The 60948-nt window shown below is 42.1% G+C and overlaps 2 protein-coding genes across 2 annotated transcripts; both read right to left on the bottom strand.

Annotated features, from left to right (window-relative positions):
• Positions 1–204: 204 nt before the first annotated feature.
• On the bottom strand, positions 205–18088 carry LOC139575283 (mucin-5AC-like). The gene is made up of 19 exons (XM_071400241.1): positions 18023–18088; positions 10497–17927; positions 5677–5848; positions 5180–5427; positions 4804–4987; positions 4521–4716; positions 4151–4329; positions 3990–4059; positions 3770–3900; positions 3388–3422; positions 2929–3097; positions 2681–2779; positions 2525–2565; positions 2136–2258; positions 1801–1899; positions 1427–1555; positions 1089–1128; positions 851–974; positions 205–540 (listed from the first exon to the last, which is right to left on the bottom strand). The coding sequence occupies exons 1-19, from the start codon at positions 18086–18088 to the stop codon at positions 333–335; spliced, it is 9744 nt and encodes a 3247-aa protein (XP_071256342.1). The 3' UTR covers positions 205–332.
• Positions 18089–18156: 68 nt separating this feature from the next.
• LOC139575282 (mucin-5B-like) lies at positions 18157–31514 on the bottom strand. The gene is made up of 27 exons (XM_071400240.1): positions 31499–31514; positions 30104–30365; positions 29708–29822; positions 29334–29424; positions 29130–29236; positions 27786–28002; positions 27565–27690; positions 27044–27161; positions 26807–26945; positions 26191–26301; positions 25981–26050; positions 25614–25751; positions 25346–25510; positions 25135–25229; positions 24775–24901; positions 24411–24666; positions 24190–24237; positions 23803–23911; positions 22842–22993; positions 22627–22765; positions 22175–22285; positions 21742–21921; positions 21369–21608; positions 21132–21288; positions 20887–21015; positions 20220–20370; positions 18157–18316 (listed from the first exon to the last, which is right to left on the bottom strand). Exons 1-27 carry the CDS (start codon positions 31512–31514, stop codon positions 18157–18159), a joined length of 3729 nt encoding a protein of 1242 aa, XP_071256341.1.
• Between the last annotated feature and the right edge of the window lie 29434 nt (positions 31515–60948).

Genomic DNA, 60948 nt, shown 5'->3' with positions numbered 1-60948 from the left:
CGTTTCTCTAAACTAACACCATCTCAAATTGAAATAAGTGTTTGACACTTTGAATTGTGGTTGTTTGTCTGGAAGAGGATAAAGCATTGTGTGTCTGCAATCAAATATTTCCCAACTGAATTTCTAAAGCAATGAAAACAAGAACGTGGTATATATGCATAGCCTATTGGCAACTTTATTTATGTGTTTTGAATGGCTAAAATAAAACAAACTGAATAAGAAGCTGAAACTATTTCTCTTACGTTTAGCAGATTACTTTGCAGGAAAGTGAACAAGTTGAACGTAAATAGAGAACTAATCTAAGCAGTAAAGGGATGGTAGTGGAGAGTCATTCATCTTCTCCTGCGTCGTGACCTTGTGACCTGGGTCGCCTCTGGGGTCACGCACTCTGTCCTCTGGCAGCCACATTTATTGATGTGGATGTAGGAGTGGTTGAACTTTGACCCGTCTGGGCAGATCATCTCCACTTCCTTCTTGGTGGTGGATACTTCCCGACAGCAGGCACAAGAGCGCTCCATCATGTTGGCCTCAAGAGAATACCTGAAAACAGAAAGGAGAGGTGATGTTATTAAGTGGAAGTAATGATGGTAGCAGTTGTAATTATATAACATTAGCTGTGTTTAAACAGGCAGCCGAATTCTGATGTTTTGACCAATCAGATGAGCTCTTTTGACAATAATTGGGCAGAATATCAGCATATGGCTGCCTTTGTAAACACAGCCACTGTAACCTAACATAGTGAAAATATAATTTGTAGTTTGCATTTAGACAGGCAGCCCAATTCTGTTAAATTGGGAGGATTAATGTGTTAGTGTTCCTGAAATATTTCAGTAATGATCAAAATACTCACATGGCATAGGTGCCACAGGATCCACCACATGTTGTCACTTCCACCTCGTTTGCAGACTTGCAGCCATTGCTGTCCAGGTACACTTTGCTGTTTGTCACGTTGCATGGCTTAGTTATTTTAATACCTGCACACAAAAGTGTCAATTTCAAAAGCTAAAATCGTTTTTTCAATGCATGATAAAGGGCAAGAATGATTTACAAATGTCTATCAAAAAGGATGGTGTTAAAAAGACACTCACAGACATGGCAGCAACCATCTGGAGCAATGACTTCAGTTCCCTTAAAAACAAGAAAATGGAAGAAAAAACAAGAAAAATTTTAAGTCACTGACGTAGCGTTTACAAAACTCACTCCACATGTTTTTCAGTGCAGTGTTCTTGCATTGTTCACCTTAAGCAGCAGGTGTCAATAACCTCACATAAATACACAGTAGGTATACTATATTAAGCCTTAGTCTGAGTGACTGGGCATGTTTAAACTGTAATTCACAAGTATGATTTTTCACATTGTCCAGTTGTTTTTAAATGGGCCAGTTTCCCGGACCCAGATAATTTGCCAGATGGTTATTGTAACTTACGGGTATGCAGTCTTCTGGGTAGAAGTCAGGGCACACAGTCTTAGCCTCAATTGGGATGAATTGGTCCATAATCTTTGCACACTCAAACTTGAGACACTTGTCTCCAGATGGTATCCAGACAGAACCAGGCTGTAGAGGTGAGAATGTGAAATATATCAACAGGAGATTCTTCAAATGATAAAAGATAAGATATACTATATCATTGCTAAGATAGTTATTTTGCGTAACACTTGAGTGCTAGATTACAATTACATGTTGCTCTTTTTAAATAATCAGGCTAAAATAGGACTGATATGTTTTATGAATTGTATAAAACAAAATGCAATTTGCGAATCTGTGTGAGAGATAAATAATGCTGCCTGATGCTATTTTACCTGAATAGTGTGTGTGGTATTATCTGGCAGCATAACCACACAGCTTGTCTGTACACACTTCCCACAACACTGCCCAGGAACGGCTTGATGATCATAGCCCTGAAAGGAAGAAGACAGACCAGAGAGGAGAAAACCTTTATGATCTCTCTTATACCAATGTGTGATCCTGGTAACTCACAAGTAATTACACTTATCCAGTAGTAGCCCAATGATGGACACATAGGAATCAGGGTTATTATAATATTTTGACATGGATAAGGACTGACATTACACTAAGATTGTTGAATTACATAATGAGGCCAAAGGGTGTCGATGTGTCAATGGAGATCACTTACCTGCTGGCAGTGAGTGTCACATTCAGTAGGTTGACACTCAATGATATGTAGATGGGTTTGGGCATCCACCCTGTCACCACACACACAATTCTTACACTTGTCCCCAGGAACATTGGCACCAGGCTGGAATGAGAAAATACAATATTTCAATGGAAAATCTATGAATTGAGATGCTTTTTTTGTCCTATCTAATGTGGATGGATGGATTGACCAAAAAATATTGTTGCACCCTGATAGCTTAATGAAGGTATTTGTTTAGTTGAACTTATTTTTTTATTAATGTATGCAAGTAAAATAACATTGTCCTCTTTTATTAAGTTACATTCAAAAGTGTTGATCATATAAGTGGTGGGACTGGCCAAATAACATAGCATAGAATGCATCCGCACCTGATATTCAGTGTTGTTAATCACACAGACATCATTTGGTACTGTGGGGCAAAGAACATGGAAAATCATTCAATACTGCAACTAACATGTTGGGATTTCTAGGATATGCACAAATACTGTACACACACACTCAAGCACATGCAAACGCATACTCACGACATTGATAAGTTGGGCAGCAGACTCCCATAGTTGCCTCTGTCTCGAATCCGACTGGACAAGTTATCTTGGAAGCAGAGCATAGTGTGACATCACACTCTGTTTGGAAAGAAAAAAATATTGTAAAAAGAAATATGCAAATGGCCACATTGGTTGCATATATTAGGTAATCACCAAAAATGTAAATGTTTTTACTGAGTTGTTCCAAAGCCTCCATAAAGAGCATATTATCCAAAGAAGTCACTCACCGCATTTGTCCTTTTGACAACAGTCAACGGTTTCTACGACCTTAACTTGGCCCTCCTGACCACAGGTGAGAGGAGGCTGATGTTGGCATGCCACAGGCTGGCACTGGATTTCCAGACTGTACGGGTCACAAACACAATCCTGGCAGTTGCTCACCCAGGTCTCATTAGCCTGCAATGAGGAACATTTTAAGCATATCAAGGTTTGTATGGACACTACCAGTACAAAGTTCAATCATTCAGTGTGTGGAATCCTAAATTACTGAAGCGCTTTGTTCTATGAAAAGCACTATAGAAATGCAATACATTATTATTATTATTATTGTAGTTGTTATTATTGCATACATTCTTGTACATGATTGTCAAAAGTGAACTACCCACATGATGTTAGCGTGTATATCAGAAATGAATAGTTTATCTGTCCTCCTAAAACCCGTGAGTGAAATTCAAACACAATTTTACCTCTTTCCATTCTCCATTTGGCAACGGGCAAATATCTGATTAACCAAAGAGAAAAAAATACATTAAAAAACGAAGTCATTGAAGTCCATTACACTACTTAGTTTTGATAATGTACTGTATGTACCGAAATCACTTGATAAATCAATATCAATCAAAATAAACCAAACCCCACACCATTGAAGTATCTGAAAAATGCTGTGGACATTTTTTTTTTTTTTACAAAAAGCTAAACCAGCTTTCAAAAGACAATTACAGTAGCAATGAACAATTAACACTTTGTTCTTCCCAAAGTGAAGGTCAGCAGGATGTAGCTCCTATTACAACACAATACTGTAAGTCACCACACCCTCAATATACAATGCTATTATTTGACCATTCTTACCACAGCTGGGGATACAGTAGTTTGAACTGGAACTCATCAAAGTGGTACCAGGGGGGCAATAGCATCCCTCCAATTGTATATCTCCCATGACGCTGAACTCATTTTGAGTCTGGATAAATTTGAAATTGTACCTGCAGAGATATTCAAAAAAAATCAATAGCTGAGAGACTTTTCCCAATCATTATACCCATCCACTGAACAAGAACAGCATTATACATACCAGGCATTACAGGTTGGTTCAACTTGTGGGCCGCAGGCATTATAAACCTTGGGTTTTTCGCATGTGAAGTCTGTAGCAGGAGATAAAAAGGTAAATAACCAATAAGTTACATCATAGAGAGGCTATCTGAGCTTTATGGTCTTGAGGAGTGACCTACTTACCACATTGTCCATTTGTATAATTTCTCCACTCAATACAGACTCCTGCTTGTGCACATGCGTCAGCATAGGTCTGCAAGCTGGTGCAGCCAATGGTAACATCATCCATATAACACACATCAAAGATACATGCCACAAGGAATGGCTCGTAGGGGATTATCTTATGGCAACTCTCAAAGACCCTTGAAAAGAGGTTATGCTTCAGTTAGAGTAGATACTTAAATATGATAATTCACTTTGTTTTGTCATCAGGCTTTGTCAAATGATTGCCGTGTTTTAGTATGTCAAGTTATTGTTCGCACTGAGATTATTCTGATTGAGAGGTTATCGATACTACAGAGTAGATTTATTGTGAATACTAATTGCTACGTACTTGCTTTGAATGAGATGACAAATGGGTGGATCGCAGCCTGTTGGTTGTGTTGGTGCCTGCTCTGGTGGTGGTGGTGGTGTGCACTGACTGTTATTGTGGTCAGAAACATGCCATTGGTGTGCCATGTCTGGACAAGATGAATCGATAGTCCCATTTGGCAAGCGGCAGTCATCTGTCCGGTTATTGTCACATGTACCTGAATAAGATTGAAAACCATCGTTAGACAATGAGACATCATGGGGTAATCATGGTAACAGAGTGACCATAAAACACCTGTACTCACCACACTGTCCCTCAGTGTTGCCACTGAACTTGTCCCAGGGCAGGTATATGCTAAACATAAGACCAGTGAAAGACACCTTGGCATTAATTGCTGGTATGACTAAAAGGGTCTCAATTCCGTTGTCTGTGATGCGGAAGTCCTTGGTCTCATATGCTGGGATGATGCGTTGCTGGTTTACATAAATCTAGTACAAAAATATTAAGAGATGGACAAAATGGTTACAATAATTTGTATACCCAATATCTCCTATATCTAATACATAGAGGATGTATATCCATCTTAAATGAAAGCTAATAAATATTTAAGCTAATCGAAAATCTAATCTCTATTATAGGAAAAGGTCTTGAACATACAGTATTTGAGATATTTTAGTTACCAGACTTGTGAACACTCCATCAACATCCTTCGTGGTCATGAATATCTTGTAAGATTGGTAATAAATTGTCAGAGACTGAGGGCAGGAAAGTCCATCTGGGGCATCACAATAGTAATTGTCGATTACAACACTGAAGTTGTACTTTGGCAGGATTTCTTTGACCAAGACGTAAGAACAATTTCCTTGGAAGCCATAGTATGTTCCATCAAAGGTGACATAGTGAGGATCTCCCCAACCATAGCAGATACCTTTGTAAGAAGAAAACAATTAGCATTTAGAAGGACACGGATATGGTAGTTTTATGCTAAATGAATAGTGTGGTGCTGAAATGTTTCCAATGTGAGACATTCATGTACATTTACTGCTATTAACTATAAGATAACTCTAAACCAGTCAAGAGTAAGGATTATGTTTCAGATTTTGAACTAAAATCAATTGCTAAAGTGCATTTTGTAAAACAAAGACTAAACTTATTTTTAAATTTGTTGTGAACTTACATTGACACACATAGTGGAAACAGCATCCAGATTCGTCATACACTTTGATTGGAGGATAGTTATTTTCACATGCTATAGGCTTCGGAGTCTCACAATGTACATGGTCATAGATAATTTTCCCGTTGGCACATGTTCCGTTACTGCACTGGTTATGTATCCAACTGTCACCATTCTACAAACACAGAAAAGTATTAGGCATACAGGAAATGTCTACAAAATCATATTTTTGTATATTTTTTATTAATCACCCTTTTGTAAATAATAATTCCAATGGAATGTTTCCAAAAAGGTTAGATATAGAAGAGAAAAGACCTGCTTTGGAGGATGTTCATGGGGACAGTGGTTCTCAATGGGATATTTTGGGGTGGTGGTTGGTCTTTCTGTTGTATGTGGTATTGTTGTTGTTGGGAGCAGTGTAGTGGTGGGTGAAGTAGTGGTAACTGGGGTAGTTGGTACATCACATCTGACAGAACGGGTTTCTACTTTGCAAGTCTTGTTGCAGAGACCAATGTAGCACCATCCATCATGGTCAGAGACATTGTAAACAATTGAGCCTGAAAGTATTTAGAAGAGTATTACATTTTGTACAATTTAACATGTATAATTCAATATAAATTGAACATTCGAATGGCTGAACTAATGGTAATATAGAAAAGGTTTCAAATGTGAAAAGGTGGAGAGAAAAAAAACTTACCAACGGAGAAATCACGATGATTGAAATAGCAAAAACATACAATGTTTCCAGTGGATGGAATTGTTGGTGTTTTTGTTTCACCAGTTATTACAGGAAATGAGATTGTAGGAAAAGTACTAGTTATGGGTGGCTGAGTTGTTGTTGTTGTTGTTGTCATGGGAACCAATTCTGTGGTGATCGGGATGTGTGTTGTTGGCGCACATTGACAACATTTCACTCGTATCTCGTAATCGAAGCACTTTTGCTGAAGACCTTGCTTATTGTTTTGACAAATCAGTCCAACGGATGGATTGCAAGTCACGTCTTGGCCAAGCTGAGAGATCTGAAGTCCAGGGTATTGTTTTGCTCTACATTCAACTGCCTCTGGAGCTGAGCAAATGTGATAACCACTAGCAATGATGTTCTTAATGGATTCATTATCTCCACCTTCAGAGCCAGAGGTTGGCTGACCAAGGTTGATCCAGTCTGACCACACACAATTTTCTTCACCATTGCAGGGGGTAGTTGATACTCCTGTTGAGGTTGATGTAGGAGTAGAGGTTGGAGGTGCAGTAGTGGTGGAAGGCAGAGTTGTTGTTTTTGTTGTAGATGGAGCTCTCGAAGTTAGGATTGTAGTAGTGGGTGTAGGAGTAGTGGTAGAAGGAACTGTTGTTGTTGTTGTTGTCGGGATGTGTGTTGTTGGTGCACATTGACAACATTTCACTCGTATCTCGTAATCGAAGCACTTTTGCTGAAGACCTTGCTTATTGTTTTGACAAATCAGTCCAACGGATGGATTGCAAGTCACGTCTTGGCCAAGCTGAGAGATCTGAAGTCCAGGGTATTGTTTTGCTCTACATTCAACTGCCTCTGGAGCTGAGCAAATGTGATAACCACTAGCAATGATGTTCTTAATGGATTCATTATCTCCACCTTCAGAGCCAGAGGTTGGCTGACCAAGGTTGATCCAGTCTGACCACACACAATTTTCTTCACCATTGCAGGGGGTAGTTGATACTCCTGTTGAGGTTGATGTAGGAGTAGAGGTTGGAGGTGCAGTAGTGGTGGAAGGCAGAGTTGTTGTTTTTGTTGTAGATGGAGCTCTCGAAGTTAGGATTGTAGTAGTGGGTGTAGGAGTAGTGGTAGAAGGAACTGTTGTTGTTGTTGTTGTTGTTGTTGTTGTCGGGATGTGTGTTGTTGGTGCACATTGACAACATTTCACTCGTATCTCGTAATCGAAGCACTTTTGCTGAAGACCTTGCTTATTGTTTTGACAAATCAGTCCAACGGATGGATTGCAAGTCACGTCTTGGCCAAGCTGAGAGATCTGAAGTCCAGGGTATTGTTTTGCTCTACATTCAACTGCCTCTGGAGCTGAGCAAATGTGATAACCACTAGCAATGATGTTCTTAATGGATTCATTATCTCCACCTTCAGAGCCAGAGGTTGGCTGACCAAGGTTGATCCAGTCTGACCACACACAATTTTCTTCACCATTGCAGGGGGTAGTTGATACTCCTGTTGAGGTTGATGTAGGAGTAGAGGTTGGAGGTGCAGTAGTGGTGGAAGGCAGAGTTGTTGTTTTTGTTGTAGATGGAGCTCTCGAAGTTAGGATTGTAGTAGTGGGTGTAGGAGTAGTGGTAGAAGGAACTGTTGTTGTTGTTGTTGTCGGGATGTGTGTTGTTGGTGCACATTGACAACATTTCACTCGTATCTCGTAATCGAAGCACTTTTGCTGAAGACCTTGCTTATTGTTTTGACAAATCAGTCCAACGGATGGATTGCAAGTCACGTCTTGGCCAAGCTGAGAGATCTGAAGTCCAGGGTATTGTTTTGCTCTACATTCAACTGCCTCTGGAGCTGAGCAAATGTGATAACCACTAGCAATGATGTTCTTAATGGATTCATTATCTCCACCTTCAGAGCCAGAGGTTGGCTGACCAAGGTTGATCCAGTCTGACCACACACAATTTTCTTCACCATTGCAGGGGGTAGTTGATACTCCTGTTGAGGTTGATGTAGGAGTAGAGGTTGGAGGTGCAGTAGTGGTGGAAGGCAGAGTTGTTGTTTTTGTTGTAGATGGAGCTCTCGAAGTTAGGATTGTAGTAGTGGGTGTAGGAGTAGTGGTAGAAGGAACTGTTGTTGTTGTTGTTGTTGTCGGGATGTGTGTTGTTGGTGCACATTGACAACATTTCACTCGTATCTCGTAATCGAAGCACTTTTGCTGAAGACCTTGCTTATTGTTTTGACAAATCAGTCCAACGGATGGATTGCAAGTCACGTCTTGGCCAAGCTGAGAGATCTGAAGTCCAGGGTATTGTTTTGCTCTACATTCAACTGCCTCTGGAGCTGAGCAAATGTGATAACCACTAGCAATGATGTTCTTAATGGATTCATTATCTCCACCTTCAGAGCCAGAGGTTGGCTGACCAAGGTTGATCCAGTCTGACCACACACAATTTTCTTCACCATTGCAGGGGGTAGTTGATACTCCTGTTGAGGTTGATGTAGGAGTAGAGGTTGGAGGTGCAGTAGTGGTGGAAGGCAGAGTTGTTGTTTTTGTTGTAGATGGAGCTCTCGAAGTTAGGATTGTAGTAGTGGGTGTAGGAGTAGTGGTAGAAGGAACTGTTGTTGTTGTTGTTGTCGGGATGTGTGTTGTTGGTGCACATTGACAACATTTCACTCGTATCTCGTAATCGAAGCACTTTTGCTGAAGACCTTGCTTATTGTTTTGACAAATCAGTCCAACGGATGGATTGCAAGTCACGTCTTGGCCAAGCTGAGAGATCTGAAGTCCAGGGTATTGTTTTGCTCTACATTCAACTGCCTCTGGAGCTGAGCAAATGTGATAACCACTAGCAATGATGTTCTTAATGGATTCATTATCTCCACCTTCAGAGCCAGAGGTTGGCTGACCAAGGTTGATCCAGTCTGACCACACACAACTTTCTTCACCACTGCAGGGGGTAGTTGATACTCCTGTTGAGGTTGATGTAGGAGTAGAGGTTGGAGGTGCAGTAGTGGTGGAAGGCAGAGTTGTTGTTTTTGTTGTAGATGGAGCTCTCGAAGTTAGGATTGTAGTAGTGGGTGTAGGAGTAGTGGTAGAAGGAACTGTTGTTGTTGTTGTTGTTGTCGGGATGTGTGTTGTTGGTGCACATTGACAACATTTCACTCGTATCTCGTAATCGAAGCACTTTTGCTGAAGACCTTGCTTATTGTTTTGACAAATCAGTCCAACGGATGGATTGCAAGTCACGTCTTGGCCAAGCTGAGAGATCTGAAGTCCAGGGTATTGTTTTGCTCTACATTCAACTGCCTCTGGAGCTGAGCAAATGTGATAACCACTAGCAATGATGTTCTTAATGGATTCATTATCTCCACCTTCAGAGCCAGAGGTTGGCTGACCAAGGTTGATCCAGTCTGACCACACACAATTTTCTTCACCATTGCAGGGGGTAGTTGATACTCCTGTTGAGGTTGATGTAGGAGTAGAGGTTGGAGGTGCAGTAGTGGTGGAAGGCAGAGTTGTTGTTTTTGTTGTAGATGGAGCTCTCGAAGTTAGGATTGTAGTAGTGGGTGTAGGAGTAGTGGTAGAAGGAACTGTTGTTGTTGTTGTTGTCGGGATGTGTGTTGTTGGTGCACATTGACAACATTTCACTCGTATCTCGTAATCGAAGCACTTTTGCTGAAGACCTTGCTTATTGTTTTGACAAATCAGTCCAACGGATGGATTGCAAGTCACGTCTTGGCCAAGCTGAGAGATCTGAAGTCCAGGGTATTGTTTTGCTCTACATTCAACTGCCTCTGGAGCTGAGCAAATGTGATAACCACTAGCAATGATGTTCTTAATGGATTCATTATCTCCACCTTCAGAGCCAGAGGTTGGCTGACCAAGGTTGATCCAGTCTGACCACACACAACTTTCTTCACCACTGCAGGGGGTAGTTGATACTCCTGTTGAGGTTGATGTAGGAGTAGAGGTTGGAGGTGCAGTAGTGGTGGAAGGCAGAGTTGTTGTTTTTGTTGTAGATGGAGCTCTCGAAGTTAGGATTGTAGTAGTGGGTGTAGGAGTAGTGGTAGAAGGAACTGTTGTTGTTGTTGTTGTTGTCGGGATGTGTGTTGTTGGTGCACATTGACAACATTTCACTCGTATCTCGTAATCGAAGCACTTTTGCTGAAGACCTTGTTTATTGTTTTGACAAATCAGTCCAACGGATGGATTGCAAGTCACGTCTTGGCCAAGCTGAGAGATCTGAAGTCCAGGGTATTGTTTTGCTCTACATTCAACTGCCTCTGGAGCTGAGCAAATGTGATAACCACTAGCAATGATGTTCTTAATGGATTCATTATCTCCACCTTCAGAGCCAGAGGTTGGCTGACCAAGGTTGATCCAGTCTGACCACACACAATTTTCTTCACCATTGCAGGGGGTAGTTGATACTCCTGTTGAGGTTGATGTAGGAGTAGAGGTTGGAGGTGCAGTAGTGGTGGAAGGCAGAGTTGTTGTTTTTGTTGTAGATGGAGCTCTCGAAGTTAGGATTGTAGTAGTGGGTGTAGGAGTAGTGGTAGAAGGAACTGTTGTTGTTGTTGTTGTTGTTGTTGTTGTCGGGATGTGTGTTGTTGGTGCACATTGACAACATTTCACTCGTATCTCGTAATCGAAGCACTTTTGCTGAAGACCTTGCTTATTGTTTTGACAAATCAGTCCAACGGATGGATTGCAAGTCACGTCTTGGCCAAGCTGAGAGATCTGAAGTCCAGGGTATTGTTTTGCTCTACATTCAACTGCCTCTGGAGCTGAGCAAATGTGATAACCACTAGCAATGATGTTCTTAATGGATTCATTATCTCCACCTTCAGAGCCAGAGGTTGGCTGACCAAGGTTGATCCAGTCTGACCACACACAATTTTCTTCACCATTGCAGGGGGTAGTTGATACTCCTGTTGAGGTTGATGTAGGAGTAGAGGTTGGAGGTGCAGTAGTGGTGGAAGGCAGAGTTGTTGTTTTTGTTGTAGATGGAGCTCTCGAAGTTAGGATTGTAGTAGTGGGTGTAGGAGTAGTGGTAGAAGGAACTGTTGTTGTTGTTGTTGTTGTTGTTGTCGGGATGTGTGTTGTTGGTGCACATTGACAACATTTCACTCGTATCTCGTAATCGAAGCACTTTTGCTGAAGACCTTGCTTATTGTTTTGACAAATCAGTCCAACGGATGGATTGCAAGTCACGTCTTGGCCAAGCTGAGAGATCTGAAGTCCAGGGTATTGTTTTGCTCTACATTCAACTGCCTCTGGAGCTGAGCAAATGTGATAACCACTAGCAATGATGTTCTTAATGGATTCATTATCTCCACCTTCAGAGCCAGAGGTTGGCTGACCAAGGTTGATCCAGTCTGACCACACACAATTTTCTTCACCATTGCAGGGGGTAGTTGATACTCCTGTTGAGGTTGATGTAGGAGTAGAGGTTGGAGGTGCAGTAGTGGTGGAAGGCAGAGTTGTTGTTTTTGTTGTAGATGGAGCTCTCGAAGTTAGGATTGTAGTAGTGGGTGTAGGAGTAGTGGTAGAAGGAACTGTTGTTGTTGTTGTTGTTGTTGTTGTTGTCGGGATGTGTGTTGTTGGTGCACATTGACAACATTTCACTCGTATCTCGTAATCGAAGCACTTTTGCTGAAGACCTTGCTTATTGTTTTGACAAATCAGTCCAACGGATGGATTGCAAGTCACGTCTTGGCCAAGCTGAGAGATCTGAAGTCCAGGGTATTGTTTTGCTCTACATTCAACTGCCTCTGGAGCTGAGCAAATGTGATAACCACTAGCAATGATGTTCTTAATGGATTCATTATCTCCACCTTCAGAGCCAGAGGTTGGCTGACCAAGGTTGATCCAGTCTGACCACACACAACTTTCTTCACCACTGCAGGGGGTAGTTGATACTCCTGTTGAGGTTGATGTAGGAGTAGAGGTTGGAGGTGCAGTAGTGGTGGAAGGCAGAGTTGTTGTTGTTGTTGTAGATGGAGCTCTCGAAGTTAGGATTGTAGTAGTGGGTGTAGGAGTAGTGGTAGAAGGAACTGTTGTTGTTGTTGTTGTTGTTGTTGTCGGGATGTGTGTTGTTGGTGCACATTGACAACATTTCACTCGTATCTCGTAATCGAAGCACTTTTGCTGAAGACCTTGCTTATTGTTTTGACAAATCAGTCCAACGGATGGATTGCAAGTCACGTCTTGGCCAAGCTGAGAGATCTGAAGTCCAGGGTATTGTTTTGCTCTACATTCAACTGCCTCTGGAGCTGAGCAAATGTGATAACCACTAGCAATGATGTTCTTAATGGATTCATTATCTCCACCTTCAGAGCCAGAGGTTGGCTGACCAAGGTTGATCCAGTCTGACCACACACAATTTTCTTCACCATTGCAGGGGGTAGTTGATACTCCTGTTGAGGTTGATGTAGGAGTAGAGGTTGGAGGTGCAGTAGTGGTGGAAGGCAGAGTTGTTGTTTTTGTTGTAGATGGAGCTCTCGAAGTTAGGATTGTAGTAGTGGGTGTAGGAGTAGTGGTAGAAGGAACTGTTGTTGTTGTTGTTGTCGGGATGTGTGTTGTTGGTGCACATTGACAACATTTCACTCGTATCTCGTAATCGAAGCACTTTTGCTGAAGACCTTGCTTATTGTTTTGACAAATCAGTCCAACGGATGGATTGCAAGTCACGTCTTGGCCAAGCTGAGAGATCTGAAGTCCAGGGTATTGTTTTGCTCTACATTCAACTGCCTCTGGAGCTGAGCAAATGTGATAACCACTAGCAATGATGTTCTTAATGGATTCATTATCTCCACCTTCAGAGCCAGAGGTTGGCTGACCAAGGTTGATCCAGTCTGACCACACACAACTTTCTTCACCACTGCAGGGGGTAGTTGATACTCCTGTTGAGGTTGATGTAGGAGTAGAGGTTGGAGGTGCAGTAGTGGTGGAAGGCAGAGTTGTTGTTTTTGTTGTAGATGGAGCTCTCGAAGTTAGGATTGTAGTAGTGGGTGTAGGAGTAGTGGTAGAAGGAACTGTTGTTGTTGTTGTTGTTGTTGTTGTTGTCGGGATGTGTGTTGTTGGTGCACATTGACAACATTTCACTCGTATCTCGTAATCGAAGCACTTTTGCTGAAGACCTTGCTTATTGTTTTGACAAATCAGTCCAACGGATGGATTGCAATTCACGTCTTGGCCAAGCTGAGAGATCTGAAGTCCAGGGTATTGTTCTGCTCTACATTCAACTGCCTCTGGAGCTGAGCAAATGTGATAACCACTAGCAATGATGTTCTTAATGGATTCATTATCTCCACCTTCAGAGCCAGAGGTTGGCTGACCAAGGTTGATCCAGTCTGACCACACACAACTTTCTTCACCACTGCAGGGGGTAGTTGATACTCCTGTTGAGGTTGATGTAGGAGTAGAGGTTGGAGGTGCAGTAGTGGTGGAAGGCAGAGTTGTTGTTTTTGTTGTAGATGGAGCTCTCGAAGTTAGGATTGTAGTAGTGGGTGTAGGAGTAGTGGTAGAAGGAACTGTTGTTGTTGTTGTTGTTGTCGGGATGTGTGTTGTTGGTGCACATTGACAACATTTCACTCGTATCTCGTAATCGAAGCACTTTTGCTGAAGACCTTGCTTATTGTTTTGACAAATCAGTCCAACGGATGGATTGCAAGTCACGTCTTGGCCAAGCTGAGAGATCTGAAGTCCAGGGTATTGTTTTGCTCTACATTCAACTGCCTCTGGAGCTGAGCAAATGTGATAACCACTAGCAATGATGTTCTTAATGGATTCATTATCTCCACCTTCAGAGCCAGAGGTTGGCTGACCAAGGTTGATCCAGTCTGACCACACACAATTTTCTTCACCATTGCAGGGGGTAGTTGATACTCCTGTTGAGGTTGATGTAGGAGTAGAGGTTGGAGGTGCAGTAGTGGTGGAAGGCAGAGTTGTTGTTTTTGTTGTAGATGGAGCTCTCGAAGTTAGGATTGTAGTAGTGGGTGTAGGAGTAGTGGTAGAAGGAACTGTTGTTGTTGTTGTTGTTGTTGTTGTTGTCGGGATGTGTGTTGTTGGTGCACATTGACAACATTTCACTCGTATCTCGTAATCGAAGCACTTTTGCTGAAGACCTTGCTTATTGTTTTGACAAATCAGTCCAACGGATGGATTGCAAGTCACGTCTTGGCCAAGCTGAGAGATCTGAAGTCCAGGGTATTGTTTTGCTCTACATTCAACTGCCTCTGGAGCTGAGCAAATGTGATAACCACTAGCAATGATGTTCTTAATGGATTCATTATCTCCACCTTCAGAGCCAGAGGTTGGCTGACCAAGGTTGATCCAGTCTGACCACACACAATTTTCTTCACCATTGCAGGGGGTAGTTGATACTCCTGTTGAGGTTGATGTAGGAGTAGAGGTTGGAGGTGCAGTAGTGGTGGAAGGCAGAGTTGTTGTTTTTGTTGTAGATGGAGCTCTCGAAGTTAGGATTGTAGTAGTGGGTGTAGGAGTAGTGGTAGAAGGAACTGTTGTTGTTGTTGTTGTTGTCGGGATGTGTGTTGTTGGTGCACATTGACAACATTTCACTCGTATCTCGTAATCGAAGCACTTTTGCTGAAGACCTTGCTTATTGTTTTGACAAATCAGTCCAACGGATGGATTGCAAGTCACGTCTTGGCCAAGCTGAGAGATCTGAAGTCCAGGGTATTGTTTTGCTCTACATTCAACTGCCTCTGGAGCTGAGCAAATGTGATAACCACTAGCAATGATGTTCTTAATGGATTCATTATCTCCACCTTCAGAGCCAGAGGTTGGCTGACCAAGGTTGATCCAGTCTGACCACACACAACTTTCTTCACCACTGCAGGGGGTAGTTGATACTCCTGTTGAGGTTGATGTAGGAGTAGAGGTTGGAGGTGCAGTAGTGGTGGAAGGCAGAGTTGTTGTTTTTGTTGTAGATGGAGCTCTCGAAGTTAGGATTGTAGTAGTGGGTGTAGGAGTAGTGGTAGAAGGAACTGTTGTTGTTGTTGTTGTTGTCGGGATGTGTGTTGTTGGTGCACATTGACAACATTTCACTCGTATCTCGTAATCGAAGCACTTTTGCTGAAGACCTTGCTTATTGTTTTGACAAATCAGTCCAACGGATGGATTGCAAGTCACGTCTTGGCCAAGCTGAGAGATCTGAAGTCCAGGGTATTGTTTTGCTCTACATTCAACTGCGTCTGGAGCTGAGCAAATGTGATAACCACTAGCAATGATGTTCTTAATGGATTCATTATCTCCACCTTCAGAGCCAGAGGTTGGCTGACCAAGGTTGATCCAGTCTGACCACACACAATTTTCTTCACCATTGCAGGGGGTAGTTGATACTCCTGTTGAGGTTGATGTAGGAGTAGAGGTTGGAGGTGCAGTAGTGGTGGAAGGCAGAGTTGTTGTTTTTGTTGTAGATGGAGCTCTCGAAGTTAGGATTGTAGTAGTGGGTGTAGGAGTAGTGGTAGAAGGAACTGTTGTTGTTGTTGTTGTTGTTGTTGTCGGGATGTGTGTTGTTGGTGCACATTGACAACATTTCACTCGTATCTCGTAATCGAAGCACTTTTGCTGAAGACCTTGCTTATTGTTTTGACAAATCAGTCCAACGGATGGATTGCAAGTCACGTCTTGGCCAAGCTGAGAGATCTGAAGTCCAGGGTATTGTTTTGCTCTACATTCAACTGCCTCTGGAGCTGAGCAAATGTGATAACCACTAGCAATGATGTTCTTAATGGATTCATTATCTCCACCTTCAGAGCCAGAGGTTGGCTGACCAAGGTTGATCCAGTCTGACCACACACAACTTTCTTCACCACTGCAGGGGGTAGTTGATACTCCTGTTGAGGTTGATGTAGGAGTAGAGGTTGGAGGTGCAGTAGTGGTGGAAGGCAGAGTTGTTGTTTTTGTTGTAGATGGAGCTCTCGAAGTTAGGATTGTAGTAGTGGGTGTAGGAGTAGTGGTAGAAGGAACTGTTGTTGTTGTTGTTGTTGTTGTCGGGATGTGTGTTGTTGGTGCACATTGACAACATTTCACTCGTATCTCGTAATCGAAGCACTTTTGCTGAAGACCTTGCTTATTGTTTTGACAAATCAGTCCAACGGATGGATTGCAAGTCACGTCTTGGCCAAGCTGAGAGATCTGAAGTCCAGGGTATTGTTTTGCTCTACATTCAACTGCCTCTGGAGCTGAGCAAATGTGATAACCACTAGCAATGATGTTCTTAATGGATTCATTATCTCCACCTTCAGAGCCAGAGGTTGGCTGACCAAGGTTGATCCAGTCTGACCACACACAATTTTCTTCACCATTGCAGGGGGTAGTTGATACTCCTGTTGAGGTTGATGTAGGAGTAGAGGTTGGAGGTGCAGTAGTGGTGGAAGGCAGAGTTGTTGTTTTTGTTGTAGATGGAGCTCTCGAAGTTAGGATTGTAGTAGTGGGTGTAGGAGTAGTGGTAGAAGGAACTGTTGTTGTTGTTGTTGTCGGGATGTGTGTTGTTGGTGCACATTGACAACATTTCACTCGTATCTCGTAATCGAAGCACTTTTGCTGAAGACCTTGCTTATTGTTTTGACAAATCAGTCCAACGGATGGATTGCAAGTCACGTCTTGGCCAAGCTGAGAGATCTGAAGTCCAGGGTATTGTTTTGCTCTACATTCAACTGCCTCTGGAGCTGAGCAAATGTGATAACCACTAGCAATGATGTTCTTAATGGATTCATTATCTCCACCTTCAGAGCCAGAGGTTGGCTGACCAAGGTTGATCCAGTCTGACCACACACAACTTTCTTCACCACTGCAGGGGGTAGTTGATACTCCTGTTGAGGTTGATGTAGGAGTAGAGGTTGGAGGTGCAGTAGTGGTGGAAGGCAGAGTTGTTGTTTTTGTTGTAGATGGAGCTCTCGAAGTTAGGATTGTAGTAGTGGGTGTAGGAGTAGTGGTAGAAGGAACTGTTGTTGTTGTTGTTGTTGTCGGGATGTGTGTTGTTGGTGCACATTGACAACATTTCACTCGTATCTCGTAATCGAAGCACTTTTGCTGAAGACCTTGCTTATTGTTTTGACAAATCAGTCCAACGGATGGATTGCAAGTCACGTCTTGGCCAAGCTGAGAGATCTGAAGTCCAGGGTATTGTTTTGCTCTACATTCAACTGCCTCTGGAGCTGAGCAAATGTGATAACCACTAGCAATGATGTTCTTAATGGATTCATTATCTCCACCTTCAGAGCCAGAGGTTGGCTGACCAAGGTTGATCCAGTCTGACCACACACAACTTTCTTCACCACTGCAGGGGGTAGTTGATACTCCTGTTGAGGTTGATGTAGGAGTAGAGGTTGGAGGTGCAGTAGTGGTGGAAGGCAGAGTTGTTGTTTTTGTTGTAGATGGAGCTGTCGGAGTTAAGATTGTAGTAGTGGGTGTAGGAGTAGTGGTAGAAGGAACTGTTGTTGTTGTTGTTGTTGTTGTTGTCGGGATGTGTGTTGTTGGTGCACATTGACAACATTTCACTCGTATCTCGTAATCGAAGCACTTTTGCTGAAGACCTTGCTTATTGTTTTGACAAATCAGTCCAACGGATGGATTGCAAGTCACGTCTTGGCCAAGCTGAGAGATCTGAAGTCCAGGGTATTGTTTTGCTCTACATTCAACTGCCTCTGGAGCTGAGCAAATGTGATAACCACTAGCAATGATGTTCTTAATGGATTCATTATCTCCACCTTCAGAGCCAGAGGTTGGCTGACCAAGGTTGATCCAGTCTGACCACACACAACTTTCTTCACCACTGCAGGGGGTAGTTGATACTCCTGTTGAGGTTGATGTAGGAGTAGAGGTTGGAGGTGCAGTAGTGGTGGAAGGCAGAGTTGTTGTTTTTGTTGTAGATGGAGCTGTCGGAGTTAAGATTGTAGTAGTTGGTGTAGGAGTAGTGGCCGATGGAACTGTTGTTGATATGGTAGCTGGAGCAGTCGATGTCAACATTGTAGTAGTGGGTGTTGTAGTGGTGGTAGGAGTTGTAGTTGTGGTCAGAGGTTGAGTTGAGGTTGGAGGAGTAGTGATTGTCATTGGTTTACTTGTTATTGTAGTTAAAGTGGATGTTGACATTGTTGTAGTTGTGACAGTAGGTGTAGTTTCTTGTGTTGTAGTGTGACATTTCACAGTCTTACAACATTTGACCTTAATTTCATAGTCAAGGCATATTGGAGGAATACCTTGATCTTTGTTCTGGCATATTAATCCAACCTTCGTATTACATTCTACCTTCTGTCCTAATTCAGACAATGGGACCCCTGGATATCGCACTGCTTGGCATATGACATCCACTGGTTTTTCACAAATATCTTTCCCAGATTCTATAATCTTTTTTATTGATTCATTGTCGCCACCCCCAGGACCAAATTGAGGATAGTCCACATTATACCAAGGTGACCACTCACAAACTGTGCAGTTCGGGGTTTTTGTAGTCAACGTGGTTGTTGATAAAGTGGAGGTGGTTGCTGTTGTAGTTGTTGTTGTCTTCGTAACAGGTGGTCTTGTAGTTGTTGGTGAAATGGTTGTAGGCTTAGATGTGCAAAGATTTTCATCACAGCAGAGGACTCGAACTTGGTAGTTAAAGCACAGTGGGAATGGGCCTGACTGGTCTTCATTTCTGCAAGTCAACCCTTCTGCTACATTACACTGCACCACTTGGCCCACTTGGCTTATGCTAACATTTGGGTACTTCTGGGCTCTGCATTGGATCTTGCTTGGCTTCTCACATATATCATGTCCCTCTGCTCTTATGTTGTTGTAGGTTTCAGAGTCTCCTCCTGGAGTTCCAAGTGTAGGGAATGTGGTATCAAACCATTGTGACCACACACATGGATATCCACATGTAGTAGTGAAGGTTGTTGGAGACGCTGTTGTCTCTGTTGAAGATGTGGCTGGCTCTATAGAATCAGAGTATACATTACAGTTAGTCAGTTAAATACAAAAATATAAAAATACCTTTTCTTCTTTTAGATTGGTGGTAATGTAACACAATCTAAGGAAGGTGCCTAGTTAGTAATGTCTTCAGCCATTTTGATCATAAGAGATACTTGCTGTAGTGTTCACACTTCATATGCAACAATGGTGGCCGGTGGAATTTTAAACAGAGAGGACGGGCTCATAGTAATAACTGGAATGGAATAAATGGAATGGTCTCAAACACAAACACCTGATTTCCTTGTGTTTGACACCATTCCATTTACTCTTTCCCACTCATTATTATGAGCCGTCCTCCCCTCATCCGCCTACTCTGATATATAACCAAGTCATACTAGTCACTAGTCACTCAAGCATCAGTTTCAGTTACCCACCAGTTGGCGTTGGTGTTGAGAAAGTGAAAACATTTGTTGTTACTGTAGAGAATGATGTAGAGGTAGGAACATTCGTAAATGGAGTTGGATGAGATGGAATAGAAGTTGTTGGAGTTGTAGTTGAACATGGGTACATGTCCCTGTGAATGGTTCCATTCTTCCCACAAACTGCTGTCATACAGCTGCTATGTCCATCTGTTGTATCGTATATGATATGCCCATAGGGGTATTTGTTCCCATTGTAGGTGCAAGTGCAAGCTGAAATGATAAGATATATTTTAGGGTACTGGAATGTTGAAAACATTATTAATGTGTTTTTGTTTTTGTTCAGGGATGCATTCATACCTTGTTCATCGTATTTGCAGTCCACTGTCACGGAATTACAATAGCTTTGGAAAAAGAAACATTTACAATTCTACTTAGTTTCATTTTTGACATTCAAACAAAGTTACAGTGTTCACAATTTTAGCCAAGACCAGGATTCTCTGTATTACTAAAGACATACCATGTCTGGCAGTTTTCTGTGGTCGGTACTTTTTCTCCATTATTGTAGTGTTTTCCATCTCTGCCATAGCAGCCACACTGCTCCTTCTCCACACACTTCATTATATCTTCATCAAAGAAAGGTTGAGCAGGAGGACATTTTGGATAGCAACCTAAAGAAGAAGAAAAATATTCAAATATTAATGATCAAAAAGTAATTGATTGATAGAGGTAATTTAAAGCTAGAATATTTTGTTGCTACAGCCATTTTTTGACCTATAAATGAATAATATATACCCATTCATTCTTGAAGAATATAACTTATAAATGCCTCCTGAGCTTAGTTCAACTGTCGTACCCCATAAGAACCCAAAATACATGTTTGTTTTACCACAATGTTTGTAAACAATACAAATTAAGTCAAACATTGTGTAGCCTCAAAACATGCTTAAAACAATAATTTTTATATCATGAATGGTCAGCCCTTGCATCCATAGCCCTGTATGAATTTGAGAGTGGTCACAATTTTCCTGGGCCATCTCTCAGCTTTTTACCGAAACAGAGGCGGGGTGGCGACTTTGTTACTGTTTCATTTAAGGACTCTAGCTTTAACGTTAAATAAATATTAAGTACATGTTATGGAAAATTGTTGTTGCCCAAAGTAGATTCTAATTTAATGTCTACTGTACCTTCAAGAGGTGGTATCTGAGTGGAGCAGCTCCCGGAAGGATTCCTGCAGGTCTTCATACACTGAGCTCCACATGCCTTGTAGTGCCACTCACATTCTCCAGTGGGGTTGTAGTAATCACAGAACAGTGCTGTATGTGATGGACAAAAGCTCTCTGTAAGTATTATCTTCAATTTGGTTTAAACTGAGTGGATTAAGCATATTTTTATGTCAGCACTTAAATGAATTGAACATTTCGAAACTCACGGCAGATTTGTGGGCTTCTCCAGGCTATGCAGGCTCCAGCCTCATTACAGGCCTCTGCATAAGCTGCCACAGCGGTACAGAAGCACTCACAGTCTCCACCACTGTCGCAAGCACATGAGTCTGTCACACAAGCATCATAGAAAGAAGAGGGGTCCACCTAATTGGAGAACATAATTTAGTCAACATGATCATATAAAATTCCAAAACATTCAGTGAACGACTAAAGTCTAAACCTACTTTAGAATGGCAGTCTGCGAAAACTTTGCTCTGTATGATGCTGCACTGCTTCTGTGACCAGGACTGCCTGTAAGGGTTGGCAGTACAGGGGCTCCTTTTGCTCTTTGCATCGGGGCAGCTTGCAGAGACTTTCCAGCTGTTTCCAAAGTCTAGAGGATTGACAACCACTGCCTGGCTCCTGGTAGTGAAGTCATTGTTCGCGTTGCCATCATAGTTTCCACACAGACCACAGACATGTCCCTGAAGAGGACATAGCATTAGATTCAGTTGAATGATAAAAAGGAGTCATAACAGACTTGTGAATATCGGTTAATGGAATACTAGAACCATATTTTAATATATAATTTGTCATCCAATCAAAGTTGAAATGTACCTTGAACTGTGGGTTAAGTTTGATGAACATGCTTGTTTTCCTGTCCCACATGAGAATCAAACCATTATTGGCTTCAATCACAAGGTAGATGCCCATTGTGCGAATCTGGTAAGGAACCGCCTCCCCTGTATTTCTCTCAACGACTTGGTAGTTCCCTTCTGTCAGGATTAATTCATTGTTCTGAAAGAGATTTTTTTTAAATATAAATGTATCTAATTACTGATTATGTTATAATGTATGCTATAATGTGTTTTTTTTTGCCTAGCCTCATGAAGCTTTGATGTGTGTATTTTGTAATGTCTGCTTTATATTATGTATGTTTTTATGTATGTATGTATGCATGCATATATGTATGTATGTATGATTGACTGAAAAGTAGTAGTCTTGGCTTCAGTAATGGTATGTGCCAGGCAGGAAGCAGGAATCTAGTTACCCCCAGGAAGAGCTTGATGGCCTTGGAGCAGGTGGTGCCTGTTGTTCCACAGGGAATGTTCTCAGTGATGACTCTGAAGCTGCCATTGGCATTGTTGTTTCCACAGTAGTCCTGTTTAAGGTAGACTCAATTTCAGTCATAAATGTAACAACAGCCAACACAGTATTATGGTGGATGGTACATTATCTCCAACCACACTTGGTAAGTCAATCATTGAAATAATGAAATGGTTCATCTCGTTGGGAATGCTACAGTAGCATTCACAAAGCAACAGCAGATAATGTCCAAACAGTTTCAAATATTGCTTTTAAGACTCCCCAGAAACACCTACAGTATATACCTTTAAAAATGAACACAAACCCTTATTGGTCATCATGTATTAATACTTAACCAATAAAACAAATAATATTGGTGTTGATCACTTAGACTATCACGTTACCCTGCAAGCATACCTTTGTAAGAGTGTATTCACAGTCTCCTTCGAAAGTGAATCGTTTCCCGTCAAACGTAATGTAGTGTCCATCTCCATAAATGGCACAGGTTCCATGGCACAGGTTAGTTGTGCACTGCCATTTTCTTTCTTTACAAGTGCTGAAAGTGGCAAAAACAGATATTAAACTGAAGTCTTAATTGGTTTAAAACCCCAAATGAGGCAAGATGAACTTACCAGGTATTGCAGTCGACCTTGATTCTGTCTCCTGGTTGGTAAATAGCTGCATTGTGAGAACAAGGACAAAGGTCTGGCATGATGCAGCCTCCTTTTCCATCGGATACCAGTCCAGAGGGACACATACAGCCTGAAATGCACTCTGTGCTGATCTGTAAAGTGAAAATTATTGATTTGAAAATCTGTTGTGTAAAAATGGTGTAAACTATAAGTTAATCTGGTTCCCAGAAAGTTCCGCCCAAATGCGTGAAGATTCTGGTGGACCAAAAGGTCAAACTTGGCCTTTGTTAGCCATTAGTCAATACAGAGAGACCAGGAGAAACTCCCAGCACATAGGTATTGGCTTATTCGGCTTAATCTACCAAACAATCATCTCCCACAAAACCTTCCCAATAACCTTCCCCCATACACTAGCACATCACAAGCACAGAGCCACGCCTCGCAGTCGTGTGATTCGCTAAAATTAGATGATGGCAAATACTTTACTCAATAAGGAAACTCCCATAGAACTATATGATCACTCCCACTAAGGACAAAATGGAATCGTTAATGTACCAGGCTTATATACGCTGTGCACAATAGCTAGGAGACTATGTTAAATTTACCAATATATAAAAAACTGAAAGTTTATATTTTACACTTGATTTTTATTCACAATCCTTTGGCCATTAGATACACTGAGTGTAGAAACAATACGAACACCTGCTCTTTCAATTACATAGACTGACCAGGGGAATCCAGCTGAAAGCATTGATCCCTTATTGATGTCAATTGTTAAATCCACTTCAATAAGTGTAGATGAAGAGGAGGAGACAGTTTGAAGAAGGATTTTCAAGCCATTAGACAATTGAGACGGATTGTGTATTCATATCAATATTAGGAAAGTGTTCTTAATATTTTGTACACAGGTTTATATCCGCTGTGTGAAATGGCCTGGAGACGAAGTAAATAGGGGACTTACACAGGCCATATCCAGAATATTGCAGCTCTTCTGACACTCCAACCCTCTCACTCCTGGGCTTGCATTGGAGCAGTTGATGAAAACCATTGGTGCAACACATGCTGTGGAAATAAAGGGAATTCATGTATCATGACTATGTTGTGTCTTTCACAAAATCAATATGCTCTGTAAAGTGTGTACTAGGATGGAGAGATGATAATTCAACATGCACATAGCCTGGTTCTGTTGCCAATAGCATACTACTACCACACACCACATGTGTATATAGGATTTGACAGAGTGCCATTAAAAGAATAGACTTATTTCAAATTCATTGTTGCCTGGCACAGTACAATATCTCAAAATTGTGAGATGTTTTGACAATGTATATACATAAACTTACATGGATGATCAGGTGAATCTCCAATACAATGGAGTTTGCCCTCCTTGCAGGTGCTGAAATAAAATGATGTTAATGGTACTTGAATGTCCCTATGCTCACTGCAGGAAAGCAAGGCCCAAGGCCCTTGGTTCATAAAGTCCCAAAAATATGTCTTTAAAATAAAATGTGTTGTGAATTACATTGTAATGCAGTTTGAGTATAGGTAGGTAAATAACTCGGTCCATACCACATGGTTCCATCCTTGCTGATGACCTCTCCAGGGGATACCACTAAGCCCTTGTAATAACAAGGGCAGCTGGCTGGTGCAACACACTTGCCCTCATCATCCAGGTAGGTTCCCTCAGAACAGACACACCCATCCACAGACTCGAAGGTGATTGAACAGGTAAAGTCAGAGTCGCTGTAGCAACGGCAGGAGCGATCACTGTTTTTTATGCTGTAGCTGTAGACCATGGTGCTAGGGCACGAGGTGGAGTATTTGTCTGTGGATGGCAACAATTACTGTTAGATGTAAATATTTATCGTATTTGTATCTTATTCTCCCACAATTGACACATCTTCTTAGGTATTATGGTGTGACTGTCACTCACTGCAGATAGTGTCTCTCCAGCCGCTGAGCTGGATACCCTCGGCAGCACACGCGTGGACATAAGAGGAGACGGCAGCACACATGCAGTCCTCACTCTTCTCACAGTTACAGCTGTCATACATGCAGTTCTGAATAGAAAACCACAGTCAGAACAGCATCCATATTATACTGTAAAATATTTTCAATTAGTTGTGTGTGCATAATATGCACAAACACTGTGCAGAAAACAATATTTAACAGCAAGCAAAATTATTCTCAATTGCCCCAGAACAACTGTAATCACATGATACATACATACATTTGTGTATTAGATATGCTCATGAAATATTCAGAAATGAATAGTATGGGGATGGGGTCTCACGTCTTTGTACATGTCTGGGCTTATTGCTGTGTGGCATGGAGCAAACAACCCTTTAGGATCAGCCAGCTGAGAGCACCAGTACTGGGCATACTTCTCTGAAATAGTGAAAAAATAAACCACATGAATTAGTTAGGGCAACTTTAAGAAACACTTGCACCATTCTCCATAACAATTAAAACAGACATGGGAAGGGGATTAACCATGCAGCTACCATTGTCAAGACTTAAACTGCAGGGGCTTTCAAAGCTACTCTTGATGTCTGGGCAGCTGGCTCGTGTTTTCCAGGTGTTTGCAAAACCAATTGCTGTGCCCTCAGTCACTCCACTCAGGACCTTGAAATCATCTCCTTGGTTGTTGTTGAAGTTTCCACAAAGACCTGTAGGGTGAACATGTATTTATGTACAGGGAAAAGAAATCATTCCCAGAACATGAACACCTCAGTGGACTGTGGTGGTTGGTCAACGGATGATGAGACATACCACAAGTTCTCTGCTGCCAAACGGTGCTTGCAGCAATATAGACCTGCATGATTGGTGAGAGTTGGATTTCCAACTGGAGGCCAAAGGTGGTCTGGACGATGATGAAAAATGAGGAGGCTCTGAAAATAGTTACTCCAGCTATAAGGAACAAAGTGGGAAGAGGAAGGAGTAAGATTCAGCATTATGATGTTAAGTAAAATATGTGTCAGTGTTGAATGATAAAGCTACATCGCCATCACGACATTCCGATTTATCATAATGTATTCCCAATACAATGATGTGCTTACCTGTAGGACACAAGTTTCATATATGCCTAGTCACGACTACATTGACATTACGGTATGTTTATTGTGCAACTCTAACTTACCAACAGAAAAGGGCAGCTGAGAATAGATTCCATTTACAAAGGCTTTTCCATTGGGTTGTATGTTGATCACCTGCGTAGAGGGGCATTGTGTATCCATAGTCTTATTCATGATATTCAAATTATACATTCAAGTCTAAAACCTAACAACATTAGGGGAAAAACATCTAATGCAGTCAAAGGCTGAGAGCATGTCAGTCAAAGAATACTTACAGTGGCTCCTTCTGAGAGGGACAGGGTAACAGCCTTTAGACAAGTCTCACTGTCAGAAAGCCCACACTGCACCAGATCACCCAGTACAGTGAATTGCATCCCATCACAGTCCTGAAAAAAACATGAATAAGTTGTTACAAATATTTGCCTTAATAAAAGGAAAAATCAATATCTCAGTGTAAAACAAGAGACAGAGTAGACATGAACAACTCAGATTTCTCCATAGATAAACGTATGAATGCAGGATGAATAGTATTGTCCCAACTCTGTTCCTGGAGAGCTACTCTCCTGTAGGTTTTTGTTCCATCCCCAGTTGTAACTAACCTGATTCAGCTCATCAACCAGCTAATTAGTAGAATCAGGTGCCCTAAATTAGGGTTGGCGTGAAAACCTACAGGACGGTAGCACTCCAGGAACATGGTTGGAGAGCCCTGTTCTATATAGTTTGATTACAATGTTCATCATAAACCTGGATTTGTTAGAAGAAAAGTAAAGAAGCTGGAGACAAAGCTGTAATACAGACATAATAACTACAAAAAAGTTGACAAGTTGTAAGATGTCTTATGTGGATGAGATTGATGCACACAGATCTTTGGTGAGGAAACTGCATATTGACCTTGGTCAGAACATAAGAGCAGTCCCCATGGAAGGTGTAGGCTTTTCCATCATAGGTGTTGATGTGGGATCCTCCCTCCACAGCACAGGTGCCAGGACAGTCCTTGTCCACACACTTCCACTGACCACCAGCACAGGAGCTAAGGGCAACATATCAATTATTCAATGGAACTTACAAATTGTCACTGCTGGAATAAATTTTAGACTCAAGTCAAAATTCTTAGCCTGGTTTTCTTACCAATCTTTACAAGTGCTTGAATAAGACTCTCCGGGTGCGTAGGTTTTTCCATTGTGGCGGCAGGAGCATTGACTCAAGGAGATACAACCATTCTTGTTGACGTCATCAAAAACGGTTCCTTTGGGTGAGAGCATACATGTGTTTATTATGTCTCCATTCCAACATACTGCCCTACATAGGCAACACCTAGTAACTATGTTACTAGTTACAACACCTAGTAACTAAAATCTGAATTCAAAGTATTTTTCTGTCTAGACAGACAATAATTTCTGACACTCTGGCTTGTTTGTGTCAGGAAACTAAATACTACATGAATCAGATAATATACCTGGCCATTACAACAGATCAAAGATTTTTGACCAAATGTGTAGTTGCCTTTGTAACGCAACGTAGTCCGGTCCACAATATGCAATCAATTGCTTTGCATTCTATCAGTATACAGTCTGCTACATTCCAATGCATTTTATCACATCTCTTTGAAGAAGAGGATGTGCAGAGAATGTTTAAATATGTCTGCCCACCTGGAGGACAAAAGCAGCCATCTGAGCAGTGTTCCTCACACAGCTGGCCTCTCTCAGGGTTGGAGCAGGTGTCAACACAGGGGTTTCCACACTCCTGGTACTCCATGTTGAAGGGGCATGTCTTATCTGCAAAAATAAGGTTATTTCAAAATATTAGTATACTGTTGCAACTAACCAATGTGCGATTAGATTTTTGATATGGGGGGTAATGGCATGCTTACAGCAGAACTGTTCAGTCCTCCATTGTTTTGGCTTCCCCCCTGCGTGAACACACTGACGGGAGTACTCTGAGATGGTGTTGCACAGGCAGAAGGAGTTGGTGCTGTTATCACAGTGGCACAGGTCAGATACACAGGCCTCAACAAATGAGTCGATGGCCAACAAGTCCTTACAGCTGCTGAAGGCAGGACCGGAGAGCAACTGCTCACAAATTGGTTTCTATCAAACAAAAACAGAGAGATGTTATAATTAGGACATATACAGTGGAGTCTGAAATTATTGACACCCTTGATAAAAATGAGTAGAAAGGACTGTATAAAATAAATAATTCAAAAATGTAACGATATTGTACGCAAAACAAATTTTGGATTTTTTTCAATTTTATATTAATACAATTGCTTCTAGAAAGAGATTTTGTCTAAAAAGTAATACAAAAAAATCTCTAAAAGGTAGGGGTCAAAATTATTGACATCGTTCTTTTCACTATCTTTCAATACCTCACCTTGCAAGGAAAACTGCAATAATCCTTTTTTAAAATGTTTTATGAGTTGAAGAACACATTAGGAGCACAGGAGGTTGGTGGGAACTTGATTGGGGAGGACGGGTTTGTGGTAATGGCTAGAGCGGAATTAGTGGAACGATATCAAATACATCAAACACATGTTCTCCATGTGTTTGATGCCATCTCCATTATGGCATCAAACACTCCGTTCCAGCTATTATTACGAGCCGTCTTTACCTCAGCAGCCTCCACTGATTAGGATCCTTGATAATCATCGTCTGTTCTTATGGACGGCCTTTAATTCAAACCACAGATTTTCAGTGGGTTTCAAAGAGAGACTGAGATGGCCATTGCAAAAAGGGGCTATTTTGCAGTCTCCGAACTTGACACCCATTGAAAATCTGTGGTTTGAATTGAAGGGCAGTCCATAAGCACAGACAAAGGATATCAAGGATTTGGAAGGATTCTGTATGGAGGAATGGTCTAAAATCCCTCCCAATATGTTCTCCAACTCATAAAACATTTTAGAAAAAGGCTCAGTCCTATTATTCTCTCAAGGTATTGAAAGGTATTGAAAACAGGGGTGTCATTCATTTTGACCCCTGACCGGAGAGAAAGAAAATATGACTTTTAAACAAAATCTCTTTCTCAGAGCAATTGTATTAGTATAAAATAATATATTTTTCAAAGAAATGGAGCATATATACTGTAGCAGTATACAGTATAGTCATTTTTGCTAATCTTTATCAAGGGAGTCAGTCATTTCGGACCCCACATGTTGTTAAGTACACAGCAGCCTAGCCAATATCCCTATTCTTATCATAAGCGATAAAGTTTAACCTACCAGATTAGGGCATTTATGATTCGAAGGTAGTGTATTTTCAGTACAGCTTTCAGTTGGACCATCCAATTTCCAGAAGTTTCCGAAGTCGACAGGGGACAATTTCATACCTTTGGCATAAAAATAAATCAAATTATTGTTGAATGTCAACTGTATTCCAAATAATAGGCAATGGTTGATGTGTTGATAGTGTCAGTGAAAATGTACCATGGCTATAGAACTCATCAAATTGTTGAACTCCATTAAAATCTCCACATAGACCACAGGTCTTGTTTCTGAATTTGATGTCCATCTCCACCTGAAGTAGAAAACCATTAAACATTTTAGGGCGACAGTTTACCTCCATAACCGCATAACACTCGACAAAAACGGGAAATGACTGGAACAAAACGAACATTTAACCGCAGTGATAACCTATTACTTAAAATAACTTTAGATTAGTACTACCTATAGTCATTCCAAATGCCTACATTCATTCCAAGTGCCCACACAGCACAGGCCTTCAAATGTATACATTAACCACACTGCAAAAACCTAACTCCACAACAGAAATATTCATAAATGCATAATTGTTGTACTACCAAGAAGGAATCCTCCTGGTTCCATATGGCTACCAATCCCAGTTTTGCTTTGATCTTGATGTAGGAGGGATTCTCTTCAATGAGAATACCAGACTGGCTGAATGGTAAGGTGGCACTGGAGGAAGAGGAAGACAAAGCATTAGATTTAACTAGAACTTAGTCAGACCAACCAATTTTACATTAGCTCAATTGACTTCATTTTAAGACATTTTCATTAGTAGTATAAAAACAGGAATCTCATCTCAATCACTGTAAAAATGTGCTGGAGCATAATTACACAGTATAAAGTTGCGTCTAATCTTTGAAGTCAAAGTGACTGGGACAACAATATGACATCCAACTACTTGAGCACTGATTGAGAAATACAGCTACATGAGAAATTCTTGACGAACTTACTTCTTCCCATTAACAACAACGGAACCCTTGGATAGCTCCACCACTGCGCCATCCAGCTTCATGGTGATCCTGCTAATGGTGGGCTGGTGGTCCACCACCTGCCGCCTCATCTGGATGTTGAAATCCTCATAACTGCTATGGCACAGTGAGGTCACAACATAGTTGCAGGTGGAGGGGAGCTGAAAGATGTCTCCGTCAAAGGTCTTGAAGTGGTAGTTACCCCATGTGCTGCAGACCTGGCCATTATGTATAGGACTCACTCCTGAGGAAACGGATAACCAATTCAGCTATGATAGCATACAATTCAGCAGGTTTTATCTTTAGATACAGAGAAAGAAATGAGTAGTCAACGGGGAGCAGAATTATTTCAAACTTTTGCCCCCTGTAAGATCTTGCTTTTAACTAGTTGTCCATTGGTTGACTGCAAGATTGGCCTCACTCACTCACCATAAGAGTCTACTGACGCACCCGTGTGTCAATCTCATTAACATCATGAAAACATCCTCATCAAAATCTGTCAGTTTAAGCTAAAGATCTGTTTTTTTGCATGGGCTCTCTGTCTGTAGCGTCCGAACCGTTTGGTCTACGACCCCCACAAGTGTCACGGGACTCGTCTGATGTCAGTACCACCGATGTGCCAACCTCTGTCTGTAGCGTCAGAACCGTTTGGTCTACGACCCCCATAAGTGTCACGGGACTCGTCTGATGTCAGTACCACCGATGTGCCAACCTCTGTCTGTAGCGTCAGAACCGTTTGGTCTACGACCCCCATAAGTGTCACGGGACTCGTCTGATGTCAGTACCACCGATGTGCCAACCTCTGTCTGTAGCGTCCGAACCGTTTGGTCTACGACCCCCACAAGTGTCACGGGACTCGTCTGATGTCAGTACCACCGATGTGCCAACCTCTGTCTGTAGCGTCCGAACCGTTTGGTCTACGACCCCCACAAGTGTCACTGAATGGAAGCATGGCGGTAGTTTTGTGCCAACAAAAAAAAGGGTAAATATGTGTAAAAAAACACAAACATATCCTAAGCTTTCTTATATCTCCAGACATTTCAAAACCTTATTCCTTAGGATACATTTTTTTGGCATTTATGAACGTGTTATTCAAGGCGTTTCTATGGCCAAATTCAATATTTGATCAACTAAAAACCAAGAATTTTCAAAGTACATCCAATCGCTATCATGTTTATAAACTGAATTATTTAGGCGACTTCATGCTTTTCAAATACAGCTAATCCACAAAACCTGTTGCACAACTTGCTATGACTGTCTCCATCATGGTTATTGTCCTTTCACCATTGTCTGTGGATATGTAAGGCTGCAGTGTTAATCATTGTCATCATCCTCAGGGCTCACACATCTGTATAGCACATGTATTATGAAGCTTACCTGCAATCTCAGGCATCCTTGACATTGAGGGGATGATGTTAACTGTGGCCTTTGATGTATCCTCTGAAATCAAAGTGTATGTTAATAAGTTATATGAAGTTTTACTGTAAATCATTGTGGAATCCTGTGTATTTCAGGCTCTGTTATGTAGTTCTCTTGCCGATCCTACATTTACCTATTCATCAATCATAACTCATGCTTAAAAGCACATAAAAGCAGGACTTAGCATTGACAAATATTCCCTCATTGTTTGGCTGTCCAATGAGATAAACATTGCCGCTATTGTGAGAGTGCTATGACATACAGTAACATACAGTTTAGCCCTGTCAACACTAAATTACAAGGTTTCATGTAAAACACAATCATGGATTCTACCTACCACTTTGAGAGGCAGTTAAACCAATCGCCAGAGCCATCCATATTAACACCCATGTGGGTGTCTGTGTTGTCCCCATGGTCATCCTCTGGGTAGTGAACACAGGTGGTATGAGAAAGGTACTTGCTTGGATCTTAGCTTTATACCACCTGAGTGAAGGGAAGGTCCTTGGTTTTTCTGGACGTGAAGGTGTGGCAGAAGGGCTGGCTCCGTTCCAAGCATTTCATGACCATCTCATGCCAATATGAGAGGTTTAAACCCCATTTTCTCAATGCACAGAAAAAGGTGTAATAAACAAGTGGTTCCTAGATTTGTTTACATTCTGACCAAGTTCCAAAATGTATCGTGACCAACCAAATAAACCAAACGTATATGTCAACCTAGTCTTGAGTTGAGCCAGGAGGATATAGCCCTGACCCATCATTCCGGAGACACAGTGTCCATAGACAATGTTCATAACCATTATTATTGCATTAGTTAGATTATTGCATTAGTTAATCTATTAGATTAATTGTATTTATTAATTCATATATATATATATGGACTAAATAAAACACCAAAACAGGTCATGAAGTGTTTGTGTTCATTTGTTTATCTCTTATGACTCATTTAATAGACCAACATAACACAATGCAGGTGTGTTCCTATGATAAGAGTGATTACTGATTCAATCTATTGTCCGTACACTGAGGCTGAAATGTCTTATTGTTTCTCCTGTCACAAAGAGTTTTTACACACAATGGCAATATTGCTCATGACTTGATATGAAGGAAAACCCTTGTTTACTTTACTAATTAATTGTTTTATAAACACGAAACATTTTCAAAATGCCATTAGTATTGTTGCAATGCACAATGTGGTTATGTGGTAATGTGTAATTTAGCTCCACCATCTCATGTCCTTATGTCAATATTCTTGTAGAAGGGTCGTTCCATTTGATTTCGATAACTTTTTGACTGCTCACCTTTTAACTAGAACAAAACTTTCGAGACATTTTTGCCCATCATAGAGGTAGTTAGCAGGTAGCCTAGTGGTTAAAGCGTTGGGCCAGTAACCTGAAAATGTTTTTACCTTTAACATCAATTATCCCAAAATGCATGAACTGATTCAAAAAATATGTTTTTGCATATGTTGTAGCTTAGACCCTATTTAACATCATCTGCAGTTTTTGTGTTGTGCTTGACATCGGTTTAGACACAGCATGCTCTTGAATACAGGTTGTGTGTAATGTTTTGGCTGATGAAATCAACATTTTAACTTTTAAAGGTTTTAAAAGTAAAACTTTTTTAAATGGTTGGAGGTCCACACATCAGAGAATGTTGACATGAATGGGAATATCAGTTGTTTTACATTATGCTGTCAATCTTCCACACAAAACCTATTGAAATCATAAAAATATAGATAATTGAATAGCCATTCCTATTTAAGTTGATGTTCGACAGTGTGTGGACCGGAAGCCTTCTTTGTGGATAAAAAAAAATCTAGTTTTATTTAAAAATGTATTTTCAAGATTCTTTCAAATTGTTTGACAACCCTGTTTGTAAGTTTTTAAATGATTTAAAATGAAACCGTTTATATTTTCCAGTGCTGAAGACATGGATGTCTCATGGTAGGGTGGGCTATGCAACATGGGTCAACTTTGAGAACTTCTATCTCATAAATGTTTCTGACCACTTCTACCACAGCAAATAGGTATGGAATGTTTTGTTCAAATCAAAAGGGGTGCAGTCAAAAACTGATTGAAATCAAATGGAACGACCCAGAACTAAGGTTCAAAACGAGAGTGTTTGGGCATGTAAACACCTTTTTGGCTTCAAAATATGCCCATTAAAACTGTGAATTAATAGAATGTATTGTTGAAAGCTGTGTTCCATTTGCAAAGCATCACTTGACTTGAGATTAGAAAATGTCACCTTTTTTTAACCAGGTAGGCTAGTTGAGAACAATGATATTGATACCATATTGTGATTTAAACATATAGTCATATCCTTGAAAGTAAATAAATGGTAACATTTTATATTTTGGCACACATATTAGCCACTAATGTGTAGTTCATAAGCATGTACAGTACATAAGTATCTAATAACAATTAGGAACTAAACTTCTTTCCATAGAATCTTTCAATTAGAATGACCACTATGTATTATCACTTGCTGCTAGTATACTGTACAGTGGTCTCCATGTGAATTTGGACAGTGATGCTCTCCATATGAATTGAATGTGTCAAATGAGGTCATTTCTGGACAATGTCTCTGCAAGTATCTTTAAATATGAAAGGCAACTATGTATTAGCACTTGCTGCTATTTCTGCAAATAACACACTGTCTTTATTAGTTCCACATTGAGACAGCTACTAAGAGTATGTTTCTTGTGTAACTTTCTCTTTATTAAATATTATTGTCTTTATTATGGCTAACACATGACTTATAATGTGTGAATAGGAAAACACTTAAACACGGCCTAATATATGGCTAATAAGACACAATAAAGGCATTTTAGCTACTTATATACACACTTGTAAACTAAAAACAAGTGGTTTATACTGTATGTGTAGCCTACCTTAAAGTAAAGTGTTACCAAATAAATCAGTTTGTATATTATACAAGTATTCATGTTTAACAACACAAGAAGAATAATACGTAATTACCCCATAACATGTTGCAAAATAATTGGTTTTAGTCATTAGCACACAGTTCCATGGAGACTACACACTAGAAGGGCCATACACACCTGGACACAACAACCACACCTGGACACAACAACCACACCTGGACACAACAACCAACCTATGCAGCTCTATGCCGTGTATCCCTATGGCAAATAATGAACTTAATAATACTTTTGGGTCATCGGTACAGATATCCAGGACTGTACATATACCATACATCAAAATTAGTTGGGTCATAGTTGAAGCAAGAAAAATACCAGACCTGGGTCAAATGGTAGGGTAGTCACGCGTACTACCAAGGCAGAGGTCCTGGGTTTGAGTCTCGGTGTGAGCCAAATCAGGAGGTGGCACTCGCTAAGCAGAGTGACGTCCTTCACATGTGCATGTTTAAAAAAAAATCTTAATCACCTTTTAGTAACATCAAACCAAATATGAAGTTGATTTCAGTTTATTTGACATTTTGACAATTGCACACATGCCCCCATAACTTCCATAGATTTTTAGCTAGCAGTGGCTAGCTTTTGTAGTGGCTGTTCAGTGAATGGATAACAGGTTTTCCTGGCCCACAGACTACTTTTAGGATGAGGAACCATCTAACAACAAGTTGTAAAATCCTGAACTTCCCCTTTAACAAAGCCTGTTTTGCTTTATGTCTTGCTGTATGTACTGTATAGCAGCTTTCAATTCATCTTGAAATTAGGAAGAAATGTCAGCCCGTCTAGCCATATAACACAAGAGAAAATGGACTCTGCACTGATGCCTCAACCTCTTCACTTAAACAGACGCATTTTGATGGGTATTTTTTTATTACCTTAATTTGATTTCTGTGGGGGCACAGAAATTGTAGGCTAAGGGTTGAAGGTGTGACAATTGAATCATTCCATAGTTCATTAATCACCAGAAAAATGTACCATTGATTGGTCATTCCCAATTCATTCAATGCCACTCCTTAGAATCACCAAATGGTTGCACTGCCAAAATTAGTCAGCATTACACTTTCAAGATTAGGATCTGGATCCCGGCACTCATGGATATGCACCCATTTAAAAAGTAATAAAGCTGTATTTGATGTCCTTGACGTGATAGAATTATCATATAATTATGATTTGAAACTAATCATTTGATGGGGGACCTCCCTGAGAGGTCAGCAGGCCTTACATTTACCCATGAGTTATATCAGAACAACAATTTCTCAAGCGTAGCTCAAAGGAGTATCACTCTGGCAGTCTCACAGGTACTTAGCTATTCAATCAATCCTGCAAACAATCCTGCTATACATACACTCCCCTTCGAATTTATTTGGACAGTGAAGCTGTGGTGACATGGTGACATTCTGTACTGTTGCCTCATATAATACATTTGATCTCACATCCACAATGCTGGAGTATAGAGCTAAATGTTTTAGCTTCACTGTCCAAATAAATATGTAGGGGAGAGTACATACATAACTGCATGGGATTCAACGTTTCTTAAGTCTCTGTATATATGTTGTTTTAGACTTATTCAAGTCAAAAACAACATTGGTAACTTAGGTCCCAAAGATGCAAAATCCCAGAAAATGTAAAGATGCAACATCAGAGCGAAAAGTATTTATTTTGTTAAACCATAAACTGATTTATAATCGCCGACTCCATTTAGAAGAAGTAAATATACATGCATCAAACAATACCTACCAAAAATCACTATCACTTCCTCCTTCCTGATTTGGAAATGTCTCATTTCATATCTGTGACAGGGCTATTTAGTCCAAAGGGGAAATGCACAGCCCATGCCACTGAGGATGATGTCTAGCTAAGGCTGGGTTTATACTCCACCAAACATTCACCGTAGCAAAACACCAGCACTTAAAGCTGTAACATTCAGCATGCAACAACATCTCTGTACTTAGCCCTCTGTGTAGTGCATGGTGATGTCACAAAGCCTCTACTGAGTGTGTCTAGGGGAGTATAAATTCAGCCTAATACAACATTTGCTAAGTGAAAACCCTGATCAGTAACGTGTCCCTCTCTCCACACCGTGTCAATATTTTACACTCAGAGATTTTAATTTTACAGTTGCAACCCATAGGTCTGTGGTTAGAACTCCATGGGTGGAGTGTGGATTTCTTTCTGGGAGGAGATTGTCAATGTACATGGTGTGTCACTGAGAGCCAAACAAACCTGGGCGTTAGTCTACGTCTTTATTGTAACCAAGCAGACAAAACAATACGTAAACATAGCTAAACAAAGTGGGGTAACTACATACTGTATACTCTACATTTGGTGTGATGTTATGATGCAGACAACATCAAAAAAATATTCCAAAATAAATGTTTTTAGTTATTTAGTTTGTATGTCAAGCAAAATTCTGTTTGCATATATTAACTTTACAAGTGGAAGCTTTTCATTCCCACTTGATATCTTAATTCTGTTATCTATATTAGTTCTGAGCAAATTCATTAATAATACTATGCAAGGCTTGGTTAATTTCTCAAACTAACAATATCCTTCAAATGTTTTTTGAAGAGTTTTTCTATACATACATGTAGCTATAAAGAATTCAGAAACCTCAAAAAAGTGTTTGATGAATTGTGGAATGTTCCAGCATCAGTTCATACTGTGGGTTCTATCCCCATTGACAAGGTACTGGTTCAAAAGCCCTACCCACCTCTAGATACACAGGTGGAGCGGCTGCCCACAGGGAGTGTCAGGAAGTAGTGACTCGGATTTGTGAAAAAAGTTCTGGACGGAAAGACCTTATGTGGTGAAACACAGGGACTTAACATATGCTTCTGTTTGCGTATGCAATTACACAGTCCTTGCTGGGTGCCCATACTTCAATATTTGTCAGCCCTTCTGCAAATATTTGTAAACCATTGGTGCCATCCAAGTTACACATTGGTAAGCAACCAAAAAACCTGCTAGTCTTTCTCACGCTAATATTAGCATACAACCACTTTGCCAAAATTACAGTCTAGCATTATCTTAAAATGTATAACATGTACCTAGGTTGTAACAAATGCACAGACATATAGACCGACTGACAGACAGATCCCACCCCCAACCCTAGAGCAATCTGGAAGTCAGGGGCAAGGGTCATGTAGACCTCAGATAATGAGAATCAAAACCTCTCTGCCTCAAGTGTATGTGGCTGCATTTACGTATGTACGGTAGAACAACAGTCTAATGTTGTAAAGAGAACGTCAAATATGATTCATTGCTACAATTAGCCCTTTTCTATCTTGATATGTGGAATTTACGTCATGCTTTTCTTTCTCAAGCTCAGTTGGGACAACATCAGGTTACAGCATTACCAAACAATGATAAACTCCTTCAACCAAGTTGTCACGCCCTGACCATAGTTTGCTTTGTATGTTTCTATGTTTTGTTTGGTCAGGGTGTGATGTGGGTGGGCATTCTATGTTGTATGTCTAGGTTGTCTATTTCTGTGTTTGGCCTAGCACGGTTCCCAATCAGAGGCAGGTGTCAGTCGTTGTCTCTGATTGGGAGCCATATTTAGGTACCCTGTTTTCCTTTGGGTTTTGTGGGTGGTTGTATCCTGTGTTAATGTTTTCACCATACGGGACTGTTTTGGGTTGTTTGTTTTGTACTTTTGTTATTTCGTTCAGTGTTCTGTTTGATTGATTAAATATATCATTATGGACACTTACCACGCTGTGTATTGGTCCGATCCTTGCTACTCCTCCTCAGACGAAGAGGACGAAACCCGTTACAGAACCACCCACCAAAAAAGGACCAAGCAGCGTGGTATCGGGCAGCAGCGAGTTCTGGACTCCTGGACATGGGAGGAGATTTTGGACAGTAAAAGACCCTGGTCACAGGCTGGGGAATATCGCCGCCCCAAGGCATAGCTGGAGGCAGCGAAAGCTGAGCGGCGGCGATATGAGGAGGCAGCACGGCAGCGCGACAGGTACGAGAGGCAGCCTCCCCCCAAAATTGTGGGGGGGAGGCACATGGGGAGTGTGGCAGAGTCAGGTTGGAGACCTGAGCCCACTCCTCGTGCTTATTATAAGCAGCGCGTTACTGGTCAGGCACCGTGTTATGCGGTTAAGCGCACGGTGTCACCAGTGCGCGTCCATAGCCCGGTGCGCTACAGGACAGCCCCCCGAAAGTGTCATGCGAGTGTGGGCATCCAGCCAGGGCGTATTGTGCCTGCTCAGTGTGTCTGGTCTCCGGTACGCTGTTTCTGTCCAGGGTATCCTGCGCCGGCTCTGCGTGCTGTGTCTCCGGGGCGCTGGGAGGGTGCAGTGCGTCCTATGCCTGCGCTCAGCTCGTGCCGGGCGAATGTGGGTATTGAGCCTAAGGGGGAGGTGCGCGTAGTATGCACCAGATCTCCAGTGCTCACCCACACCCCGGTTCAACCTGTGCCTGCACTCTGGAGGGTCCGGGCTAGAGTAGTCATCCAGCCTGGGGGAGTGGTGCCAAGGCTGCGCACCAGAGCTCCAGTGCTCCCCCACAGCCCGGTCCTTCCGGTGCCTCCTCCAAGCACCAGGCCTTATGTAGGTCTCCCCAGCCTGGTGGGTCCTGTGGCAGCCCCACGCACCAGGCTGTCTCTCCGTCTCCTCCCTACAGGTGCTTCCGTCTGTCCTGAGCCGCCCGTCTATCCTGAGCCGCCTGAGCCGCCCGTCTGTCCTGAAGCCGCAGCCGCCCGTCAGTCAGGAGCCGCCTGAGCCGCCCGTCAGTCAGGAGCCGCCTGGGCCGCCCGTCAGTCAGGAGCCGCCTGAGCCGCCCGTCAGTCTGGATCCGCCTGAGCCGCCCTCCAATTCCGGATCTGCCAGAGTCTCCCTCCAGTCCGGATCTGCCAGAGTCTCCCTCCAGTCCAGAGCTGCCCCTCAGTCCGGAGCTGCCCCTCAGTCCAGAGCTGCCCCTCAGTCCAGAGCTGCCCCTCAGTCCAGAGGCGCCCCTCAGTCCAGTGGTGCCCTTTATTAGTGTTCCTAGTCCAAGGTCGGCGGCGAAGGTCGCCGCGCCAAAGACGCCACTTAAGCGGGCTAAGACTATGGTGGAGTGGGGTCCACGTCCAGCGCCAGAGTCGCCACCGCGGACAGATGCCCACCCAGACCCTCCCCTATAGGTTCAGGTTTTGCGTCCGGAGTCCGCACCTTTGGGGGGGGGTACTGTCACGCCCTGACCATAGTTTGCTTTGTATGTTTCTATGTTTTGTTTGGACAGGGTGTGATGTGGGTGGGCATTCTATGTTGTATGTCTAGGTTGCCTATTTCTGTGTTTGGCCTAGCATGGTTCCCAATCAGAGGTAGGTGTCAGTCGTTGTCTCTGATTGGGAGACATATTTAGGTAGCCTGTTTTCCTTTGGGTTTTGTGGGTGGTTGTATCCTGTGTTAGTGTTTTCACCATACGGGACTGTTTCGGGTTGTTTGTTTTCTACTTTTGTTATTTCGTTCAGTGTTCTGTTTGATTGATTAAATATATCATTATGGACACTTACCACACTGCGTATTGGTCCGATCCTTGCTACTCCTCCTCAGGCGAAGAGGACAAAAGCCATTACACAAGTCATATTGGACATGGGACATTATAGTTTGTGTTGAACACGGAAAACTACTTATTGTGATTTGAAATGTGTGGAATTTTGAAAAAATTACAAATAAAGCACTAATATATCTTGACTAGATACAGTACTCAACCCCCTGAGTCAATACATGTTAGAATCACCTTTGGCAGTGATTACAGCTATGAGTCTTTCTGGGTAAGTCTCTAAGAGCTTTTCACACCTGGATTGTGCAACATTTGCCCATTATTATTAAAACATTTTTTGGGTTGTTTATTATTGCTAGACAACCATTTCCAGGTCTTGACATTTTCAAGTAGATATAAGTCAAAACTGTAACTCGGCCACTCAGGAACATTCACTGTTTTCTTGGTAAGCATCTCCAGTGTAGATTTGGCCTTACGTTTAAGGTTATTGTCCTGCTGAGGTGAATTCATCTCCCATCAGACTGAATCAGGTTTTTCCTCTAGGATTTGCCTGCGCTTAGCTCCATCCCATTTCTTATCCTGATCCCCAGTCCTTGATAATTACAAGCATACCCATAACACTATGCTAGAAAACAAGGAGAGTGGTATTCAGTAATGTGTTGTATTGGATTTTCCCCAAACATTATTGCGGTATTACTTTAGTGCCTTGCTGCAAACAGGATGCATGTTTTAGAATATTTTTATTCGGTAAAGGCTACCCTCTTTTCTCTCTGTCAATTAGGTTAGCATTATGTCGTAACTACAAGGTTGTTAATCGATCCTCAGTTTTTTCCTATCCCATCTATTAAACTTTGCAACTGCCTCATGGTGAAATCCCTGGGAGTTTTTTGTAATATTTTTTATTGTTATTAGATTTTTTAAACCTTTATTTAACTAGGCAAGTCAGTTAAGAACAAATTATTATTTACGACGCTGGGCCAATTGTGCACCACCCTATGGGACTCCCATTCATGGCCGGATGTGATACAGTCTGGATTCAAACCAGGGACTGCAGTGATGCCTCTTGCACTGAGATGCAGTGCCTTATATCGCTGCGCCACTCAGGAGCCCAAACTGAGTTAGGAAGGGCGCCTGTATCTTCGTACTAATATTCATTCTCTGCTTGTTTTTTTTACCCGTCTACCAATAGGTGCCCTTCTTTGTGAGGCATGGTTGAATCAGTGTTTGAAATTCACTGCTCTACTGAGGTACCTTACAGATACTTGTTTGTGTGAGGTACAGAGATGAGGTAGCCATTCAAAAATCATGTAAAACACTATTATTGCATGCAACTTATTATGTGACTTGATAAGCACATTTTTACTCCTGAACTTATTTAGGCTTGCCATAACAAAGGGATTCAATACTTATTGAGATTTCAGCTTTTCATTTTTTTTTAAATTTGTAAACATTTCTAAAAACATAATTCCTCTTTGACATTATGGGGTATTATGGGCCACTGACCCCAAAATCCAAAAATAATAAATGTTTCATTCATGCTGTGACACAACAGAATGCGTAAAAGGTCAGGTGGTGTGAATGCTTTCTGAAGGCACTGTACATCATTAGTAGGCTTAGTAGACAATTAGCCTTGTATAACCACCATTGTTCTGTAGGCCTAAGAGCATGCATTTCACAGCCCACATAGCCTATATAGTATAGCCTACCTAAAACAACCGTTAATACATTTCAAGTCCCTAAACTCCGCAAGAGTCTATTGTCCTGCTAATAGCCCATCAAGGGTGGATGGCTTCTTTTGTATTCCAATTTATTGGAAAGGCTACCAAACCATTTACACCTAGACTACGGCTTTTTAGCGTGCTTACAGTTCACATTCACTCCGTTCTCCACGTGCCTCTCCTTCCATGACACCAGATACTTAATTCTATTGTTGTTAACTATTTAAGTGATAATGCCCTTGAACCTGGTGTTTGGGGGATATTTTGGCACGGGTGTTGGGCGACCATGCCAATATATCCTCCAAACACCGGCTTCAAGGGCATTATAACTTTTATACAACTGGCCTGCCTGTCTGTCTCGTCCCGACTCCCGACCCCTACACGTTCATTACTATAAGACAGCTGGAGATCGAATTTGAATATTGAAACAATGTAGCAAATGTTGGCGAGACATCCAGCAATGTTTTTACAAATCTCAGCTGTTGAAAACGAAATGTTCATCTAAAAGAAATGTTAGACAATGTCTATATACTTTTTATTGTGGCGATCAAGTTTATAACTTGCCTGGCTGGGCTGATGACAGTGTATTGCGCAGTCAGATGGAACAGAGTAAATTGGCATTTTAATGTCATAGATTTATCCGGTGGTTACTTGTGGAAGACACCGGCTGGAATGTGCTTTTAACCAATCAGCATTAAACCCACCCGTTGTATAATTGGTGACATTCCACATGTAAATGTAATGAATAAAACAAATCAATTAAATAGTGCAGGTCTTGTAAATATGTGAAACCTTTTTATTTTATTCTATTTATCTGTGCTCAGTTGCCGAGGCTACTTGTTAATTTAGCAGACATCACTTGCGTATATTCAGTCAACCCATATATTTTAGGAATATAATGGAATATAACAGAACATCTTAATATCTCTTAGAATTAAAACATTTCAGAGTAACAACAGTTATAGCAAGTAATAGACCACAGTTCAGATACAGCTTCTTCTGAGAAAGTAGAAACAAAAAAGAGGTGTCTTTTCCAGGTGTGCGCACGGGACAGAGGAAGATCAATTCTTCCGCTATTATTCTAAATTCAATCAACCTCTTTTTCATCCTCATCATTCCGTTAATTCAATTGAAGTCAAGTGCACAATTGTCAGTTTCTATGTGGTTTCTATCACACGTTCATCAATTCACGTCATTCCTTCAGTGAGGAGAAAAAACCATTAGCGCCTGGGTTCCAAAGCTTTACACTGCTTTACAACCCAAAAGCATAATCAGCGTTCTAACTTCCCCCTGTGGTGACATCATTTATTGTATTATACCACAATCTACCTGAATGCACTGCTGTGTAGACTCAAAACTATTCATTAAAGAACCAATGTAGCAAATGCTTTTGTGTTATTTACAGTAAAAAATACATTTAGACACTGCTAGTTTCCAGTGACCTGCTCCCTTTCATTTCTAAGGATTCATCCCAATGTTTCTCTGTGTGGAACCTGCTGAGGCACTGTTAGGTATTTGATTACAATGGTATAATTTCCCATAAGATTTATTTACATTCATATTATTTACAGTGTTCACTTCAAAATGTGTCAAAACATTTGATCTAAACAAATCCATAAGTAACTCAGGCTTCTAACGTGAACTAGTTAACCCACTAGAGTCCAACCCTGTCATATGGAATTGTATTTATTTATTTTATTTCACCTTTATTTAACCAGGTAGGCTAGTTGAGAACAAGTTCTCATTTGCAACTGCGACCTGGCCCGTATAAAGTAAAGCAGTTCGACACATACAACAACACAGAGTTACACATGGAATAAACAAACATACAATCAATAATACCGTAGAAAAATCTATATACAGCATGTGCAAATGAGGTAGGATAACTGAGGTAAGGCAATTAATAGGCCATGGGGGCGAAGTAATTACAATATAGCAATTAAACACTGGAATGGTAGGGTGTGCAGAAGATGAATGTGCAATTAGAGATACTGGGGTGCAAAGGAGCAAGATAAATAAATTAATACAGTATGGGGATGAGGTAGATTGGATGGGCTATTTACAGATGAGCTATATACAGGTGCAGTGATCTGGGAGCTGCTCTGACAGCTAGTGCTTAAAGCTAGTGAGGGTAGTAAGAGTCTCCAGCTTCAGAGATTTTTATTTTATTTTACCGTTATTTTACCAGGTAAGTTGACTGAGAACACATTCTCATTTGCAGCAACGACCTGGGGAATAGTTACAGGGGAGAGGAGGGGGATGAATGAGCCAATTGTAAACTGGGGATTATTAGGTGACCATGATGGTTTGAGGGCCAGATTGGGAATTTAGCCAGGACACCGGGGTTAACACCCCTACTCTTACGATAAGTGCCATGGGATCTTTAATGACCTCAGAGAGTCAGGACACCCGTTTAACGTCCCACCCGAAAGACGGCACCCTATACAGGACAGTGTCCCCAATCACTGCCCTGGGGCATTGGGATATTGTTTAGACCAGAGGAAAGAGTGCCTCCTACTGGCCCTCCAACACCACTTCCAGCAGCATCTGGTCTCCCATCCAGGGACTGACCAGGACCAACCCTGCTTAGCTTCAGAAGCAAGCCAGCAGTGCTATGCAGGGTGGTATGCTGCTGGCATGAGATGTTTGCAGTTCGTTCCAATCACTGGCAGCAGAGAACTGGAAGGAGAGGCGGCCAAAGGAAGATTCGGCTTTGGGGGTGACCAGTGAGATATACCTGCTGGAGTGCGTGCTACGGGTGGGTGCTGCTATGGTGACCAGTGAGCTGAGATAAGGCAGGGCTTTACCTAGCAGAGACTTGTAGATGACCTGGAGCCAGTGGGTTTGTCGACGAGTATGAAGCGAGGGACAGCCAACGAGAGCATACAGGTTGCAGTGGTGGGTAGTATATGGGGCTTTGGTGACAAAACATTTTTAAGATCGCCATACCAAGGATCATTTAGCTATTTGATTTTTAATTTTAAGACCCCTTAAGGTACGAAAAAAAATCTATACAAAAATTATGGGATGAAACATGGAACAACAGATCCCAAAAAAATCCAAAGGAAGTTTGTTCTAAAGTGTCTGTCCTATACCTGAGATACATAAGAAATAAACTATATACAGTATATATTTTTTTTACATGTATTTATCCCCTTATTTTAGGCACTAAACTATGTCCATATACAGTATACATTACATCAGCAAAATTATGTGGACACCACTTCAAATTAGTGGATTAGGCTATTGCTGATAGGTGTATGAAATTGAGCAACGTGCCATGCAATCTCCATAGACAAACATTGGCAGTAGAATGGCCTGTACTGAAGAAATCAGTGACTTTCAACGTGGCACTGTCATAGGATGCCACCTTTCCAAAAGTCAGTTCATTAAATTTCTGCTCTGCTAGAGCTGCCCCGGTCAACTGTAAGTGCTGTTATTGTGAAGTGGAAACATCTAGGAGCATCAACGGCTCAGCCACGAAGGGGTAGGCTACACAAGCTCAGAGAACGGGACCGCCGAGTGCTGAAGTCTGTCCTCGGTTGCAAACTCAGTACCTAGTCCCAAACTGCGTCTGGAAGCAAAGTCAGCACAATAACTGTTCATCAGGAGCTTCATGAAATGTGTTTCCATGGCCAAGCAGCCACACAGAAGTCTAAGATTACCATTCGCAATGCCAAGCGTTGGCTGGAGTGGTGTAAAGCTCGCCCCCATTGGGCTCTGGAGCAGTGGAAATGCGTTCTCTGTAGTGATGAAACACGCTTCACCATCTGGCAGTCTGACAGACGAATATGGGTTTGGCGGATGCCAGGAGAATGCTACCTGCCCAAATGCATAGTGCCCACTGTAAAGTTTGGTGGAGGAGAAATAAGGGTCTGGGGCATGTTTTTGATGGTTTGGGCTAGGCCCCTTAGTTCCAATGAATGGAAATCTTAATGCTACAGCATACAATGACATTCTAGATGATTCTGTGCTCCCAACTTTGTGGCAACAGTTTGTTTCAGCAAAACAATACCCCAGTGCACAAAGCAAGGTCCATACAGAAATAGTTTGTCATGATCGATGTGGAAGTACATGACTGGCCTGCACAGAGCCATGACCTAAACCCCTTCAAACACCTTTGGGATGAATTGGAACGCAGACTGCCAGCCAAGCCTAATCGTGTGTCTCGGTGTGTATGTATTGATTTACAGTGTTGTGAAAGAGATCCATTAGCAGTGAAACAACACAGCTCCCAACCAGGAAGTGATTTATGTATTCAATAAGGGTCTCTGGCTTTCACTCACTCTTTCCCCTCCAAAAATTGGAGAAGGATGGTGGTGCAAAGCAGCAGAACCCTAACCCTAAGTTAAAACTTGTAAAACAATTAGCTGTTTTATTTTCAGTTCGTGTATCAACATAGTGATGAAGTGTGTTTTGATCTAGTAAGACAGCTTTGAGCTTTTTCAAAGTGTTCACTTCCAATTTAATAAGGATCAGACCCTTTTTTTCAATGTTCGCCTAAAATGACATACCCAAATCTAACTGCCTGTCGCTCAGGAACTGAAGCAAGGATATGCATATTCTTGATACTATTTGAAAGGAAACACTTTCAAGTTTGTGGAAATGTGAAATTAATTTCGGAGAATATAACACATTAGATCTGGTAAAAGATAATACAAGCAAAAAAACATGGGTTTAATATTTATTTTTCATCTCATCTTTGAAATGCAAGAAGGGTCATACATTGAGATATGATCCTAGGGGCAATTTAGATGTTGTCCAAAAGATGGCAACAGTGTGTGTGCAAAGTTTCAGACCAATCCAGTGAATAATTAAACTTTGTATCAAGACGGCCAGGAGTTTGCCCAAATGTGCCGAATTACATATAAAAATTCTATGATAATAAAAAAATTAAGTTTACACACTCCCAAGAATGTCATACATGATGGATCATTTGCTTCCCTATAGAAAATACACTAACCTTCACATATCTAAATGGCTGGGTGGGGTGGGTGTGGAGCCAGAGACAGCTGTGTGGTCAAACTGTAGAACCCAGTTCCTACATATGAATATAAAAATAGATTTTTTCAAACAAAACTACACTACATTTTATCACTGGGACCCTCAGGATGACAAATCAGAGCAAGATTCCTGAATGTAAGTACATTATTTACATTCAGAGGTGAATGTATCAAACCAGTTGCCGTGATAAAAGTGTTTTGTTGTTGTGCACTATCCTCAAACAATAGCATGGTATTATTTGTCTGTAATAGCTACTGTAAATTGGACACTGCAGTTAGATTAACAAGAATGTAAGCTTTCTACCCATATAAGACATGTCTAAGTCCCGGAAAGTTGGCTGTTGATTACAACATTTCTAGTCACATTATATATTGAGCAACAATATCCTTTTAGAAAATCTGACCACGACTCCATTTTTTTGCTCCCAGCCTATAAACAGAAACTTAAACAGGAGACACCCGTGCTCAGGCCGGTTCAATGCTGGACCGACCAATCTGATTCCACGCTTCAAGATTGCTTTGGTCATGTGGACTGGGATATGTTCCAGATAGCCTCAGACAACAACATTGATGTATACGCTGATTCGGTGAGGGAGTTTATTAGCAAGTGCATCGGTGATGTTGTACCCACGGTGACTATTAAAACCTTCCCCAACCAGAAACCGTGGATTGATGGTAGCATTCGCAATCAAACAAGCTAAGCATCAGTATAGAGAGAAAGTAGAGTCGCAATTCAACAGCTCAGACACGAGACGTATGTGGCAGGGTCAACAGTCAATCACGGATTACAAAAAGAAAATGAGCCCCGTCGTGGACACTGACGTCTTGCTCCCAGACAAACTAAACAACTTCTTTGCTCGCTTTGAGGACAATACAGTGCCACTGACAGGCCCCGCTACCAAAACATGTGCTATCTCCTTCACTGCAGCTAACGTGAGTAAAACATTTAAACGTGTTAACCCTCGCAAGGCTACTGGCCAAGACGGCATCACTAGCTGCGTCCTCAGACATGCGCAGACCAGCTGGCTGGTGTGTTTACGGACATATTCAATCAATCCCTATCCCAGTCTGCTGTTGCCACATGCTTCAAGAAGGCCACCATTGTTCCTGTTCGCAAGAAAGCTAAGGTAACTGAGCTAAACGACTATCGCCCCGTAGCACTCACTTCCGTCGTCATGAAGTGCTTTGAGAGACTATTCAAGGATCATATCACCTCCACCCTACCTGACACCCTAGACCCACTTTGCTTACCACCCCAATAGGTCCACAGACGACGCAATCGCAATCACACTGCACACTGCTCTAACCTATCTGGACGAGAGGAATACCTATGTAAGAATGTTGTTCATCTATTACAGCTAAGCATTTAACACTATAGTACCCTCCAAACTCGACCCTGGGTCTCGACCCCCCCCCCCCCCCCCGCCCCCCTGTGCAACTGGATCCTGGACTTTCTGACGGGCTGCCCCCAGGTGGTGAGGGTAGGAAATAACATCTCCACCCCGCTGATCCTCAACACTGGGGCCCCACAAGGGTGCGTTCTCAGCCCTATCCTGTACTCCCTGTTCACCCATGACTGCGTGGCCATGCACGCCTCCAACTCAATCAACAAGTTTGCAGACGTCACTACAGTGGTATGCTTGATTACCAACAACGACGAGACGGCCTACAGGGAGGAGGTGAGGCCCCTCGGAGTGTGGTGTCAGGAAAATAACCTCCCACTCAACCACAGGAAGCTGAATAAATGTGGCTTGTCACAGAAAATACTCACAAACTTTTACAGATGCACAATCGAGAGCATCCTGTCGGGCTGTTTCACCGCCTGGTATGGCAACTGCTCCGCCCACAACTGTAAGGCTCTCCAGAGGGTAGTGAGGTCTGCACAACGCATCAGCGGGGGGAAACTACCTGCCCTCCAGGACACCTACACCACCCGATGTCACAGGAAGGCCAAAAAGATCATCAAGCACAACAACCACCCGAGCCACTGCCTGTTCACCCCGTTATCATCCAGAAGGCGAGGTCAGTACAGGTGCATCAAAGCTGGGACCGAGAGACTGAAAAACAGCTTCTATCTCAAGGCCATCAGACTGTTGAACAGCCATCACTAACATTGAGTGGCTGCTGCCAACATACTGACTCAAATCTCTAGCCACTTTAGTAATACAAAATTGGATGTAATAAATGTATCACTAGTCACTTTAAACAATGCCACTTTATATAATGTTTACATACCCTACATTACTCATCTCATATGTATATATTGTACTCTATACCATCTACTGCATCTTGCCTATGCCGCACGGCCTTCGCTCATCCATATATTTATATATACATATTCTTATTCATTCCTTTACACTTGTGTGTATAAGGTAGTTGTTGTGAAATTGTTAAATTACTTGTTAGATATTACTGCACTGTCGGAACTATAAGCACAAGCATTTCACTACACTAGCATTAACATCTGCTAACCATGTGTATGTGACCAATAAAATTTGATTTGATTTGATTTGAGCTGTCCCGGTTTAGGGACACAGATCCTGTGGCATAAGGTTCTAAATACAAATCATTTATTCGGAGGAGGGGAAGCTGGAGGTGTGGAGCGGGCCTAGGGAAACCTTTTAATGAGAACACATAGGAAATAAACTGCAAGTATCCTTGAGACTGAATCATTAAGAAAATGATTGACAGCACCGTTGTTCTCTATGGAGTGTAAAGGCTGGATATTTTTTTCCATTCATACTGTGAAGTGGTGGAATTCTGAAACTCAGCTTTCAGTGCTCCATCTAAGCTTGACTATGATGCTGGGAAAAGGCAGGACCAAATGCTGTAGAACACTTTTTAACCTCTAACGAGTCACCCTCCCGGATCCGGGATCCTCCTCATCAAAAAAGCTGACCAGCATAGCCTAGCCTAACGCGACAGGGATATCATATAATATAATTTCATGAAATCACAAGTCCAATACAGCAAATGAAAGATCAACATCTTGTGAATCCAGCCATCATTTCTGATTTTTAAAATGTGTTACAGCGGAAACACAATATATATTTATATTAGCTCACCACAATAGCCAAACACACAACGCCATGTTTTCACCATGTTTCCACCGCATAGGTAGCTTTCACAAAACCCACAAATAGAGATAAAATTAATCACTAACCTTGAACAACTTCATCAGATGACAGTCTTAAAACATCATGTTATACAATACATTTATGTTTTGTTCGAAAATGTGCATATTTGAGGTATAAATCGTAGTTTTACGTTGCAGCCACCATCACAAATAGCACCAAAACAGCCAGAATAGTTACAGAGAGCAACGTGAAATACATAAATACTCATCATAAAACATTTATGAAAAATACATGGTGTGCAGCAAATGAAAGATAAACATCTTGTGAATCCAGCCAATATTTCCGATTTTTTAAGTGTTTTTCAGCAAAAACACAATATATATTTATATTAGCTCACCACAATAGCCAAACACACGCCATTTATTCACCGCCAACATAGCTTTCACAAAACCCAGAAATAGAGATAAAATGAATCACTAACCTTTGGACATCTTCATCAGATGACAGTCTTATAACATCATGTTATACAATACATTAATGTTTTGTTCGAAAATGTGCATATTTAGAGGTACAAATCCTGGTTTTACATTGTGAATATGTAGCCATGATGCACCAAATTGTCCGGAGATATTTTGGACAGTCACGTAATCTAACCAAAGAACTCATCATAAACTTTACTAAAAAATACATGTTGTGCAGCAAATGAAAGATACACTGGTTCTTATTGTAACCGCTGTGTTAGATTTTTAAAAAAAAACTTTAGTACAACATACAGCATGCAATATTGTGAGACAGCGCTCACCTATTCTCCGCCTTGTTGGAGCCAACATATTCCACAAAAATACGAAATAACATCATAAATATTCTCTTACTTTTGATGATCTTCCATCAGAATGTTGTGCAAGGACTCCTAGTTCCAGAATAAATTGTTGTTTTGTTTTAGAATGTCCATTTCTTCTGTCGAATTAGCAACTTTGGCTAGCCAAGTGGAGCGCACATGTCCAAGAACTCTTGGCGCATGGAACAAAAAATTCCCAAATTCCCAAATAAACGTCGAATAAACTGGTCAAACTCGGTTGAAAATCCTACTTTATGATGTTTTTCTCATATGTATCCAATAAAATCAGAGCCGGAGCATTTCGTTGTGTATACGTAACGCATTTCTGAACACAATGTGGAGTTCCCCTGTGCGCAGTTGAAAACTGACAAAAGAGCGGACCTGTCACTCCAAAAGCTCTCATTCGGCCTCACATCAAGCTAGACACCCCATTCAACCTTCTACTGCCTGTTGACATCTAGTGGAAGGTGTATGAAGTGCATACAGATCCATAAATATAAGCCAGTTGAATAGGCAGGCCCTGACACAGAGCCCCATTTTCAGAATTTTCACTTCCTGTTTGGAAGTTTGCTGCCAAATGAGTTCTGTTTTACTCACAGATATAATTCAAACAGTTTTAGAAACTTCAGAGTGTTTTCTATCCAATAGTAATACTAATATGCATATTGTGTGATCTAGAACAGAGTACGAGGACGTTTAATTTGGGCACGATTTTTTTCCAAAGTGAAAACAGCGCCCCCTATTAAGAAGAAGTTTTAACAGGGACAGAGAGAAGTGTGCAATCTATCAGTTTGGGGGAAATAAGAAGGGAAAAGAAAGAGGAGAAGAGGAAAGTACAAGAGGAGATGGAGGGAGAGAGGAAAGAGAAGTCATGGAAGCTGGGGATCGAGAGAGGCAGGCCAGATCCTGCTGACTGCTCCACTTTCTAACAGCTGCTTGGAGAACCTCACAGTGGCCATTTGAACAGCACAGACACAATGGGCAATTTTTATTTTACTTTTATTTAACCTTTATTTAACTAGGCCAGTCAGGTAAGAACAAATTCTTATTTACAATAACGGCCTACCCCGGCCAAACCTTCCCCCAACACTGGGCCAATTCTGCGCTGCCCTATGGGCCAGTTGTGATACAGCCCAGGATTGAACGCGGGTCTGTAGTGATGCCTCTAGCACTGCGATAAAGTGTCTTAGACCGCTGCACCACTCAGGATCAATAAATCCAGAGAGAGAGTGAATGAGAGGGAGAGATAGAATGAAAGTGGGGAGAGAGAGGAAGAGAAAGAGAGGGATGGAGAATGAAGGAGAAAAAAAGGAAGAGCATCAGTCAGCGCGGGAGAGGGAGTACAGAGCAGAGAACTTAATAACACCCATTCATCCCCAAAAGCCAGGTGTGGAGGAAATTAATCCTAATAGGGGGGCTGATGAGATTTGCCAGTTTCCCTCTCTACTATTGTCCTCTTTCTGCTCTAACTCTATATCTCTTTCCCTGCTTTTTCTCACTCTGTTTCGCTCGCGCTCTCCCTCTCTCTCCACTACTCCAGCCAGTGGTTGATGCTCTACAGATCCAGCAGAGCAGAAGAGGCAAGACAGACTCAAAAAGAGCCAGAGAGATCAGAGGAAGGTCAGAGGGGAGGAACGATGGAGAGAGAGAAAGAGGAGAACACCAGAGGCAGGAGCCAAGATGAGAGGGACTGATTGCTGCTGTGCTCTGACTTCACTATCCCCACAGATGGCTGATCCTCTATGATAGAGGGCAATAGACAGACACAGCAGACAGATCAGAGGTCTGGCTTAGAAAAGTGTTACATTGCAATAAGTTGTAGCAGAGGGTGTTCTTTGATACAGTACCAGTCAAATGTTTGGACACACCTACTCATTCAATGGTTTTTCTTTATTTTTACTATTTTCTACGTTGTAGAATAGAAATGAAGACATCAAAACTATGAAATAACACATATGGAATCATGCAGTAACCCAAAAAATCTAAATATGTTTAAAACAAATGAAATTATTATTTCGATTTTAGATTCTTCAAAGTAGTCACCATTTGCCTTGATGACAGCGTCGCACACTCTTGGCATTCTCTCAACCAGCTTCACCTGGAATACTTTTCTAACAGTCTTGAAGGAGTTCCCACATATGCTGAGCACTTGTTGACTGCTTTTACTTCACTCTGCGGTTCAACTCATCCCAAACCATCTCAATTGGGTTGAGGTCGGGTGATTGTGGAGGCCAGGTTACCTGATGCAGCCCTTCATCAGTCTCCTTCTTGGTCAAATAGCCCTTACACAGCCTGGAGGTGTGTTGGGTCATTGTCCTGTTAAAAAACAAATCATAGTCCCACTAAGCGGAAACCAGAAGGGATGGCGTATCGCTGCGGAATGCTGTGGTAGCCATGCTGGTTAAGTGTGCCTTGAATTCTAAATACATCACTGACAGTGTCACCAGCAAAGCACCCCCACACCATCACACCTCCTCCGCCATGCTTCACGGTGGGAACCACACATGCGGAGATCATCCGTTCACCTTCTCTGCATCTCACGGCGATTGGAACCAAAAATCAAAAATTTGGATTTATCAGACCAAAAGACACATTTCCACCGGTCTAATGTCCATTGCTCATGTTTCTTGGCCCCAGCAAGTATTTTCTTCTTATTGGTGTCCTTCAGTAGTGCTTTCTTTGCAGCAATTCAACCATCAAGGCCTGATTCACGCTGTCTCATCTGAACAATTGATGTTGAGATCTGTGTTACTTGAACTCTGTGAACCATTTATTTTGGCTGGTGACTCGATTGAACTTATTGTCTGCAGTAGAGGTAACTCTGCGTCTTCCATTCCTGTGGCAGTCACCATGAGAGCCAGTTTCATCATAGTGCTTGATGGTGTTTGCGACTGCACTTGAAGAAACTTTCAAAGTTCTTGAAATGTTCCTGATTGACTGAACTTCATGTTTTAAAGTAATGATGGACTGTCGTTTCTCTTTGCTTATTTGAGCTGTTCTTGCTGCTATATGGACCTGGTCTTTTCTAAATAGGGCTATCTTATGTATACCACCCTTACCTTGTCATAACACAACTGATTGACTCAAATGCATTAAGAAGGAAAAAAATTAGACAAATTAACTTTAACAAAGCACAACTGTTAATTGAAATGCATTCCAGGTGACCTTATGAAGCTGGTTGAGAAAATGTCAAGCGTGTGCAAAGCTGTCATCAAGCCAAATGGTGACTACTTTATAGAATCTGGAATATAAAATATATTTAGATTTTTTTTAACACTGCTGTGGTTACTGCATGATTCCATATGTGTTATTTCATAGTTTTGATGTCTTCACTATTATTCTACAATGTAGAAAATAGTCCAAATAAAGAAAAACCCTTGAATGAGTAGGTGTGTGCAAACTTTTGACCGGTACTGTATGCCTTAAACATCCAACATGGGAGATGTCATGTTGGACACTTAGCCATTGCAGAGAAAGGAGGTTGTCAGCCCACAGACAGTATGGCTCATTGTCTAGTCTGTTTTTGGGGCCGTTGTATAGTATCAGGTTGGTTGCCACACCTCATTACTCAGAAAACACTTTGGATTTTAAGATACATTTATTTGGACTGACATTTCGGGGAGGGACTGTGTTTTTGTCTGCGTGCACACACAGACACACACGCACACACACACACACACACACACACACACACACACACACACACACACACACACACACACACACACACACACACACACACACACACACACACACACACACACACACACACACACACACACACACACACACACACACACACACACACACACATACACACACACACACAAACAGCCATTCAATTTTGGAAAATTAGCCAGAAGTGTTCCGCGCTCTCTTATTTCGAATCTAAAACTACACTATAAATACAAAACTATGTGGACACCTCTTCAAATTAATTATTTCGGCTATTTCAGCCACACTCGTTGCTGACAGGTGTATAAAATTGACTTTGGCAGAAGAATGGCCTTACTGAAGAGCTCAGTGACTTTCAACATGGCATCGTCATAGGATGCCATCTTTCCAACAAGTCAGTTCGTCAAATTTTTGCCCTGCTAGAGCTGCCACGGTCAAATGTAAGTGCTGATTTTGTGAAGTAGAAATGTCTTGGAGCATCATCGGCTCGGCCTCGAAGTGATAGTCCACACAAGCTCACAGAACGGGACCGCTGAGTGCTGAAGCGTGTAGCGCGTAAAATCACAGAGTGCTGAGCCTTGTGCAACGTCAGCACAAGAACTGTTTGTCTGGAGCTTCATGAAATTGGTTTCCATGGCCGAGCAGCCTCACACAAGCCTAAGATCACCATGTGCAATGCCAAGCGTCGGCTGGAGTGATGTAAAGCTCACCGCCAGTGGACTCTGGAGCAGTGGAAACGCGTTCTCTAGAGTTATGAATCACGCTTCACCATCTGGCAATCCGACGGACGAATGTGTGTTTAGCGGAAAAGTTTGGTGGAGGAGGAATAATGGTCTGGGGCTGTTTTGCATGGTTTGGGCTAGGCCCCTTAGTTCCAATGACATTCCAGATGATTTTGTGTTTACAACTTTGTGGCAACAGTTTGGGGAATGCCCTTTCCTGTTTCAGCATGACAATGCCCCCATGCAAAGTCAGGTCCATACAGAAATGGTTTGTCAAGATCGGTGTGGAAGAACATGACTGGCTTGCACAGAGCCCTGACCTCAACCGCATCGAACACCGTTGTGATGAATTGAAACGCTGACTGCGAGCCAGGTCTAATTGTCCAACATCAGTGCCGACCTCACTAATGCTCTTGTTGCCGAATGGAAGCAAGTCCCCGCTGCAATGTTCCAACATCTAGTGGAAAGCCTTCCTAGAAGAGTGGAAGCTGTTATTGCAGCAAAGAGGGGGACCAACTCCATATTAATGACCATGATTTGGAAAGAGATGTTCGACAAGCAGGTGGCCATATACTTTTGGTCATGTAGTGTATTTTGAGAGCAGAGAAATAGGACATGTTCACTCACAAGCACACGTGTAGAGGATGATAAATGTGTCTCTCCATCTTGCAATGTGGGATGAGGCTGAGTTATCCTCTCTCTTTTTGCCTCAATGCAACCTGTTACTGCTCAATGTACAACAGATACAGGAGTGCATCCTAAAATAACTCTACAAGACAGATACCCACATACTGCTGGGTGGCAGCCTGGTGAAGCCTGGGCCTGGTTTCAAAAAGATTGGAACAGAGGAAGGAAGGAAGGAAGGAAGGAAGGAAGGAAGGAAGGAAGGAAGGAAGGAAGGAAGGAAGGAAGGAAGGAAGGAAGGAAGGAAGGAAGGAAGGGAGGGGGGGCAGAGAGAGTGAAGGGACAGAGAGAGAACAGTAAAATAAGCTGAATGAGAAAATAGGTCTTGGGAAGGGATGTTGAGAAGTATAAGGGAGGAAAAGAGAGTACATTAGATAGAGGAGAGAAGGTCATCTTTCTGGAGCCCTATCTTTCTGAGCGGTCTCTAACAACAGCCTCATTAAAACAGCAGTGAATCACAACTGTCCCTGCGTTTTCACAACCATTCAACTTTTTCATTTGGTTAGAATTTGTGGATTCCATCTTGAGTCTCAATTTCTCTGCCATATTTCACTTATTTATGGGCTTGCTGGTCTAAATCACTCATCTCTCTCTTCACTCCACTGGCTTTAGAATACACTCACAATCTTCAGCCCAATTTTCTAAAGATTTGATTCAGAAGGTAATCTTTTCTGACCTTTAAAATACAGTAAAAAGGCAACCGTATTCTTTCTTTCTCTCTCGCTATGATTTTCCCCAGCCTGATTCTAGCTGAGCTGGAGTAAGAGTAGCGAGGGCAGGGCAGTGCAACACTTGGCTCTGTGTGTGTGTGTGTGTGAGCAGTGTGTGTGTGTGTGTGTGTGCGTCCCTCTCATATCCTACTCTTCTCTGTGTTCCTCTTCCTCCGTTTCTTCTGCAATGACCCTTTTCCACCCTTCTCCAAGTGCTGAAGAAATGTACTCTCTTATAGTTTACCCTGGTAGATGTTATTATGAGGACAATGGCTTGTGAGCAAAGGAATGATTTCCAGGTCTAGTAATTATGTTATTCAATGACTCTCGAAGGGGTAGAGAGAGAGAAGGTGAGGGAGAGATTGGGATGCAGTAAGTGGGCTTTCCTCCATTGGCCTTCTCCCTATGGTTTGATTACACTCACTCCATCTTTCCATCCATCCATCCATTGCCTTTTACCCCCCCTTGCTCTCTCTCTTCCCTCTCTCCATCTCCTCCCCCTGAATTTATCCAGACTGATGAGAGACACCTTGGAGGGGCCATCAGACCTCTTCAGCTGAGCACAGACAGTCAATTACCCCTGGTTAAACACACTGGTTAAACACTAGTGTGTGTGTGTGTGTGTCCGTGCGTGCGTGCGTGTGTGTGTGTGTGTGTGTGTGTGTGTGTGTGTGTGTGTGTGTGTGTGTGTGTGTGTGTGTGTGTGTGTGTGTGTGTGTGTGTGTGTGTGTGTGTGTGTGTGTGTGTGTGTGTGTGTGTGTGCGTGTGGTTGTTGGGCGTGTCTGTGAAAGGTTAGGGGTGGCTCCGCAGATGTCAACATAATCATTCTCTCACAATATAAAGGCATAGACACATGGTCTTGTGTTACTTAAATATAACAGATATACCATCATCTCACAGAGTTAATCAGAGAGCTGTATAAGCCTAAATATGTGCATAACATGTTGGAGGGAGGGACCTTACTGTGGAACTGTGCAGATTACAGAGACTACAGAGAGATTGGAGGAGGTACAGTAGGGGACAATCACACACTGTCCAGTATTGATTTGTTTACCTGTTCTGTCCTGAACACACACTTGAAGAGAATCCCTGCTGCACTGCATGCACACACTTGTTCTAAAGCAGAGTACACACACAAACACACACACACACACACACACACACACGCTCACTTTTGCTACACTGGTTCTACTCAACTCCCAGTGGAAAAGGCACTTATCACTTGAACAGATAAAAGTATGCAAACCTCTGGATTTCTAGTGACTCATAGCTCCACCTACTGGTTATAAAGTGGAAGTGTAGTGTCGCAGCTGAATCAGAATTAGTTAGGTTACATAGATAAATAAGATGTTTTATTTATCTTATACTTGTCATTAGAATGTCTTCTTTTGGGCCTCCCGGGTGGCGCAGTGGTCTAGGGCACTGCATCGCAGTGCTAACTGCGCCACCAGAGTCTCTGGGTTCGCGCCCAGGCTCTGTCGCAGCCGGCCGCGACCGGGAGGTCCGTGGGGCGACGCACAATTGGCATAGCGTCGTCCGGGGGAGGGAGGGTTTGGCCGGTAGGGATATCCTTGTCTCATCACGCTCCAGCGACTCCTGTGGCGGGCCGGGTGCAGTGCGTGCCAACCAAGGGGGCCAGGTACACGGTGTTTCCTCCGACACATTGGTGCGGCTGGCTTCCGGGTTGGAGGCGCGCTGTGTTAAGAAGCAGTACGGCTGGTTGGGTTGTGCTTCGGAGGACGCATGGCTTTCGACCTTCGTCTCTCCCGAGCCCGTACGGGAGTTGTAGCGATGAGACAAGGTAGTAATTACTAGCGATTGGATACCACGAAAATTGGGGAGAAAATGGGATAAAAATTTAGAAAAAAAAAAGAAAAAAAAAGAGGTCAGGCTTGTCTTTTACATGTCTGGTAATATGCAGAATATCAGAAAGGGAGAAGTCAGGTTTGAACATTGTCTTCATAATGAATATATCTGTGAAACCATGTGAAGGGCTCCACTATGTCTGTACTCCAGTCATTCCCTCTTTTTCCCATTGGGGGGAGGATTATGGCAGTGTCTGGAACCATTGTTTGACCCCTCTGATGTTGAACTTATCTTTCATAGTATATAACCTAGAGCCCCCCCCCCCCCCCCCCCCCCTCAGGGAGCTTGTCCAGGGGTGAGTTGTATTTGAGATGGGAGTATCTAGAATTGTCAATTGATATATGCCATTGGATGAGGTAATGTTTTGGTACTAGGAAGTACCAAGAACAAGAAGTAGAACCTCGTCTAAGAGACCAAACTGAACGATAATTTATAGCTAATGCTATCTGGCTATGGGATACTCCTCTTTCAAGTAAAAGGCCCTTTGTGAAGTTCCTAAGATCTGTGGTTCGTCATGTGAGTTGAGAGGGGTGTATCTTGGCTATAAAAGATACTAAGTATTCTTTTGTAAGCACTCTCAGAGAATTCATTTATAGACACTGAATTGATCTGAGAGTCAAAGGGCTATGGTGAAGCTCATATAATTAAAGATGGAGTTTAAAATCTAACTCTGACTTGTGTGGGGTTTGTAAACTCTCCTCATTTAGTAATACAGGAAATTACCACGACAGTAGTTCCACATGTAGCTCAGAGTTCACCTTCAGCAGAATACCAATAAAAGCACCAGTACCCACAGCGAGAAATCTAATTTCATACAGATTGGCGCTTTTAATATGTTTAACTATGATTAATTGAAGTGATTACACCAGCATAAGAAACTCTGTACGTTTCTATATCCATCCCTCTCTTGTGCCGGGTTACGACAAAGTCAACATCCACCCACAAACTGGCCATCAATTACTGAGGCAGGGTCTATTAACGGGATAAAGAATATTAAGTGGAGGAGGCGGTCTTATGGCACAGTGCACCACTTTCTCATTCATACTCTCTCTTACCATCTCTCTCTTTCTCTCCATGTGAGTGATAATAGGGCTAGTCTAGATGATCTCCAGGTTGCTCTTAACTGTTGATAGAAAGTGTATCCACAGAGAGACTATAACTTAGATGGAGAATATACACACAGAGTATTATGTGCTGTGCTATGACAATGAGGTAACGCAAAAGCTCAATTTAAATACAACCAACAACTATCAGAGTCAGCTCCAACAGCCTCAGAACCAACTCATTGGATTTCCCCCACCCCATGACCCAACTAGCAATTTAGACCAACCCGGTCTCCCCTAATCTGATGTGTTGCATTGTTACCCACAACATTTTACGGAGAGGAGAAATCAAATGAGGATATCGACTTTGTAGCACATGGGGATGTGTGAAACTTACTCCTCAGCCTAAAGTGGCCCGACACACCAGCGAATAGATCGTTTTTTGCGTGGCACTGACTGGTAAGATGCTTCAGGAGGGCAGTCAGCTACTTGCTTAGCGAGTACCTATGGGGGGGAGGGGGGGGAGTGATAAAGGCCTAAATCTAGCCTAGGCAACAGTACCACCATGTGGCTATCACCTACCATTGAAAGTCTGACTGACATGACGATACCAATGCCTAACTAACGTCTGTGCAAATGAGGTAAGATAAGGGAGGTAAGGCAATAAATAGGTCATAGTGGCAAAATAATGACAATTTAGCAATTAAACACTGGAGTGATAGATGTGCAGAAGATGAATGTGCAAGTAGAGATACTGGGGTGTGAAGGAGCAAAACATGAAAAATAAAAAAAATAACAGAATGGGGATGAGGTAGTTGGATGGGCTATTTACAGATGGGCTATGTACAGGTGCAGTGATCTGTGAGCTGCTCTGACAGCTGGTGCTTAAAGGTAGTGAGGGATATATGAGTCTCCAGCTTCAGTGATTTTTGAAATTCGTTCCAGTCATTGGCAGCAGAGAACTAACTGGAAGGAAAGGCGGCCAAAGAGGAATGGCTTTGGGGGTGACCAGTGAAATATACCTGCTGGAGCGCGTTCTACGAGTGGGTGCTGCTATGGTGACCAGTGAGCTGAGATAAGGCGGGGCTTTACCTAGCAAAGACTTATAGATGACCTGGAGCCAGTGTGTTTGGCGAGGGCCAGCCAACGAGAGCATACAGGTCGCAGTGTTGGGTAGTATATGGGGCTTTGGTGACAAAACGGATGGCACTGTGATAGACTGCATCCAATTTGCTGAGTAGAGTGTTGGAGGCTATTTTGTAAATGACATCGCAGAAGTCAAGGATCGGCAGGATTGTCAGTTTTACGAGGGTATGTTTGGCAGCATGAGTGAAGGATGCTTTGTTGCGAAATAGGAAGCCGATTCTAGATTTAATTTTGGATTGGAGATGCTTAATGTGAGTCTGGAAGGAGAGTTTACAGTCTAACCAGACACCCAGGTATTTGTAGTTGTCCACATATTCTATGTCAGAAACGTCCAGAGTAGTGATGCTGGATGGGCGGGAAGGTGCGGGCAGCGGTCGGTTGAAGAGCATGCATTTAGTTTTAACCGTGTGGCTGTCGCCTACCATTGAAAGTGTAACTAACATGTCATCATACCAACACCTTACTAATGTCTGCGTGACACCTGTGTGTTAT

Source organism: Salvelinus alpinus, chromosome 5, assembly GCF_045679555.1.
Source record: "Salvelinus alpinus chromosome 5, SLU_Salpinus.1, whole genome shotgun sequence".
NCBI lineage: Eukaryota > Metazoa > Chordata > Actinopteri > Salmoniformes > Salmonidae > Salvelinus > Salvelinus alpinus.
Note: the sequence above shows the minus strand (reverse complement) of the source record. Positions and strands in the feature narration are given on the sequence as shown.

Bases quoted from the DNA above. Each gene is read 5' to 3' on its own strand.
- LOC139575283 (XM_071400241.1), bottom strand. From the start codon at position 18,088: ATGAATCCATTAAGAACATCATTGCTAGTGGTTATCACATTTGCTCAG. The intron at 5,849-10,496 runs GTGAAATGTTGT...CTGTGTTTGTAG, and splicing joins GCTTCGATTACGAGATACGA to AATGGTGACAGTTGGATACA. The intron at 4,717-4,803 runs GTGAGTACAGGT...AATCTTATTCAG, and splicing joins CAACACTGAGGGACAGTGTG to GTACATGTGACAATAACCGG.
- LOC139575282 (XM_071400240.1), bottom strand. The intron at 25,230-25,345 runs GTAGCTGCATGG...TCACTATTTCAG, and splicing joins CAGTTTAAGTCTTGACAATG to AGAAGTATGCCCAGTACTGG. The intron at 24,667-24,774 runs GTGAGTGACAGT...TGCCATCCACAG, and splicing joins CTGGAGAGACACTATCTGCA to ACAAATACTCCACCTCGTGC.